The following is a 72089-nucleotide window of genomic DNA, read 5'->3' on the forward strand; positions in this document are numbered from 1 at the left end:
TTTCAAAAACTATATGGATTTGAATCACGTGTGATTGCATCAGCCAAGCTTGAACCTTCGTGCGCATGCGTGAGTTTTTTCACGCCTGTCGGTTGCGTCATTCGCCTGTGAGCAGGCTTTGTGTGAGCAGTTGTCCACCCCTCTCGTCGGATTTTTATTGTGAATAAAATGTCTGAACGATTTGGAGCTTTGCTGCATCAAATTTTTCCAGAAATTGTGAGAGACCTCCAGGTGGACACCTTTCGGAAAATTCAGATGGCTTTCAGGGATGATTTTATGGGGATTACACAGATTAAGGAGTGCTCCAGCCGGTTTAAAGACCGCCCACAGCGTCTGAGAGCGCGGCGCACTCTGAGCGCCGATCGTCAGGCTGAAACCCCGCTGAAACAACCAGATCATTTCCAAAGTGAAGGCTTTGTTGATCCAGGACATCGTGTGACTACCACAGAAATGGCAAGACAGCTGGATATAGCACTTTTGTGGCACATTCCACTATACTACTTATATTCCACTATAAGTTAGGCTCTTGCTTGCCTCTACTGGTGGTTGGCTCTCACTGCGGTATTGTATCACTTCCTGTTCCAGAGCACAGCGGTGTTTTGCTGTATCTGTTAGCTGTTTAATCTGCGCAGTTAGATTGATCTAGTTACCTAGATAACGATTTGTTTCACAGTGTAATCTTCACGTGCCTTAACTAAAGCACTCCCTCTGCTGAATCACCTCTAAATTATTTACACATTATTCACTTTGTGTGTCTTTAGGAATCCGCTAGCTTAGCGCAGCTACTAGCTCTTAGCCGGTTTAGCATGGCGGCTTCTCCTGTCTGTCCTGCACTTTTCTGCTCTGGGTGTGAAATGTTTAGTTATTCCTCGGCCTCCTTTAGTAGTAATGGTACTTGTAATAAGTGTAGCTTATTCGTAGCTTTGGAGGCCAGGCTGGGCGAATTGGAGACTCGGCTCCGCACCGTGGAAAATTCTACAGCTAGCCAGGCCCCTGTAGTCGGTGCGGACCAAGGTAGCTTAGCGGCCGTAAGTTTCCCTCTGGCAGATCCCGAGCAGCCGGGAAAGCAGGCCGACTGGGTGACTGTGAGGAGGAAGCGTAGTTCTAAACAGAAGCCCCGTGTACACCGCCAACCCGTTCACATTTCTAACCATTTTTCCCCACTCGACGACACACCCACCGAGGATCAAACTTTGGTTATTGGCGACTCTGTTTTGAGAAATGTGAAGTTAACGACACCAGCAACCATAGTCAATTGTCTTCCGGGGGCCAGAGCAGGCGACATTGAAGGAAATTTGAAACTGCTGGCTAAGGCTAAGCGTAAATTTGTTAAGATTGTAATTCACGTCGGCAGTAATGACACCTGGTTACGCCAATCGGAGGTCACTAAAATTAACACTGAATTGGTGTGTAACTTTGCAAAAACAATGTCGGACTGTAGTTTTCTCTGGGCCCCTCCCCAATCGGACCGGGAGTGACATGTTTAGCCGCATGTTCTCCTTGAATTGCTGGCTGTCTGAGTGGTGTCCAAAAAATGAGGTGGGCTTCATAGATAATTGGCAAAGCTTCTGGGGAAAACCTGGTCTTGTTAGGAGAGATGGCATCCATCCCACTTTGGATGGAGCAGCTCTCATTTCTAGAAATCTGGCCAATTTTCTTAAATCCTCCAAACCGTGACTATCATGGGTTGGGACCAGGAAGCAGAGTTGTAGTCTTACACACCTCTCTGCAGCTTCTCTCCCCCTGCCATCCCCTCATTACCCCATCCCCGTAGAGACGGTGCCTGCTCCCAGACCACCAATAACCAGCAAAAATCTAGTAAGCATAAAAATTCAAAAAGAAAAAATAATATAGCACCTTCAACTGCACCACAGACCAAAACAGTTAAATGTGGTCTATTAAACATTAGGTCTATCTCTTCTAAATCCCTGTTAGTAAATGATATAATAATTGATCAACATATTGATTTATTCTGCCTTACAGAAACCTGGTTACAGCAGGATGAATATGTTAGTTTAAATGAGTCAACACCCCCGAGTCACACTAACTGCCAGAATGCTCGTGGCACAGGCCGAGGCGGAGGATTAGCAGCAATCTTCCATTCCAGCTTATTAATTAATCAAAAACCCAGACAGAGCTTTAATTCATTTGAAAGCTTGACTCTTACTCTTGTCCATCCAAATTGGAAGTCCCAAAAACCAGTTTTATTTGTTATTATCTATCGTCCACCTGGTCATTACTGTGAGTTTCTCTGTGAATGTTCAGACCTTTTCTCTGACTTAGTGCTTAGCTCAGATAATATAATTATAGTGGGCGATTTTAACATCCACACAGATGCTGAGAATGACAGCCTCAACACTGCATTTAATCTATTATTAGACTCAATTGGCTTTGCTCAAAATGTAATTGAGTCCACCCACCACTTTAATCATATCTTAGATCTTGTTCTGACTTATGGTATGGAAATTGAAGACTTAACAGTATTTCCTGAAAACTCCCTTCTGTCTGATCATTTCTTAATAACATTTACATTTACTCTGATGGACTACCCAGCAGTGGGGAATAAGTTTCATTACACTAGAAGTCTTTCAGAAAGCGCTGTAACTAGGTTTAAGGATATGATTCCTTCTTTATGTTCTCTAATGCCATATACCAACACAGTGCAGAGTAGCTACCTAAACTCTGTAAGTGAGATAGAGTATCTCGTCAATAGTTTTACATCGTCATTGAAGACAACTTTGGATGCTGTAGCTCCTCTGAAAAAGAGAGCTTTAAATCAGAAGTGCCTGACTCCGTGGTATAACTCACAAACTCACAGCTTAAAGCAGATAACCTGTAAGTTGGAGAGGAAATGGCGTCTCACTAATTTAGAAGATCTTCACTTAGCCTGGAAAAAGAGTCTGTTGCTCTATAAAAAAGCCCTCCGTAAAGCTAAGACATCTTACTACTCATCACTAATTGAAGAAAATAAGAACAACCCCAGGTTTCTTTTCAGCACTGTAGCCAGGCTGACAAAGAGTCAGAGCTCTATTGAGCCGAGTATTCCTTTAACTTTAACTAGTAATGACTTCATGACTTTCTTTGCTAATAAAATTTTAACTATTAGAGAAAAAATTACTCATAACCATCCCAAAGACGTATCGTTATCTTTGGCTGCTTTCAGTGATGCCGGTATTTGGTTAGACTCTTTCTCTCCGATTGTTCTGTCTGAGTTATTTTCATTAGTTACTTCATCCAAACCATCAACATGTCTATTAGACCCCATTCCTACCAGGCTGCTCAAGGAAGCCCTACCATTATTTAATGCTTCGATCTTAAATATGATCAATCTATCTTTATTAGTTGGCTATATACCACAGGCTTTTAAGGTGGCAGTAATTAAACCATTACTTAAAAAGCCATCACTTGACCCAGCTATCTTATCTAATTATAGGCCAATCTCCAACCTTCCTTTTCTCTCAAAAATTCTTGAAAGGGTAGTTGTAAAACAGCTAACTGATCATCTGCAGAGGAATGGTCTATTTGAAGAGTTTCAGTCAGGTTTTAGAATTCATCATAGTACAGAAACAGCATTAGTGAAGGTTACAATTGATCTTCTTATGGCCTCAGACAGTGGACTCATCTCTGTGCTTGTTCTGTTAGACCTCAGTGCTGCTTTTGATACTGTTGACCATAAAAAGTTTATTACAGAGATTAGAGCATGCCATAGGTATTAAAGGCACTGTGCTGCAGTGGTTTGAGTCATATTTATCTAATAGATTACAATTTGTTCATGTAAATGGGGAATCTTCTTCACAGACTAAGGTTAATTATGGAGTTCCACAAGGTTCTGTGCTAGGACCAATTTTATTCACTTTATACATGCTTCCCTTAGGCAGTATTATTAGACGGCATTGCTTAAATTTTCATTGTTACGCAGATGATACCCAGCTTTATCTATCCATGAAGCCAGAGGACACACACCAATTAACTAAACTGCAGGATTGTCTTACAGACATAAAGACATGGATGACCTCTAATTTCCTGCTTTTAAACTCAGATAAAACTGAAGTTATTGTACTTGGCCCCACAAATCTTAGAAACATGGTGTCTAACCAGATCCTTACTCTGGATGGCATTACCCTGACCTCTAGTAATACTGTGAGAAATCTTGGAGTCATTTTTGATCAGGATATGTCATTCAAAGCGCATATTAAACAAATATGTAGGACTGCTTTTTTGCATTTACGCAATATCTCTAAAATTAGAAAGGTCTTGTCTCAGAGTGATGCTGAAAAACTAATTCATGCATTTATTTCCTCTAGGCTGGACTACTGTAATTCATTATTATCAGGTTGTCCTAAAGGTTCCCTGAAAATCCTTCAGTTAATTCAGAATGCTGCAGCTAGAGTACTAACGGGGACTAGAAGGAGAGAGCATATCTCACCCATATTGGCCTCTCTTCATTGGCTTCCTGTTAATTCTAGAATAGAATTTAAAATTCTTCTTCTTACTTATAAGGTTTTGAATAATCAGGTCCCATCTTATCTTAGGGACCTCATAGTACCATATCACCCCAATAGAGCGCTTTGCTCTCAGACTGCAGGCTTACTTGCAGTTCCTAGGGTTTGTAAGAGTAGAATGGGAGGCAGAGCCTTCAGCTTTCAGGCTCCTCTCCTGTGGAACCAGCTCCCAATTCAGATCAGGGAGACAGACACCCTCTCTAGTTAGGGCTGGATCAGGTGACCCTGAACCATCCCTTAGTTATGCTGCTATAGACTTAGACTGCTGGGGGGGTTCCCATGATGCACTGAGTGTTTCTTTCTCTTTTTGCTCTGTATGCACCACTCTGCATTTAATCATTAGTGACTGATCTCTGCTCCCCTCCACAGCATGTCTTTTTCCTGGTTCTCTCCCTCAGCCCCAACCAGTCCCAGCAGAAGACTGCCCCTCCCTGAGCCTGGTTCTGCTGGAGGTTTCTTCCTGTTAAAAGGGAGTTTTTCCTTCCCACTGTCGCCAAGTGCTTGCTCACAGGGGGTCGTTTTGACCGTTGGGGTTTTTACGTAATTATTGTATGGCCTTGCCTTACAATATAAAGTGCCTTGGGGCAACTGTTTGTTGTGATTTGGCGCTATATAAATAAAATTGATTGATTGATTGATATTACGGGAGATTTTGTAATGAAAAACGTGCAGAGGATTTTGCGCGTGGGCATGGAGCCTCTCATGGCGCGCAACAAAAAAAAACACCTCCGTGTTGGAAATCTCACAGGACATGTTGTGGCATGTCCAGCTGTTACACAATTTCTCGGATACTCACTCGACTGAAAAGCCATCGAAAGCCGTCTGAATCTTCCGAATGGTTTCCAACACAGAGGTGTTTTTTTTTTTTGTTGTGTGCCATGAGCGGCTCCGTGCCGACGCGCGAAATCCTCCACACGTCTTTCATTACAAAATTTCCTGTAACAGTGGAATGTGCCGCAAAAGTGCTATGTCCAGCTCTCTTGCCATTTCTGTGGTAGTCACATGATGTCCTGGATCAACACAGCGTTCAGTTTGGAAATGATCTGGTCGTTCCAGTCTGTCGATGGCCGCTCGGTGTGCCGCGCGCCCTCCGCCGTTGTGGGCCGTCTTTAAAAAGGTTTTAACACAACTTAATCCGTGTGACGTCGACAGAATCTTCACCGAAAGCCATCTGAATCTTTCGAATGGTTTCCAACTGGCTGTCTCTAACTGTTTCTGAAAAGTGGCAGTCGCTCTACCATTTCCCTGACAATAAAAATCCGACGAGGGGGGTGGACCAGTGCTCACTCAAAGCCTGCCCACAGGCGAATGACGCAACCGACAGCCGTTAAAAAACTCACGCATGCGCACGAAGGTTCAAGCTTGGCTGATGCAATCACACGTGATTCAAATCCATATAGTTTTTGAAAAAAATAAAAAGGTCCGTTACGTTTTGGACAGACCTCGTACATATGATTTCTTTGTTTTTTTATTTTTAAAAAATTGGTAAAAATGTCAAAAAGCCTTTATTCATGTTGTCATTATGGGGTGTTGTGAGTAGAATTTTGAGGGAAAATTAAATTTACTCTATTCTGGATTATAACTGGAGCAAGATGTGGAAAAAGTAAAGCGCTGTGAATACTTCCCAGATGCACCGTATGTAAATACATTAAAGTTAGAAAAAGTCCAAAGAGGTTTGCCTAAGGTCACTGGTTAGCATGCATGTCTCCCAACCATACAATCAGACATGAAGCATCAGGACCTTCAAGATACTGACCTTTGTTGTCCTGCAAATATATTGGCATCACCAAACGCCTCTGTCTAGTGACCTTCTGACTCCATAAGCTTTTCCAAGGTGTCTCTTAATCTTCAAGGCTGAGGACCCAGAGACATGGATGCTACTGCCAAGATAAGTGAATGTCTCAACAAGTTCAAAATTTTCACCACATACAGATACACTTCTGATGACTGTGTCCAGGAAGTCATTAAAAGCCTGAATCTTAGTCTAAACCTAGACCCTCAGTTTCTTCACTCAACTTCTCAAGTGGTGCAATTAGAGTATCCATTGATTCTGCAAAGATCACTGCATCGTCTGCAATGTCAAGGTCACTAAACCTTTTCTTGCCAAACAAAACACCTAGGTCTCTGGATTCCACAACCCTACCCAGCACCAAGTCCATGCGAGCATTAAACAGTGGCAAAAAGAAAAGAAAAAAGCAAATTAAAATGACAAAATGTCTGTTAGAGTCTATTCCACAGAGACTCCGTATAATATTATACATTAAATCAAATAATGGTTGGAAGCGACATGACATGGTGGCCAAATAGTCAGAGTGCTTGCTTCTAAAACAGAAAATTCCCTGTGCAAGACCACCTGTGCTCATTATCCATTTCATGTGGAGTTGCATCAGGAAGGGCACCTGGCATAAAACATGTATCAAACCTGAGATTAAAGAAAGTATCTTCACAATTACCTTAATCAACGAAGGTCTGATTAGAGTTTAGAATGAACAACAGAGATTCTAGAAAGGCTTTATTTCTGACAGTGATTTGGCAGAATGAAATCTCCATCAGCGTGAAGCACCTGAGGAGTTGGGTGCACGTGTTCCCCGCACATCATTTTAAGAAATGACATTTGCCTTGAAAATGCCAAAGACATACTGTGCTCACAGCATCAGGCTGATTACAGCTGTTAAAAAAAAAAGAAGTATTTGCAGTTCTGCCCGTCCGCTGTCACCTTTCTGTTCTGCTGCTCTTCTGTGTTCCCACCTCTTCCACACGTGTCTGTTTATTGAAATATTTACTGACCTCTTCCTCCAGGGAGCTGTTTGCGAGCTGCGATTTATGTTATTTCATGCTATTCGTCTTCCCCCACCCCTAACAAAAATGATGGTGAGAGTGAGAACAAAAGAAGTGTGCACACGTGCGCTCTTTTATTCTTAATGTATGTACATACAGAGGATGCTTCTTGTTGGATTAGAGAGCATTCTGCAGCCCCCCTCCAGCCCCCCTGACACCTCCGAGCAAATCTGTCTACTTCATTAAATCACATTCAGACATTGTTTTTATAAAGCAAGTCTGAATTTGACTGTCGGTTAGTCTGCATACTCTCATTGTCTGTCAGCGTCTGATCGGCTTTTATTGAATCTTGAAAAAGAAAAAATATATCTCACAGTGAAAAAAAAAAAAAAAAACCCACAAAGCTGAGTGTATTTCTTGTAGCGCATCAGCCCCATCTTCTGTCTCTGCCAGGCAAGCACACTGCCATTTATCTTCATCACACACACTCAAATCTGACTGTCGGTACGAAGCAGGAAAAATGAGTGTTGTTTCTTTTGTGTCTGGTTTGCATATTCCACAAATCAAGCATTGATCAACATGCTGTGTTGTTTCATCATGGCTTTCTGACGTGATGTGACTCACGTGTCTGTGTGAGTAGAAGAAAATCAGCTTCTACAGCGTGACTCAGTGCAGCGTTCTGTTCACGTCAAGGCTCACAGTGAGATAATTCTAATGATTATGCAGAGCTTCAGACAAACCTTCAAGCTTGATTATAATCACCTGTTTCAACCCCTGAGTTTACAAGAAATACTTTCAAATTCAACTTCTTGTGTTTGAAATGTACACACAGTAGTAGTCCATGAGCCCACAGCCAGTTTTGACCTAACTGGAACCACCACAAGTGATGAAACAACGCTAACAGTCCAGTCTCGTACTATGAAGAAGAAAGAAGAAGGAAGTCCTATATAGGACATGAGTCTCATTGGTTCCAGGGGTTATCACTGGAGTCTGTAGCTCCAAGCTGATGAGAGTCTCCATCCCTGGATGGGATGCCAGTTCAACAAAGATCAGTACCCATTTACAGCTAGGTGGATGAGATCATGGAGATTAATTGTCTTGTCCAAGTACAAAGACAAATGGCATGATCGGGATTCAAACCCAGGTCTACAGATTGGAAGATTGGCCAGCTCCTTATCTGCTCAGATACCTGCTCAAAGAAGTAAGTCATGTATAGGCTGGGAGCCCTGTTGGTGCAGCTGGTGCCAAAAGTAAAAATCTCTGTCACAGTCAGGTGAAACATGGGCATCAGGCACTGGTTTCTGAAACACTGTCACACCTGCATGCTGGATTATGCCCAGAGAAAGACACCATCAACAAAGCCAGAGCTCATATTCCCTTTCATACACTGCAAGTGATACTTCTCATTTGAGTCTCCCTAAGGAACTGTTAATTTGACACATCGTTCCAGAAGTACCAAAGGATCCTCCAATGAGGCCTAGTACCAAGGACATCAAGCCATTGCCTTAACTTACTGGTTAGTTTTCAAGTCTCAAAACTGTGCAATAAGACAGGAAACATTAGGACCCATAAGACTTGGACCTTTGTTCTCTTGCAAATGTATCTGCATTCGAGGTCAACTGATTATTGGCGACAGTAAGCAGGCAGAGTGATAATCGCATGATCCCTAATTCATATTTTACCAATTATATAATTTGGGGGGAAGAGCTCTGGGCTCTACAACTGGCTGTGAGACAACAGGGATTGAAACTAGAGGTGACACCCTGTAGCTTCAGGAAGTGGTTGAATGAACTCTGTGACATTTTGTCACTGATCTATTAAGTGTGATAATGTTTACATGTTTGTCTTGTCTGTCAGTGTTACCTAATTTCACTATCAAGAGTTATTCTTATCCAAAACCCATATTTAAAGCTGAACCGCTTTGGTTGGACAGTTTTGTTTTTTTGTTTGTTTGTTTTTTTTTTCGAAAAATGATTCAGCAATCAAATCCTTTCTAATAATGTGACAAGCATGCATCAGATCCACATTAATTGAGATGGCGCTCTCAGTAGATTTGCCCTTTGCCAGCATCGCACTTTCAGCAGCAGGTGATCACACCAGTTCAATCTGACTCCTTTTTCATCGGCCGGCTTGTTAGCTGACTGTAATTGCTTTTCCTCTGGTTTGTCTCAAACTGTCTTTCCTGTTTCTGTCTCCTTCTTTTCCAACTTTGTGCTGTTATAAGAAGCACCACATGTATCTGCCAAATTGTGTAAATTAATAAGGTGAAAAACTTTCAGTTCATTGTTGAATCAGATTTTCATATAGACATTATCCATTTTTCTACTTATCTTGACTTTTACATTGTCTGTTCTTTCTTTTTTTATATGTATTTTAATCTGTACCCGTGCGAATAAAGATAATATATATGAATATGAATATCTGTGGAAAGATTCACTTGTCCAAAACAATATTTTGTGACCAAGCAATTCTGTGAATAAATCCAACAAAATCAAAATCAAAAGAGAGCCTCTGGCTAAAACATAGCTGGTTGTTGTTTTTTTATGTCATCACTTCTCAGAGGGCTTTAAATTTTAATGCCCTTCTAACTAATTCAATAGTAGAGGAGTGGAGGATTTTATTGATGGCCCAGTTTAAGTAGAATGGACCACCACCGGAGATGTTGAAAAATGATCCCTCTGTGAGATTTAAGTAAAACAATTTTTGCATTTTGACACAAAATTGTCATGTTTTTGGACACCTTACCTTGTGTAGAAATTTAGAAAGAAACACATGAACAGTAGCTGTACTCATGTGTGGAATGATGGCAGCAAGTGAGTATTAAAGCATTTATTGTTCAGTGGATTCTTTACACGTTATTTTTCCATTTAGTGTTTTTCAAGTTTTTCCATCAGAACAAAAGTGAACCTAAACTCAACACTCCAAGAAATAACTCATAGGATTCTGCTGGTAAAAACCCTTGATCATAGTTGCTTTATTTTTTTATTTTTTAATATATACATTGCTGGCTCATTGGTTTGATGGAGTGCACCTGTAGTGGGCAGGAAAGGTGTAGTTTGTTAGCGTCATGCAGATATGAGCCTTGAGCATTTCCTCCAAAGGACACAGTTTTCTTGTGCCACCATTTGGTCCGATACATGATCACTTACCCTGAAAACATTACATTTCAAATTACTTGTTTGTTCCAAGTAATGACTCACCTTGACATTATGCTGTTTTTGGAAGTTCACTGGACATTTAGTGTGTACATTTGAACATAAAAATGGAACTAAAACTCATCTCATTTCATCAGCCACTTATCTGGGAACAGACTGTGGGGTCAACAGCTCCAGCAGGGGAGCCCAAACTTCCCTTTCCTGGGCCACATTAACCACCACTGACTGGGGGATACCAAGGCGTTCCCAGGCCAGTGTGGAGATATAATCTCTCCACCTAGTCCTGGGACTTCCCCAGGGTCTCCTCCCAGATGGATGTGTCTGGAACACCTCCCTAGGGAGGCGCCCAGGGTACATCCTTACCAGATACCAGAACCACCTCAGCTGGCGCGTTTCAACACGAAGTAGCATTGGTTTTACTCTGAGCTCCCCACGGATGACTGAGCTTCTCACCAGCCACCCTCCTAAGGAAGCCCATTTTGGGTCCTTCTACCTGTGATCTAGAGCTTTTGGTCATGACCCAACCCTCATGACCACAGGTGAAAGTAGGAACGAAGATTGACCAGTAGATCGAGTACTTTGCCTTTTAGCTCAGCTCCCTTTTTGTCACAACAGTACAGTAGAGCGGATGTAATACCGTCCCCGCTGCACCAGTTCTCCGGCCAATCTTACGCTCCATTGTTGCATCACTTGTGAGCAAGAGCCTAAGGTACTTGACGTCCTTCACTTGAACTAAAACTAGTTTTTTTCTTTTTAATGGTTCTTATTGCCTACTGTAGAAGTGCAGAAACACATGTTAAAGGACTATAAAAGGCTTGTTGTAGAAATTAATGTTTGTCACCTGCGATAAAGGTTCAGGGCATGATGAGTTGTGTGGTATTTATATTCTGTCCATAATAACAAATTTGGGTTTATGAAAAGCTAAGAAACCTTTGTACATTCTCTATCATGGCAGAATTATGTAGCCTTGGATTACCATTGAGTTGGTGGGGGTTCCAGTGATGTTTGGAGGTTCATATGTCTGTATGAAAACAATTACATTTTTGGAGATTGTTACTCAACCATCAATAACAATGCAGAGTTGAAACATTATTTCTGTATTCGGAGTGTGTAGTTATTTATTCCATAAATTGATATCTATTTGTGTATCTGACTGTTGATGAACCATGGTAAAAAAGAATCTGAAACACAGGTGATGCTAATAGTGGCTGATGTAGATCAAGATTTTGATATATGTGTATGACTACTGATGGACCATATTAAAGAAAAAATGCAAATGACAGTTTAAGCTAACTATATGGCTGATGCAGACCATGAATGACATTAACTATAATTAACAGCAATGGATATTATCACAATTAATGGTTAAGGTGTCAAACCTGTTTTATCTTTCATTCACATTAACCACAGTTGATTTTTTTTATTTAATATTGGACACACCAACTTGACAAAACAAGTGCCCTCCAAATGAGGGAATCTAGTAATTTCTGAGAAATTTTGTCTTTGCAGTGACTTAAGTATTTTTTTACAGTCAGCACAAGTAACTGTTCCTATTTTAGTTTCTGATTCTGTTTTATTTTGACAGGTCTCATGTGTGTTTGTTTGGGGCTACTCTCTCCAGTCCTTATGCACACTTGTCATTCATTCTGTGATTATCCCCTCATATATTCTAGTATCTCTCCCTCTCTTCCACTTCCCATGCCAGTACATCTTACACTTCAGCTAAGTCTACAAAGCGATCATGTTGTCTCCTAATGACTTACCATTGCCAACCCATGTTTGTCACAGTGTTCTCTTCTGTCTTTCACCTGCTACTCATGATTTGTTTGCCTGATCTGAATGTACTTTTGTTGACTGATCTCAAGGCCTCTCTCCTGGATTTGCTTCAGCCAAGCTCCTCATGTACACAGTCATATCGTGAACAGATCAGTAGTGTTTTAACCTTGGTTTGTTCTGGACTCTGAAAAAAGAACTTTGTACTTAGCCCAGTGTGTCATTCTCTGCGTTGGGGTCACATGTTGTGCTTGATCATAACTGATGACACACGTGGCCTTAGGGCCCTGTCCCACTGGGGAGATTAATTGCGCATGAATTGAGTATACAAATTGCGGGCGTTCGTTGTAGTCCGCAACAAAAATGGCCAAAAATGACAAATGCCCCAGTATGAATTACTGATATATTAATAATATATAGTGAATATATGATGAACAATCACGGTTATATAATGCATGTAGTGAGGAAACTGATCCGACACATTGAGATTATCACGGCAGTATTACGGGTGTATGCATCACGCACATGTTGCGCATGCACGGCATCTGCATTGCGGTCATAAAAGAAGTGCACTCGGGCCTTCGGCATCACTATTCACACCAACAATACAGCCTCTGGAGCATTTGCTGGACTTGGACAAGTTGATCACAGAGTCAATGTTCATTTTGTTCATTTTCAGTTTGGGGAGCGGGAGGGGGGAAGCCGCTCGGGGTGTGAACGGTGTTTTGTTGTTAAATAAAAGTCCTGGATTGCAGCAGCTATGTCTTTGTGGATCTACACAGCCAGACCGGCACTGACTGGCAGGTATGTCGCTTTCTGCCACATATAGTACTTAGGGTTTACGTGACCTGTTTGTTATGCATTCACAGATTGTCCGCAAATCAGCTGCAAAGCAGATGTAATAAAAACGCTTTATTCGTGGCCAATCTGTATGCTTTTGCTACAACATATTTTAGTTTGTGATATGGACATGATAGGCACGATATATATCTGTTTTACACACTGTCCCGGTCCGCTGCCAAGCTGCAAATCTCCATCAGTTGCGGATATCAGCAGTTAACAGCAGATATACAGTGCATAGAGTGAGTATGTATTGTAACTCAGCCACATGGGGTGTGCAGCCAGTACATTCTGAGTGCCGGTCCCAAGCCTGGATAAAATGAGGAGGGTTGCGTCAGGAAGGGCATCCAGCGTAAAACAAGCCAACCCAACTATGCAGACTCAGAATTGAATTCCCATACCGGATCGGTCGCGGCCCGGGTTAACAACGTCCGCCACCGGTGCTATTGCCCAACAGGGTGCCGGTGGAAATTGGGCTACTGCTGGGCGAAGACGATGAAGAAGAGGAGGAAAATGTTGCCACGAACAGCGGGAGAAGAAGAAAACTAGAAGGGTGGAAATGAGAGTGGGGACTTTGAATGTTGGTAGTATGACTGATAAAGGGAGAGAGCTGGCTGATATGATGGAGAGGAGAAAGGTAGACATATTGTGTGTGCAAGAGACCAAGTGGAAGGGAAGTAAGAGCAGGAGCATCGGCGGTGGGTACAAGTTGTTGTACCATGGTGAGGACAGGAAGAGAAATGGTGTTGGGGTCATTTTTAAGGAAGAGTATGTTAAAAGTGTGTTGGAGGTTAAGCGAGTGTCTGACAGGGTGATGAGTGTGAAGTTGGAAATTGAAGGGGTGATGATGAATATCATCAGTGCATATGCCCCACAGGTAGGTTGTGAGATGAAGGAGAAAGAAGATTTCTGGAGTGTGTTAGATGAGGTGGTGGAGAGTGTGCCCAAGCATGAAAGAGTGGTGATAGGAGCAGACTTCAATGGGCATGTTGGTGAAGGGAACAGAGGTGATGAGGAAGTAATGGGTAGATATGGTATCAAGGATAGGAATGGGGAAGGACAGATGGTAGTTGATTTTGCAAAAAGGATGGAAATGGCTGTGGTGAATACCTACTTTAAGAAAAGGGAGGAGCACAGGGTAACATATAAGAGTGGAGGAAGGTGCACACAGGTGGACTACATTCTTTATAGGAGATGCAAGCTAAAAGAAATCACAGACTGTAAGGTGGTAGCAGGATAGAGTGTCACTAGACAGCATAAGATGGTTGTTTGTAGGATGACTTTAGAGGTAAAGAAGAAGAAGAGAGTGAGAGCTCAACAAAGGATCAGATGGTGGAAGCTGAAGGAGGAAGACTGTTGTGTGAAATTTAGCGAGCAGGTGAGAGAAGCACTAGTTGGAGGGGAAGCAATTTTGGACAACTGGAAAAGTACTGCAGATGTGGTGAGGGAGACAGCTAGGGTAGTACTGGGTATGACATCTGTACAGTGGAAGGAAGACAAGGAGACTTGGTGGTGGAATGAAGAGGTCCAGGAAAGCATAAGGAGAAAAAGGTTGGTAAAAAAGTTTTGGGATAGTCGGAGAGATGAAGAAAGTAGACAGGAGTACAAGGAGATGCGGCGTAAGGCGAGAAGAGAAGTGGCAAAAGCAAAGGAAAAGTCATATTGCGAGCTGTACAAGAAGTTGAATAGTAAGGAAGGAGAAAAGGACTTGTACCGATTGGCCAGACAAAGGGACAGAGCTGGAAAGGATGTGCAGCAGGTTAGGGTGGTAAAAGATGCACATGGTAATGTGCTGACAAGTGAGGAGTGTGTGCTGAGAAGGTGGAGGGAATATTTTGAAGAGTTGATTAATAAAGAAAATGAGCGAGAGAAAAGGCTGGATGATGTGGTAAGAGTAAATCAGGAAGTAAAAGAGATTAGCAAGGAAGACGTGAGGGCTGCTATGAAGAGGATGAAGAGTGGAAAGGCAGTTGGTCCAGATGACATTCCAATGGAGGCATGGAAATGTCTAGGAGAGATGGCAGTAGAGTTTCTAACCAGATTGTTTAATAAAATCTTGGAAAGTGAGAGGATGCCTGAGGAGTGGAGACGAAGTGTGCTGGTTCCTATTTTCAAGAACAAGGGTGATGTGCAGAGCTGCAGTACCTACAGAGGCATAAAGCTGATCAGCCACAGCATGAAGTTATGGGAAAGAGTAGTAGAAGCTAGGCTTAGAAAACAGGTGAAGATCTGTGAGCAGCAATATGGTTTCATGCCGAGAAAGAGCACTACAGATGCAATGTTTGCTCTGAGAATACTGTTGGAAAAGTACAGAGAAGGACAGAAAGAGTTACATTGTGTGTTTGTGGACTTAGAAAAAGCTTATGATAGGGTGCCAAGAGAAGAGTTGTGGCATTGTATGAGGAAGTCTGGAGTGGCAGAGAAGTATGTTAGGGTAGTGCAGGACGTGTACAAGAATAGTGTGACAGCGGTGAGATGCGCAGTCGGAATGACAGACTCATTCAAGGTGGAGGTGGGATTACACCAAGGATCAGCTCTGAGTCCTTTCTTGTTTGCAGTGGTGATGGACAGGTTGACAGATGAGATCAGACAGGAGTCCCCATGGACTATAATGTTTGCAGATGACATTGTGATCTGTAGTGAGAGTAGAGAGCAAGTTGAGTCTAGTCTGGAGAAGTGGAGATATGCTTTGGAGAGAAGGGGAATGAAAGTCAGTAGAAGCAAGACTGAGTACATGTGTGTGAATGAGAGGGAGCCCAGTGGAATAGTGCAGTTACAAGGAGTAGAAGTGGTGAAAGTAGATGAGTTTAAATATTTGGGGTCAACTGTTCAAAGTAATGGAGAGTGTGGTAGAGAGGTGAAGAAGAGAGTGCAGGCAGGGTGGAGTGGGTGGAGAAAGGTGGCAGGAGTGATTTGTGACTGAAGAATATCAGCAAGAGTGAAGGGGAAAGTTTACAAAACAGTAGTGAGACCAGCTATGTTGTATGGTTTAGAGACAGTGGCACTAACAAAAAGACAGGAGGCAGAGCTGGAGGTGGCAGAGCTGAAGATGTTGAGATTCTCTTTGGGAGTGACAAGAATGGACAAGATTAGGAATGAACATATCAGAGGGACAGCTCAGGTGGGACGGTTTGGAGACAAAGGCGAGATTGAGATGGTTTGGACATGTGCAGAGGAGGGACCCAGGGTATATAGGGAGAAGGATGCTGAGGATGGAGCCACCAGGCAGGAGGAGAAGAGGGAGACCAAAGAGGAGGTTCATGGATGTGCTGAGAGAGGACATGCAGGTGGTTGGTGTGACAGAGGAAGATACAGAGGACAGGGTGAGATGGAAACGACTGATCTGCTGTGGCGACCCCTAACGGGAACAGCCGAAAGACAAAGAAGAAGAGTGAGTATGTATTGTGTATGAATTGAGTATATATGGAGTATGTAAGGCGGCTGTTATCTGCATCCAGATTTTTGAACAGCTCAAAATGCGTGCCTCTGCGGATGATCACGGGCGTGTTCGGATGACGGCCGACTCATACAGGCATGTTACACGGATATTGCGGATGTTTGGTGAATATGGGCCAATTTTGTGTGCAAGCCATATGCAAATCCTCCTAAACACCAGTGGGACAGGGCCCTAAGCACCAGATTCCATAGAGGACGTGAAGGGCGTAAGATCTGGATAATAGACTTCAGATATATTAAACTTTTTGATTTTTTTTTTTTTTTTTTTGGTTATTGCTTTGTCATAAGGACCAAGAAGTGGTGGGATTTGTCATTTTTTGGGCAAACTGAAAACCAAAAAAGTAAAAAGCTGACAGTCTGACTGCAGCCAAACTGTGCACTCTGATTTCTCTGTGCAGAGAACCTGCAGCCAGACTCTGCTTTCTCCTCCTCTCTGACCCCCTGCTGCATGCACCTGACACAGACATTCCTGCGTCGCAGGAAGTAACTCGAAGCAGCCCTGGTGTGAAAGGGGCTTTAGGATGGTGTTCGCTCTCCTGAGACAGTAAGAGCCATGAATGTCCCCCGGTGTGTGTAGAGGCCAGCCAATGATCTTCTCTGCCATTTTGGTAACCCTCTGGAGCTCTTTCCTGTTTGCCCCTGTGCAGCTGGCAAACCACATACAAAGGCAGTATGTTAGGATGCTCTCCATGGGAGAAAAAATCTTTGGCTTATGTTTTTTTTTTCCTGAAGATTCTCAGGAAGTGGAGTCTTTGCTGTGCCTTCTTTACCAAGTGTGTGGTGTTCCTGCTCCAGGTCAGTTTCTCATCTATGCGGATTCCCAGGAAACGGGGGGCCCTAACCCTTTCCACTTCAGGTCTCCCCAATGATAACGGTCTGAATGACTGTTTTCTTTCTCCTGAAGTCTATGATTAGCTGCTGGGTTTTGGATGTGTTCAGGAGCAGGTTATTTCAACACTACACTGTCATCTGTTCCACCTCCTCCTGGTAAGCAGACTCTTCTCCAGTGACACAGCCTACCACTGCAGTGTCATCCGCATACTTAATGAAGGTGATGCTGGTGTGGATAGGGGTGCAGTCAGAGTTGTAGAGGGTGAAGGGCAGCGGGCTCAGCATGCAGCCTTAAAGCCCCTTCCACACCGGGTCTGCTTTGAGTTGCTTCCTGTGGCTTCATGACAACGCAGGAATGTCTGCATCAGGTGCATGCAGCAGGGGGCAGAGAGGAGGTGACAGTGCAGAGAAATCAGAGTGCACCGTCTGGCCAGACGGTGCACTCTGATTTCTCTTCTAGTTTATATGTTGTTCTTGTGTAGGGCTGCAGGGCTGCAGGTTTGCGCTCTGATTTCTGTTATATTTTATCTTTCTTCCTTTGACCGCGAGCTGAGTGTGCGCGTGCGAACGAACTGTCTGTGTGTAACCGTGGAGTTATGCTTGATGTGGACATGTCTTGTCTCTGGCAATCAATCTATGAGCAGGACTTATGTTCAAACCTGATCCTTGTTTTTCCCAGTGTCCTAATATTGAAGGTGTGTTATCATAAAAATCTCCTGAAATGTCATGAAAACAAGTGTACATACAGACACACACACACACACACACACACACTACAGTGGCTTGCTGCACTGCTGCGTAATAACTAATGAATTAATCCCAGTGGAAAATATGAGTATTCTTTGGCCTTGGGAAAAGCAGTTTTGTAGTTCGGCTTTTTATTTTATTTTTTTTTTTGCTATGTCCAGCACTTTAAACTTTTACAGTGGTCTTAGGGTTTGAAATGAAAGATTTAAACCTCATTCACTACATCTCAAATTCTAATCATGTTTCACAGGTGCCAGATGTCCTGGCTATCGTGTCACCTGTGAGGCAGGACCCTCCCACCCTCGATTGCTTCTCTGCCATCCCTGAAAGCACGTTTTCACTTCAAGTTCTATTCATTAGAGCAGATCATACTACACCGCGAGCAGACCAGGCAGGTCTGTGAAAGGCCAGCGGGAGTCCTTGTCAGCTTCTCCTCCTTCATTTATTGGAACAAGACCTTGCAGTGCAGGGGGGTGCAAAAACCAATCCTCTTCCTCACCTAACCTTCATCAGGATTTTATCCCCACCACGCCTGCTTTCATTTACCCGCTGTCAGGATTAAAACGCTCCGAGTGCACCTCAGGAAGAAAAGGAACTGGAATTAATGGAGGTTTGGTTTTTATCAGCCCACATGCCATAGGTGGCTGCGAGTCTGTCAGCCTGGAGGAGCACGACTTAATAACAAGCTCATTAAGAGCAGGGTCCATTACTGATAGGGGTACCCCTGAGACGCACTAATTAAAAACAAAGGGGGGTGTCAAAGTGGGTAGATTGGACCGAGTCAGTGAAACTTGAAATATCTTGCTGAAACAAAAGCCTGCCTAATCTGTCTGTTCCTGCTCTGCTGCACCTTAAACAGAGTGCTGCAGCTTTGTCTCGCTGCCGGCAATAATACCACCTAAAAAGGTGTGAGTTTTCACGATGATCCGGCTCAATCGGATACAAGTCCCCACATGTGCATTTTTATCCATGAGTGAGCCACGGTGCCCACTTGGTGGCAGAAGAGTTCCACTGTGTTGGCCGCACCTCCTCGCCTCCTCGCTGTGCAGGAGGAAATAAAGCAGAAAAGCATGTGGAGGAAATCAGTTGTAAATGTCATGAGGATCACACCGGTTCTGCACAGATTGACATCCCCGTTCTGCTATTTTCAGCCTGTCAAATAACTTGACAATTTATTGCAAGAGGAGACGGTGAAATGTTTGTTTTGGGACCCCGCGACGAGACGAGAAGAAGCTGTAAAGACGACTTTGTTTTTTTGCCGTGAATGAAACCTCCTTTAGAGGAGGGTTCTGCCGCTGTCTGGATCATGCTTCAATTAATCCTTCACATGCTCTTAAATGGAGCACTAATGTCTCTACATATTTCTAATATTGCCTTTGAAATGGGTATAATAGCAACTACATTAAGGAGCTGAAAAGACTGCAGCTACAGCTTGATTGCAACAATGACATTCCATTTCTGGCAGCCGCATGTAATCTGTGTCATGCTTTAAAAGCATTTTGATCACAGAGTGGCACCAAAGACAAAATTATAAGGCTTGTGCAAGCCATCAAAATTCCTTCAGGTGTCACATTATGGAGTCATTTCAAAGTAGTGCTTTGCTGTTTTGCAAACATGACCCACCGTCCACTTCCTGGCATGCAGTGTTCCTGAAATTAAGTTACCAAATGTCTTAAAGTATCCCGAGTGAAGAATTAGAGCATCTGGGTTTGCGATTGTCCTGGATCAAGACCAAGATCCAAGCTTTCAATGACTTTGTGGACTTCAGAAGTGTGTCTGTATGCAGCGAAAGAGTTGCACTTAAAGACAACTTCAGTTATCTCAGAAGTGACATTTATGTCTCTGGCTCTTCAGTGTTTAAGATCGGGAGATGCCTGGTAAGAGCTCAGTCATGAGGGTGCTCAACAAAACTATTTGGTGATGCCGCAAACTTTGCAGGAGGATGAAGGACCAAGTCGTTCGGGTCCTGGTACTTCCTGTCTTACTGCATGGTTGTGAGACTTCAGTGCTAAACTGTGACCTACTGTACCAGTGACCTATGTCAGAGCTACTGTATTGAGTCAGGTAGATACTGAATTTTGTATTGCAGAATCTGAGGGCAAACTAGTGCACTGGGCAAAAGGACGTTGGAGAAAGTTAAAAGTTAACATGAGAGTAACCAATCAGTGTCATCTCTAAGATACAAGTGTGCCAAGTGTTTGTCCATTGCTACTGCGAAGCATCACTTAGAAGCGAAAGGTTTTCTGGAAAGGATATAAATCAACACATTCAAGTAAAGTGGACAGAACAAATACTCCTGTCAAATTTGCAAAGAACTGTGGCCTTCCCAAAAGCAGTGTAAAAATGAGCTAGAAACCAACTTAAAAAAAAAAAAGTTTTGTATTCTTCTGAGTGTTTGCTTTTATTTTGTTTCATGGTTGTTTTCAATTCAGTTTCATTATGTATACAAAGGTGGTGGTGTGTGTGTTTGTGGTATGAACCTGCTTGTGTAAGGTATCACTGAGTGTTTTACATGAAAAGGGTGCTGGACGTGTAAACCACAACTGCATTGGGTGAAAATCACAAATGATGGTTGCGTTACACTATGCACTCCTTTGAACCAGGTGGAAGATGGGGTCCCAGCACAGCTTCTGATGTGATAACAAATGTACAATGATTAATAGAATGACTCGCGCAGGCAGAAAATAGATTTCCTCCTCTGTGCACTTCTGTTGTCTCTGGTTTCATCCTTATCCATTTCGATACCGCTGCTCATGCTGTCGGTGATAGTAAGGGTAAGGACTGTTCATACACAAACCATTTCTCTTCTGGGAAGAATTGATTTAATGACAACATCCAGTCACCGCAATCGATGGGGCAGAGGGAAAGGTACATTATGAGGAAAGGAAGACAGATAATGGAGGATCACAGAACCATTTCCATCACTATAACTAGCATCCTTGAACACTCCTCTTCTTCTTCTGAAATTGCACTGGAACAGGCCAGTGTCTGAACCTGTCTGCCATTCTACAGTGTTTTTTTTTCATCTTCTTTGACCTTTGACCTGCTCATTCATGCCAGCACAATTACATAAGGGCTGTAATTGATGTCACTATTCTATTAAATGCTATTTTGTTTTTTGTTTGTTTAATTTAAAATTATAATGTAAAATAAAATTTTAACCTTTTCTGTACACCCAGACTAACAAATATATATATTTTTTTTATTTAACCTTTGTTTAACCAGGTTAGTCATATTGAGATCAAGGTCAAATGTTCGAATTCACCTAGCCATGTATATGTATTTTTTTTTTTTTTTTTTTACTTTAATGTGAAATGGGTGTTCCAGACATATGCATTTATTATGACATTTCACTGAAGTTGTGAATTACCATTTCATTTATGGTTGTCTTTGGTTACCAAATCCAAGGCACTAATAAAAAAAAATGTAATTTAACCAATTTAAATTTGAGTTATGACTATTTAACACTACACATATTTTGACTTATAGTTTCTCATTGCATACATTTCCTCTTACACATTTTAAATGCCAACTAAAAGACCTTTGGCAGAACCATTATTTGCACTTCAACATTAAAGCCTCAGAGGACTTGTTTGAGTAATGCAAAAGGACTCAAGTATAGGCAGTTATAACCTTTTTCACTATACAGATATCCATTGCTATACCTACAATGTAATCCACACTGGAAATGTTGTCGCTTGCCTCTACTGGTGGTTGGCTCTCACTGTGGTATTGTATCACTTCCTGTTCCGGAGCACAGCGGTGTTTTTCTGTATCTGTTAGCTGTTTAATCTGCGCAGTTAGATTGATCTAGTTATCTAGATTACGATTTGTTTCCCAGTGTAATCTCCACGTGCCTTAACTAAAGCACTCCTTCTGCTGAATCACCTCTAAATTATTTACACATTATTCACTTTGCGTGTTTTTAGGAATCCGCTAGCTTAGCGCAGCTACTAGCTCTTAGCCGGGTTAGCATGGCGGCTTCTCCTGTCTCTCCCGCACTTTTCTGCTCTGGGTGTGAAATGTTTAGTTATTCCTCGGCCTCCTTTAGCAGTAACGGTACTTGTAATAAGTGTAGCTTATTCATAGCTTTGGAGGCCAGGCTGGGCGAATTGGAGACTCGGCTCCGCACCGTGGAAAATTCTACAGCTAGCCAGGCCCCTGTAGTCGGTGCGGACCAAGGTAGCTTAGCCGCCGTTAGTTCCCCTCTGGCAGATCCCGAGCAGCCGGGAAAGCAGGCCGACTGGGTGACTGTGAGGAGGAAGCGTAGTTCTAAACAGAAGCCCCGTGTACACCGCCAACCCGTTCACATTTCTAACCGTTTTTCCCCACTCGACGACACACCCGCCGAGGATCAAACTCTGGTTATTGGCGACTCTGTTTTGAGAAATGTGAAGTTAGCGACACCAGCAACCATAGTCAATTGTCTTCCGGGGGCCAGAGCAGGCGACATCGAAGGACATTTGAAATTGCTGGCTAAGGCTAAGCGTAAATTTGGTAAGATTGTAATTCACGTCGGCAGTAATGACACTCGGTTACGCCAATCGGAGGTCACTAAAATTAACATTAAATCGGTGTGTAACTTTGCAAAAACAATGTCGGACTCTGTTGTTTTCTCTGGGCCCCTCCCCAATCAGACCGGGAGTGACATGTTTAGCCGCATGTTCTCCTTGAATTGCTGGCTGTCTGAGTGGTGTCCAAAAAATGAGGTGGGCTTCATAGATAATTGGCAAAGCTTCTGGGGAAAACCTGGTCTTGTTAGGAGAGACGGCATCCATCCCACTTTAGATGGAGCAGCTCTCATTTCTAGAAATCTGGCCAATTTTCTTGGATCCTCCAAACTGTGACTGTCCAGCGTTGGGACCAGGAGGCAGAGCTGTGGTCTTATACACCTCTCTGCAGCTTCTCTCCCCCTGCCATCCCCTCGTTGCCCCATCCCCGTAGAGATGGTGCCTGCTCCCAGACCACCAATAACCAGCAAAAATCTATTTAAGCATAAAAATTCAAAAAGAAAAAATAATATAGCACCTTCAATTGCACCACAGACTAAAACAGTTAAATGTGGTCTATTAAACATTAGGTCTCTCTCTTCTAAGTCCCTGTTGGTAAATTATATAATAATTGATCAACGTATTGATTTATTCTGCCTAACAGAAACCTGGTTACAGCAGGATGAATATGTTAGTTTAAATGAGTCAACACCCCCGAGTCACACTAACTGTCAGAATGCTCGTAGCACGGGCCGTGGCGGAGGATTAGCAGCAATCTTCCATTCCAGCTTATTAATTAATCAAAAACCTAGACAGAGCTTTAATTCATTTGAAAGCTTGTCTCTTAGTCTTGTCCATCCAAATTGGAAGTCCCAAAAACCAGTTTTATTTGTTATTATCTATCGTCCACCTCGTCGTTACTGTGAGTTTCTCTGTGAATTTTCAGACCTTTTGTCTGACTTAGTGCTTAGTTGACAGCCTCAACACTGCATTTAATCTATTATTAGACTCTATCGGCTTTGCTCAAAAAGTAAATGAGTCCACCCACCACTTTAATCATATCTTAGATCTTGTTCTGACTTATGGTATGGAAATAGAAGACTTAAGAGTATTCCCTGAAAACTCCCTTCTGTCTGATCATTTTTTAATAACATTTACATTTACCCTGATGGACTACCCTGCAGTGGGGAATAAGTTTCATTACACTAGAAGTCTTTCAGAAAGCGCTGTAACTAGGTTTAAGGATATGATTCCTTCGTTATGTTCTCTAATGTCATATACCAACACAGAGCAGAGTAGCTACCTAAACTCTGTAAGGGAGTTAGAGTATCTCGTCAATAGTTTTACATCCTCTTTGAAGACAACTTTGGATGCTGTAGCTCCTCTGAAAAAGAGAGCTTTAAATCAGAAGTGTCTGACTCCGTGGTATAACTCACAAACTCGTAGCTTAAAGCAGATAACCCGTAAATTGGAGAGGAAATGGCGTCTCACTAATTTAGAAGATCTTCACTTAGCCTGGAAAAAGAGTTTGTTGCTCTATAAAAAAGCCCTCCGTAAAGCTAGGACATCTTTCTACTCATCACTAATTGAAGAAAATAAGAATAACCTCAGGTTTCTTTTCAGCACTGTAGCTAAGCTGACAAAGAGTCAGAGCTCTATTGAGCTGAGTATTCCATTAACTTTAACTAGTAATGACTTCATGACTTTCTTTGCTAACAAAATTTTGACTATTAGAGAAAAAATTACTCATAACCATCCCAAAGATGTATCGTTATCTTTGGCTGCTTTCAGTGATGCCGGTATTTGGTTAGACTCTTTCTCTCCGGTTGTTCTGTCTGAGTTATTTTCATTGGTTGCTTCGTCCAAACCATCCGCATGTTTATTGGACCCCATTCCTGCCAGGCTGCTCAAGGAAGTCCTACCATTATTTAATGCTTCAATCTTAAATATGATCAATCTATCTTTGTTAGTTGGTTATGTACCACAGGCCTTTAAGGTGGCAGTAATTAAACCATTACTTAAAAAGCCATCACTTGACCCAGCTATCTTAGCTAATTATAGGCCAATTTCCAACCTTCCTTTTCTCTCAAAGATTCTTGAGAGGGTAGTTGTAAAACAGCTAACTGATCACCTGCAGAGGAATGGTCTATTTGAAGAGTTTCAGTCAGGTTTTAGAATTCATCATAGTACAGAAACAGCATTAGTGAAGGTTACAAATGATCTTCTTATGGCTTCGGACAGTGGACTTATCTCTGTGCTTGTTCTGTTGGACCTCAGTGCTGCTTTTGATACTGTTGACCATAAAATTTTATTACAGAGATTAGAGCATGTCATAGGTATTAAAGGCACTGCGCTGCAGTGGTTTGAATCATATTTGTCTAATAGATTACAGTTTGTTCATGTAAATGGGGAATCTTCTTCACAGACTAAAGTTAATTATGGAGTTCCACAAGGTTCTGTGCTAGGACCAATTTTATTCACTTTATACATGCTTCCCTTAGGCAGTATTATTAGACGGTATTGCTTAAATTTTCATTGTTACGCAGATGATACCCAGCTTTATCTATCCATGAAGCCAGAGGATACACACCAATTAGCTAAACTGCAGGATTGTCTTACAGACATAAAGACATGGATGACCTCTAATTTCCTGCTTTTAAACTCAGATAAAACTGAAGTTATTGTACTTGGCCCCACAAATCTTAGAAGCATGGTGTCTAACCAGATCGTTACTCTGGATGGCATTTCCCTGATCTCTAGTAATACTGTGAGAAATCTTGGAGTCATTTTTGATCAGGATATGTCATTCAAAGCGCATATTAAACAAATATGTAGGACTGCCTTTTTGCATTTACGCAATATCTCTAAAATCAGAAAGGTCTTGTCTCAGAGTGATGCTGAAAAACTAATTCATGCATTTATTTCCTCTAGGCTGGACTATTGTAATTCATTATTATCAGGTTGTCCTAAAAGTTCCCTAAAAAGCCTTCAGTTGGTTCAGAATGCTGCAGCTAGAGTACTGATGGGGACTAGCAGGAGAGAGCATATCTCACTCGTGTTGGCCTCTCTTCATTGGCTTCCTGTTAATTCTAGAATAGAATTTAAAATTCTTCTTCTTACTTATAAGGTTTTGAATAATCAGGTCCCATCTTATCTTAGGGACCTCATAGTACCATATTACCCCATTAGAGCGCTTCGCTCTCAGACTGCGGGCTTACTTGTAGTTCCTAGGGTTTGTAAGAGTAGAATGGGAGGCAGAGCCTTCAGCTTTCAGGCTCCTCTCCTGTGGAACCAGCTCCCAATTCAGATCAGGGAGACAGATACCCTCTCTACTTTTAAGATTAGGCTTAAAACTTTCCTTTTCGCTAAGGCTTATAGTTAGGGCTGGATCGGGTGACCCTGGACCATCCCTTGGTTATGCTGCTTTAGACGTAGATTGTGGGGGGGTTCCCATGATGCACTGTTTCTTTCTCTTTTTGCTCCGTATGCATCACTCTGCATTTAATCATTAGTGATCGATCTCTGCCCCCCTTCACGGCATGTCTTTTTCCTGGTTTTTTCCCTCAGCCCCAACCAGTCTCAGCAGAAGACTGCCCCTCCCTGAGCCTGGTTCTGCTGGAGGTTTCTTCCTGTTAAAAGGGAGTTTTTCCTTCCCACTGTTGCCAAGTGCTTGCTCATAGGCGGTCGTTTTGACCGTTGGGGTTTTTTATAATTATTGTATGGCCTTGCCTTACAATATGGAGCGCCTTGGGGCAACTGTTTGTTGTGATTTGGTGCTATATAAGAAAAAAAGTTGATTGAGTTGAGTTGGTTGATATATTACATTTATCCTGTTGGACCTTGTTGTGACCTTATTGTCTTGACACCCAGCATATCACTTTGACTTCCCCATGTGTATAAATCAGATTTTGCCCAAAGACAATCACTGGCAATTGCAAATAGATAAATCTACACAATTTAAGATGCTGTAACCTCATTCCCAAGTTGCCAAACATCAGTATTTTTTTATTTTAATTTATATAATGCCAAATCACAACAGAGTTGCCTCAAGGCACTTCACACAAGGAAGGTCTAACCTTACTAACCCCCAGAGCAACAGTGGTAAGGAAAAACTCCCTCTGAGGAAGAAACCTCAAGCAGACCAGACTCAAAGGGGTGACCCTCTGCTTGGGCCATGCTACAGACACAAATTACAAAACAATTCACAAAACAAACATACAGGAAATGTTGCCGGTGCACAGGAAGGTTCTGGAAGAGATACCACACTCATGTCTGGATGGAGCCGCACCTCAAAGAAAAACAAGAACAAGAAAACAAGAAAACAGAAGAAATACTAAGGTGATTGGCGGCCACTAACCCTAAGCTTCAAAATATCCAGAATTTAAATAAAGTTGAGACTGCAGACTGCTCCATTTCCTAATAAAATGAATTAAAAGAGTAAAAACCATAGAAACATACTATGCCAGTATGCTAGACGTATGAAAGGGAAAATAAGCGCGGCTTAAATCTGGACTTGAAAGTCTCTACAGAATCTGACTGTTTTATTGACACAGGGAGATCATTCCACAGAAACACAGAGAGATCATTCCACAGAATGATCTCCCTACAGATGATCAGTACTTTGCCAAATCACCTTAAATGCAGAAGATATTTTGTTACAATTCACAATGTGCAAAATGAAAAGAGCAAAGAGGTAGGGCAAAGGGAGCGTATGGGGACTGGGCCTCAATCTGTATTGTCCCAATCCACCCAGCTATAAATAGGTACTGTCCTTGGCTGGGTAAGTGATAAGCTTTGGACTGGCATCCTATCTAGTGGGAGTTGCACCAGCACCAACAGGCCTCAGGACCTACATAGGACTCACAGCAGTAATTCCAGTCCTGTCTTCATGGAGACAGAAATACATCAAAAAGTTTGATATGAGTCGATCTTGTTTTTTCAACGCTGAACTTGCAGCACCTACTTTCCCAAATGTGCCAAAAGTGAAAAAGACATGTTTGTTTATAAAGACAGTTCAAATTTTGCGTCAATAAAATTTATCATTTTCTGCAGCTTGATAAGTCATCCAGTAATTTCAGTCACATATTTCATGTCTGCGATCTGGTGCACTTGAAGGAAATCCAAGCCATTATTAAAGCCTTGGCTACAACTGAATCACATTGTTTAGTTTGTGTGCCCACTTATCTGCCACCCGAATGCTGTCCAATGCTATAATTTAGAAGACGATGCCACATTTCATGGAATACACACACTGAGGCTCAGCTTTTCTGTAATGACTGAGGAGTCACAGTTGTCATTTCCGACCTTCAGGCTCAATCTGTTATTACAAGTCCACAGTACAGCTGGTTCTGCTCTCCACCTGACTTCTCTTTAAAAAAAAAATAAATAAAATAAAATAACTGATTCCGGGTGGCACTCGCTTGCTGCATGTAATGACTCTTCAGGTGTGCTATAAAGTTTGACGAGAGTAAAGGGCGATCTCTGTAATACATAATCAATACTCTGGTACCAATTATGAATTAGCTTTTTTTTTTCTTCAAAACAAAAATTGCATTTGTTCCATTTAGAAAGGGGTCAGTCTAACACCATAGCTGCCTTTCTAACATATAATTACATTTGAGTGCTCGTCAGAATGCACAAAAGCCCATCAGCTGTCTGTGCTTTCAGCTTTAATAACCTTTAACAGCACCCCGCTGCTTCATTCCACAGCATATAACAGTTGAACTTGTGTCTTCGGAGAATGCAGTGCAATATTTCAAAGTTCTCTGAAGTCCACTTGGCTGTGAAGCTGCCACTGGCTGCTGCCGTTGTGTTTCTCTTCCCTTTATTCCCCCAGCACTGAGGAGCCCAGGTGTTGGCAGGAAGCAGCTTGCATGGCACAAAGTGATATTCTGATGAGATGACAGTCAGCTCGCTCTGCGGCACAGTATTGTGGCCCGGTGCGCCGTCGGGACATTCGGATCCTTGGGTCTGCACAGCTGGCACTGGCTCCTGCCAAATGCAGCAGCTCCCCATCACAGATGTTCATGCATCCTCCACACTGGCAGCATCTCACCCTTTGTGCTGACCTTATTCAGGAGCAGAGCGAGCTGCGGCTGAGGGTTGGGGAGCTACAGCCAACAGTGGAATTAGTTTATTGGAGATGTGTGCGTGGTGAACACAAACATTTTCAGCAATCCACATGCCCCAGTTTTACTTAAGGAAGCAACTTTACCAAAGTGAGATTGCTGGGTTTCTTATTTTATTATTATTTTTTTTTTCTTCTTGTATGTTGCGAGCATCTCTAAAAATTGGAGACCAAGGTGAACATGATCCAACCCAGCATGGTGAGTTGGTACTGACGGTCAAGTGTCGCCTAGTTTGTCGGTCAGGTACGGGAGTTTGGTTTGTGGCCACACGTTGCCACATCCACCACACTGTGGGGAGGTGATGGTCTTGTGGTTAAGCATTGGGCTTGAAACCAGAGGATCCTCAGTTCAAACCCCAGCCTGACCGGAAAATCAATAAGAGCTCTTGGGCAAAGTCCTTAATCCCCAAGTTGTTCCTGGTGTATGAGCCTTGCATGGCAGCACCCTGACATTGGTGTGAATGTGAGGCAGAATTGTAAAGCACTTTGAACATCTGATGCAGATGGAAAAGCGCTATATAAATGCAGTTATTTACACTGTGGAACTGCCTTAGGTATTGGATGGGATGACAACCATGCAGGTAGACAATTGGTTCAACACCACTTCTCAAAAGTAGACATCAGATGAAATGTGGGTGTCCCCTTGGCTTTTTCCAGCTGGGATCCATCACCCTGAGGCACCTGACAGCTGGATCATACCCAGAAAAATGTACTACATTGACAAAATGTAGTAGTCAATGCTCCCTCACAATGCAAGTAATACTCCTCTGAAGCTCCCTATAGTAACTGTACAATTGACACAAAGCTATTCCAGTGGTACCCAAAGATCCTCCACAGATTGATTAATTTGACTGGTATTTTTCTTGTTGTTAAAATACAGCAGCTTTTTTAAACTTAAGCTCAAACAGTTTTGTGAGAGCACAAACTATGTTTAGCCTCAGCCAAACAAACAAATACAGTAACATGACATAACCATGATGCAATGTGGCAGTATGGTGGAAGTCTTGAGTCTTGGAACTTTGTATTCTAGAGACTTCAGCATGATTAATACCACTGCCAACTAGAAGACAGCAAAGTCTTGTGACTTGGAAATTCCCTCAGCTTCTTTGACATAAATTTGCCGACATAGCAAAAAGGTCAAGTCAACTGCAAAGGAATTCAACTGAACACACGGTAGTTGCTTTACGGCTATAGTTGACATGTTTGCATTATCAGCAGAACATTTGAGTGGTGATGATTTTTTGTAATTGTGCAAATTGATATCCATGAATGCTGTTATGACTAAAGGTGCCTTGCAGAGGTGGGACGAAGTCACCATCAAGTCACTGTCAAGTCATGAATCAGCAAGTCCCAAGTTAAGTCTCAAGTTATAATGACCACCAATTGTTTGCAAGCTGATTTGAGTCTTGACTTGGGACTTGCAGATTCATGACTTGAGAGTGACTCGTCAGTGACTTCATCCCACCTCTGGTGCCTTGACACTTGCGCAACTTTGATCCGTGCAGGACAGTAAATTCATTGCAAGCCGTTGTAAACCACTGTAAAATGTGCGTGGCTTTGTGCAAGTCCGCAAAGAAAAATTTGAAATGTTCAAAATCTGTCACGCATTAATTACATGGACTTCATATGAACATCACGCAAACAATTAAAAACACTGTGTGTGACTGCGACTGATTTTGTCAGCGCACCGCATCACAGCGCAGCTCATCTGAACAATTATAACAAGATGCTAAATGTGTCATAAACATGCTTTTACAGCTACTCATAAGAAGGAATCAACATGCAACTGTTTTACCAAGCCATTACAATATAAACATTACAAATAATTACCTTTTAGATGGTTCCAAATGCATTCTCCACCTCATGAGTGCAGGAAAGAGAGAGGAAAAAAGTGGCAGATGAAACGGTCCTCTGTGATTCTGACAGCAATTAGAGGCATTTTCAACAGCCAAACTCTGAGAGAAAATGACTGATCCTCTATGAAATAATTATTTTATATAAGCAGCGTCCACTGGCACAAAGTGTGGCATCCAGCTGGGAACACAGCGGTTGGCATTATCACAACAAAGTGCGCAAGAGTGCAGAGCCAAAATGCGTGCAAGTGTCACGGCGCCTTTACACAACACTAAAGCAATGACATTTGTCAATTTCGAAGGGTACTGTTCATGCAAATCTGTGTACAACTGGCGTTAAAGCGTGGGTGTAATTCCAGCTTCAGTGTGCGTTGGTGTCAAGAGCATCAAAGTTGCAACCCAGTTGGCGCCCTCCCAAATGAACAACTGTGCGTTAACTAGGGTGGCTCATGTGCAGTAGAGAAGTGGATTTTAGTGTTGGATCATAGTAGCAGCCTGGTGGAACATGACAGGCTTCCTCAATGTTATTTCAGTCTCATGTTGAATCAAACAATGGTAAATAGGTCACCTCATCTTATGTGCAAGTAGAGAGTGTGGAGGGCCTTTGTGTTCTTTGGAACATGATAATTCTTCAGTATGCCAGCTTGATTCCACCCCACGTCTGTGATAATCATTTTACAATGAGCAGAAATTCATTTTATAAGTGGATCTTGTGATGATAGGTTACTGGTGTTCTGTTATAACTTAAACATCTGTCATTTTGTTGTGGTCGGAAGTGTGCTATTTTCCTGATGTGCTTGTTATTTGCTAAAGGAGATATTAGGGGATACACCATTGCCAGCCTTATGTTCTACACCATGATCTACCAGGACCCGCCCCCATGCCATGTTATCTCATATGCACAGAAGCAGATGCAATTATTTTCTCAGCGATAGACGGGAATGTCATCAGGTATCTCGAAAAAGCCTCCATATTCCATCTCTTTCTCTTGCTATTTTTTTTCCATTCCACAACTCCCTTTATCAATTAAGTCTGCTCTCAAGATTGTCTCCGGCAATTTCATTACAGTCAATTAGCCTGGAGAGAAAGGGAGTAAGACAGAAGGGAGCCTTTCAGACGGAGAGGGAGCTGCAGATGAGCCACATGCCTCTCAGCCCGTGCATACAAATCCATGACAGCAGGGGTTGTCCTGACCGCCCTCTGACCAGCCGACAACGTTTAACTCCCTCAGGCTTAATAGTGTTTGTGTGACGCTCACCGGGGACAGAGCAGACATACTGCTGCGGCTTTGTTCCAGCAACCCCTTATATATATAAATACAGTATATGATGGACACGTTGGTGATCTCAGATGTAACAGCTAAGGAACATCATCCTTTATGGATTAGTGTGGCGAAGCTCAGCATGCAGCCATGTACAGTAAGGCAGCTCCCTAGAGACTGTTCATCAAAAAAAATCTAAGGCTCTTGAGGATACATATCTTTGTGAACGTTCAGCTCAATCATTTATTTATTTTTTTGTTGTTGTTTTGAAAGAGGTAAATAACAAAACAACCAAACTACAAATACAAAATATGTATTTGGGTTTGGTAAAACTAGTTAATAGTAACTTTGGGCATGAAGGAAATAACCCCTATCGCAATCAGACATTTAATCCCAATGACCTTGTCCTTCATCCAAATGATTGACAGTTGTAAACATACCACTGTCCCAGCTTTTTTGAAACGTGTTGCACGTATCCATTTCAAAATGAGCAAATATTTGCAAAAAAACAATAAAGCTTATCAGTTTGAACATTACATATCTTGTCCTTGTGGTGTATTCAATTGAATATAGGTTGAGGAGGATTTACAAATCATTGTATTCTGTTTTTATTTACATTTCACATGCCATCCCAACTTCATTGGAATTGGTGTTGTACCAGGTTTGGTGGACATCAGAGTTAAAAAAAAAAGTGTTAATTTTGATCTTTGATCATACTGACCTTGGCCTTTGTAAAAACAATCCCGAGTAATTCTGCAGTTGACTGTTATCCACATATTAAGTTTGCTGCAAATCTGCCAAACAACCAGGGTGAAATAGGTGAACAAAGACAGGTAAACCAAAATATTTTGTTTTTGACCTCACTGACCTTGACCTTTTCCAAAACAAACCTGTTTACAGCAATTTTGGTACCACCCTACATGCAGCCAGGCTGCTGTGTACACAATCCCATCCCTTCTGATCCTGTCAGATCTCTGAAGCTAAGCAGAGTAGCTCCTAGTTAGTACTTGGTTGGGAGACCTCTTAGGAAGACCAGGGGCTGTGTGTGTTTCTCCAGGTAACTGAAGTTTTGTCAGGTAGATCTGCTGTTGTGACCCTGTCCAAAAATAAATAAAAAATAGGGTCAGTAAAGATTGGTATCTACGAGGTCTGTCCAAAAAGTAACGGACCTTTTTATTTTTTTCAAAAACTATATGGATTTGAATTATGTGTGATTGCATCAGCCAAGCTTGAACCTTTGTGCACATGCGTGAGTTTTTTCACACCTGTCGGTTGCGTCATTCACCTGTGGGCAGGCTTTGAGTGAGCACTGGTCCACCCCCCTCATCAGATTGTTATTGTCAGGGAAATGGCTGAATGATTTGGAGCTTTGCTGCATCAATTTTTTCCAGAAACTGTGAGAGACAGCCAGGTGGAAACCATTCGCTAAATTCAGGTGGCTTTCAGGGACGATTTTATGGGGATCACACAGATTAAGGAGTGTTACAGCCGGTTTAAAGACGGCACACAATGGCAGAGGGCGCGTTGGGTTCCGAGCGGCGATCGACAGGCTCAAACGACCAGATCATTTCCAAACTGTTGATCCGGGACGTCGTCTGACTACCACAGAAATGGCAGAAGACGTGGACATCAAGACTTTTTCGGATCATTCCACTGTTACAGGAGTTTTTGTCATGGAAAGAGGAACGGAGGAATGCGCCACCGTGCCGCAAATGGCGCGGCACAAAACCACCTCCGTGTTGGTCTCACAGGACGGCTTTCAGATGGCTTTCGGTGGCTTTTCAGTCGTGTGAGTATCCGAGAAATTGTGGATTAGCTGGACATGCCAGAACATGTCCTGTGAGGCTTCATCACGGCGTTGCTTTGCGCCATGCGGCTCCGTCCCGACGCGCGAATTCCTATGGTTTTGTGCCGCGCCATTCGTGGCACGGTGGCGCATTCCTCCGCTCCTCTTTCCATGACAAAAACTCATGTAACAGTGGAATGTGCCGAAAAAGTCTTGATGTCCACGTCTTCTGCCATTTCTGTGGTAGTCAGATGACATCCTGGATCAACACAGCGTTCAGTTTGGAAATGATCTGGTCGTTTGAGCCTGTCCATCGCCGCTCGGGACGCGGCGTACCCTCCGCCATTGTGTGCCGTCTTTAAACCGGCTGCAGCACTCCTCAATCTGTGTGATCCCCATAAAATCGTCCCTGAAAGCCATCTGAATTTAGCAAATGGTTTCCACCTGGCTGTCTCTCACAGTTTCTGGAAAAATTTGATGCAGCAAAGCTCCAAATCATTCAAACATTTCCCTGACAATAAAAATCCAATGAGGGGGGAGGACCAGTGCTCACTCAAAGCCTGCTCACAGGCGAATGACGCAACCGACAGGCCTGAAAAAACCCACGCATGCGCACGAAGGTTCAAGCTTGGCTGATGCAATCACACGTGATTCAAATCCATATAGTTTTTGAAAAAATAAAAAGGTCTGTTACTTTTTGGACAGACCTCCTATGTACATGCAGACACAAAGTTTGGTGGAAGATGGCCCAACCACTTAGGAGAAGTATTAGAAAAAAAACAAACGTTTCTTGAATGATAGTACAGGGTGACCACCCCCCACCCAAAAAAAAACAAACAAACAAACAAAAAAAAACATAAAACTTGTAATAATTCCTACAAAGGATTAAACTTGAGTCTGTGTATGATCATTCCCCAAAGTTTCAGTTATCTTGGTTGCTTTGCCTAAAAGTCATGTTCTTTCAAAATTATGTTTCAAATGGTATGAGCTGTTGGCGAAATATGTCTTTTCCTTGGTTCCAAGATAGAGAGTACCAAAGACTTCTCATCATGGCCTTAGGTGATTGGATAGCATGTAAGTCTCACAGCTTATAGTAAGACGGGTAGCACCAAGACCCTGAAGACTAGGACCTTCAATCTTCTCCAAAGATATCACCATCATCAAACATTTCTATGCAGGAACCTCGTGACTCCATAAACTCTTCCCGGGCATCTATTGATCTCAAAGGCAGAGGACCCAGGAACAAAAATGAATGTTTGTACAGGTTTGACACTTTCACCACTTGTAAATACTGTAGACTTCTGATGACCATGAAAGATTGGATCTTAGTCTGGCTGTAAAACTATGAAAAACCTAGACACTCCTATTCCTCACTCAACTTTTCAAATGCTGCAATCACAGTATCCATTGATTCCACAAAGGTCACAGCGTCATCTGCAAAGTCGAGGTTTAGTAAACCTTTTCTCCCTGACATCTCTGACCCATGCCGCCATGCACAGTGGAAACACCTTTATGACCACGATGGAAGTATTGATACATTTATCATTCAGATGTGTCAAAAATACCGATAATGCTGAACTGTGAGCCCTGCGATGATATTTATTCCTCTTTTTCATCATCATCACAAGTGGTTGTTGCTGAAATACCCACTCTCATGTGTAGGACACACTAATTGTTGGGAAGAAGTGATTCTCCTCGCTTTCATTAACTCTCTGTAAATTATGGCTTTACCATGAACGACATGAAGGCATATGGTTCAGCCTCAGCTGGCTAACTCTTCTGCTGCAGATCAGCAACCACAACTCTTGGGAATCCACACAGGTTCTTGGGGGAATAGCCAGCATATGTCTGACTGTGCAGTTTACTGCAACATTACCTGTGTTCTGCTCTGCTGTCATTCTATTTGTGCACTGGTTCGAACTGACAAGCGCTTTTAGATCGATGAAGTTGCTTCTTAAAGTCAAAGAGGACTTTGTGAAGGTCAGCATATGGAGTTTTCTATCTAGGCAATTTCTCTGCATCACAAAGGCATACAGTTGTGAATATACGTTTACATACACATTGGTTAAAAATTTCAAATTCCATGTTTTGCTACTGCACGTATTCAAATTTATTATCCCCCCGTCACACATAGGCAAAATCATGCAGAATGCCGTCAGAATGACGAATCGGCACACATCCGAAAAGTGTCAAATTTCAGTTCCAAAACATTCTGAGAGCCATCTACGGAAGTCCACACAGTTGGTCAAAATTGGCCCATGGCCCCGAGTGTGATCCACATATTCAAAACCCTCCGGGTGCCATTGAGATGGGACACCTATGCGACGGTGATCCATGTGCAATCTGATGACCATCTGACCGCAATTTACATATTCAGATGGCGGCAAAACAGGATCTGAAATGATTTGAGCACATACGAGAGAACCTGCTGGTATGACCTGCACGTGCCACGTATAATAAGGGCTTTACAATAATGCCTCACATTCACCCTGATGTGAGGGTGGTGCCACACAAGGTACTCACTACACACCGGGAGCAACTAGGGGATTCAGGACCTTGCCCAAGGGCCCTTAGTGATTTTCTGGTCAGGCTGGGATCCGAAGCGACGATCCTCTGGTCTCAAGCCCAACGCTTTAAAGTAGACCTGCATTGAAATAAATGTGCTCAGATCTCAGAAAGAAATAGCCGATATGTATTTGTAGGACCCTTATGAATGCAGTGAAGTAAATCTGCAAGCCCAAATTTGTAATTCAGCGGAGAAATCTTCATTTAAAAATGACAAATTTACAGCTAAAATTTGGCCCTCTGCGAAAACTGTTTGTACATCCGGGACATTGCAGTGACGTCTGGCAGAAGACGGAGCGCTCCTGCCTTCAGTCCGATCCCACATTGAAATTGATTTTATCTGTTAGTAATGTTACTGTTATACACATCCTGGTTTCAACATCCAAAAGTAAGCTGCAATGAATGCGAGATACAGGTCTGCATGCTCAGATCAGCGGCGACATCGACAGCGGGCGACGTTGTTCCCCGACGCCTTGCTCTCACTGCCTCCGATGCGCTTACTGAGTCTGCGGGCTCGGTAAACACCGCACCACTCACACCGCCCCCGTGTCTGCTGTGCAGCCGACACCACCTCCCTGTCTACTGAATGGAATGCGGCCAACTTGGCAACAAGTCCAGAGACTACGCTCACTGTTTTGATGCGGAGCAGCCGGCCGCCCGCAAAGACAGACTTCTTGCGGAAAAATCCGCAGCACCACACGGTCTCAGTAATCGCAGCCGCAGAGCTCTGCGGCCACTGAGAGAGGTTTATATCTTTTTAATGACTTGGATTCTTTGCGGGTCCTGCCTCCGTACCCCGCGACAGTAACACCGGAGGCTAAAGACAGTAGATTTTCAATGCGACACCACTCAATCAAATGGGTGTATGAAAAAGTCCCCCAAAATAATTTTGAAGCAAAAATAAAAGAAATGTATACTCAAACGTACCACAAGACAATATGAAGTTTTAAAAAAAGTCAATCCTTCCATATAAGACAATAAAAAGGTGCTTTTGTAAGAGATGCAAACTGACGTAAATCCACAAATTACAGTTGGCGCGCCCAATGCATGCTGGGAGAGGGTCTTAACTCTTGCATCTCGGCAACATCCCAGATGTGATGACAGTTTTGCGGAGGGTGAAATTTTAGCTGTAAATTTGTCATTTTTAAATTAAGATTTCTCCGTTGAATGACAGATCTGGGCTTGCAGATTTACTTTACTACATTCAGACGGATCTTATGTGTAAATATAAGTAATTTTTTTGGTCCAAAGAGCTGACTGCATTTATTTCAATGCAGGTCTACTTTAACCACTACCATCACCATGTATTCACTGTCAAAGTCCACAAAAAACATCGATTTCGAGCTGCAAAAAGTTGCGGTTTTCCCATTAGTTTCAAATAATGAGTCTGAAGGGGCGGACGACCACATGGTGTCACTGAAGTCCAGTTTTCTCACAGACTCACATTTCTGAGTGTTTATCAACGGCCGATGAAATCAAGCTAAATTCCCCATGTTTATGACTACATGGATAATACTTCAACATTTTCCTAATTATTTATGTAAAATAGACATTTCATTTTCCAGAGATATGCACTTTAACTCGTGTTTGCTGGCATATTTATTTGCACTATGATAAGCTGCAGTGCACTAAGATAATAAATCTGGACTTATTTGTGTATTTTGTTGTACTTCCATTAGTTAACCAAGAAACTTTGTAGACTTTACTGCATTATGCTGCTTCTCACCCACATAGCAGTAACAGGTGGCTATGTTGAAAAGGTATAATTGCCTTTTCTGTCAAAAAAAAAAAAAAAAAGCCACCATTAACAGTTTATTCAATGTTATTATGAAATCCCAGTATGTTACATTGTATGCAGGTCTTTTATTAGTCATTTCAGCACTTTTCCTTCCTATCATCAAATCAACAATAACCTGCTAGAACATTATTCATAGCCTGCGTAACTTATTCCACCTCCATCCACTCGATTAGCTGAGGAATCTTTGGAGCTTCTTGCTGCATTTGCTTGCATATAAATTAGAGGAGAAATGCGAAAGAACTCAATGTTTTCAGATAAAACCTTTTATTATATAATACCTTACAGAGACTGGTGTTCTGATGGACCATTGTTTGCTAATTACACCATCGGTGACAAATCCTGAAACACTGTGTTTTAGACCTCATTGTACCTGAATACCTCCAGTCAAATCTCAAGTGGGCAAGACGGTACAACAAATGTTACAACACAATATGAATTTGCAAAGTTGTCACTGCTTGTGTGCACCCACACACCCTCTGTATATCCCGGTCATAGCTGCCCATCAATGTAAACACACAACCACACCAATGTATTGTGAGAGAAGTTATTTATGGCAGTAATAGCTGTTGTGCCTAAGGCTGTTTTGAGGCAGGATACCAGGTGACCAGTGATCACAATGGTACATGCCATCTTACTGAAAGGAGAAATGAATTTTCTTCTGTCCACAGGTGCAATAAAGGGACATCATGATAAACTCGTAACCCACCACATGTTTTTTTTTTCTTTATCTACAGAACTGAACAAGCCTTAAGTGGGATAAATTCATATCCTATATTTTATATTGACATTTGAGTGCTACGAGACCTAATACATAAAACTCCCTAAAAAATCATTTGAATTTAATGAGTTAATTGGGATTTGGTAGGATAACTGTACAAATGTTCAACTTCAGATCCACCAGAGAAAAACTCATTTTAATAGGGGTGTGATTTGAGTTCACTCTGCAGTAATCAATAGAGCTGGGAATGCATACTATAGAAGAGTGGAACATGTGTACTGAGTGGAACATGAATGAACAAGGTGATGAATTCCATTATGCATGTGCTCAAAATGGACTGAAGACAGAAAAAAAAAAAAAACATTTGTGAACAAGTGTTATTATACTGGACCAAATAGTTTTAAAAGTGTCAAACTTTGACTAAACTTGCAAAATTTGTGAAAAACATTATTACTCTTCTTTTGATCATGAAAATACTAGTCTTCTGTTCACAGATTTTTCACCATGTCTAGTCAGCACATAACTATAAGTACTGCCATCTACTTTATTGTTAGAGTGGGATTTCTACCCCTATACAGAAGTTGCTGTAGCCAAAATCATGTAACAAGTGTTTCTCTTGTTTGCTTGAATTTTGTATTTTCATAGTTTGAAATATGAAAATGCATGTGAGTCCATCGCAATGGATACTGAAAATGATCTGCCTATTCAGTTCAAATCAGTTTATTTAGAGTTGCGTTCATAACCCGAGACGGGTCATTGTATTGAGAGTAGAAAGTCATTGTCACTGTGTGAGTGCCCTTTACTTAACTGGAGAATAGAATTGTAGAATTTTTTTGTTGGACTAACAAACAAAAAACAAACAAACAAACAAACACGGTACGAATGAAGGATACCGAAGAAAAAACTAAACAAGAAATATGGACTTACGAAGACTTTCGGAGACATCGTTTAACCATCGCCCAGCTTCGTTTCTGTAGCTGGCGCTTCATCAAAATTTTCAAACTTTTGAAAAATGTGAATGAATCCCCACGACAACCTCAATTCGACCCTATTTTGTTTTGCTTTCTGTATTGAAGGTTCCTCATCGTATGTGTAGTTCCCGTAATGTCAGCGTTCCGTTTGACTGTTGTCCAACTTCGTCCAACCTTCCAATTCCGACATCTTGTACAAACCTCGATGATGTGTGAACGGATCATTAGCTAAAGCTCCGACGAGCTGCACATAACATATTTGTATCGCTGATGACTTGTCCATGTGTTGGATGAGAAGCAACGCTGTCATATATAAACAATAGCGGTAAGAACGTTTTATCAGCTACTTTAACTATTTACGCATGTTCCAGCTGTTTGTGGCTGGCTTGCATGTGCACACACGTTGTTGTGAAGACAACATCTCTCACCTGTTGTCAAGACAACCAAATCCCGTCCCTTCAAGTGCTGTGGACATGACGACAGGGCCCCGGCTGCGCTCGGTCTCATACCCACTGTCAGTCTCATTGTGAATGTTTCATTTTTATTTTGTTTAAAGCATCAAGTTCAACGTTCACTTCATTTTTCTTTCATTAGTTTTGTTTTTGTTTCATTCATTTTTGCGCTCTTGATTCGCAGGCTTTTCAATGATGGGAAAAGTGCAGGATCATTTGTCCACCTTTTCTCACTGATTTGTGACTTTGTTTCCTTCGTTCAGCTATCGCCGTGTGACCGAACCCTGAGCCACCGGATGGTGGAGGGAGGTGTTGTTTCAAGTTTTAGTGACAGTGACATTGGTGGATGAATGTTTATGTTTTTATGTTTATTCACTGTGATGACAAGAAAACAGATGGATGGTTACTTTCAAGAGGTGGGGATGGGTCGGTTGTCTGCATGGGTGGTTACCACCAAGGACCCATGGCACTTCCATGGTGAGTTGGATAGGGACACTCATAACACCAGTATATACTCTCAGACTTGACAAGAAAACGACATGCCCACAAAACAGAAGGCTTGTGGAGGACCTTGAAAAGGAGTTGGGAAATTACAGGCTTTTTTTTTTCTTTTCACTATTTTTTTATGAAATGTTCAACATCTCAAGGTCTATTTGATGTTTACTTGAGGTTCTGTTTGAAGCAGCAAATATGTGATTAAGGTTGCGCAGTATTTATCCATCAGGATTAAAAATTGAAATCTGAAAACCAGTCATGATAATGGTATTTTTTCTCAAGAAGACGACTTGATGAGATTTGATATCCTTCGTTATCTTCACATCTGGAGGACAGGCTGAAGTGCTGCCTTTGATTTTAGAGTAAACTTCAGCGTGTCCAATTGAAGTTTGTTTCCTGTGGCGCCAGCGTCATCGTCATTGGGTTTCACTCAAAACAAATCCCAGATGCAACTAAACAGATCCTTGACAAACACTCCACCAAAATCTTTTCCTCTTTGGTAAAGTGTCCGTGCCTGTCCTTTGTACTGTATTCGGCAGGTCGAGTTTGATTTTTGAAATTGGTCACACTTCTGCAGCGTGTTATTGTTTACTAGAGGCAAATTTGCCTTGAAAGGGCCGACAAAGAGTGATTGCAACAACTTCAAAGAGGGTTGAAGGTGTGACATTTTGTGCGGATTTCCACTCACTTATCTGAAAAACTGTGAAATCACGAGAGCTGCTCGTGTGTTGCATCCGCCCGCTGCCTCTATTGAATGCGGCTAGCCACTCTTGTCATAAGGAAAGCAGAACTAAGTGAATTCTTCAGAGCCTTCTTTTGACAGCAGCAGCTGCTTAAATGATTGCCAAAAGTTTTCATGGATATGCTTCATGGACTGATGGAGACTAACAAATAAGTTGATAGTGTTCTAGTGCTTTTCTAAAGGCCAATCTATGGAGTGCGGTTGAAGAGAAAATTGAAATGGCATAGCATCGGTTCTTTTCCAGCGATAAAAGGGACTTTTCTTGCAATTTTTCCTCACATATTTGCAAATTGAATGAAGGCCAGTTTAAGGATTTGTGCCTCTGTATTTACATCAATCAGCAGCGTTGTTGCGTAGCTCTTTGCCCCCGCTTAGCATTTCCGCTACGTTGCCAGATTGTCGTGCCTCACTACAGGGACACAAAGAGGCAAGAGAGATGTGACAAGTGTTCCTCACCCCACTACCATCCGCCATCATTGCCATCAACATCACCACCCACTCATGTTCTCTTCATGAATATCCACAATGTTTCTTTTGCTTTTGCACAGAGATATTATGCTTCAAGTTTTTAATTGATCCCTCTGGGGTGGAATTCTCACAGTTGGGGAAACTTAGGTACACAATAGTGTGAACCTCAATCCTGTGAATTCAAACCAAACATAGTGTTTTAAATACATTCCTCTGGGCTGCATTAATTGGTTTTCCATACACTCAAGCTGGCATAAGACAGAATTTCAGTGAAATTCTTTTCAGTTCTTACTTTGATGTGAACAAGTGTGTACGCTCAGGAGATAGGGGAAGCACAGTTTGGATTTTTCCACATTTGATAAGATATTTGATATGCATTTCCTCAAACAGATTTTTGAAGATCTTGGCTTGGTGACTGAAATTACGATTTTAATTGACTATCCTCAAACTATTGAGGAATGAAAACATACAACAACATAATTAATGCATAAGAAATGAGTATTGTATGTAGGTGTCTGTCGGTGCATTTTAATGTGTTTCAAGACTTGATTTCAGTGTTTTCATTTTGGTGAATGAGAGTAAAGCCCACTTCCTGGTTGGTTTGTCAGTCATATGAAAGTCTATGGAAGGTCGTAAGCTTTTCAGTCATGTGACCTGAGGCTGAGTTGTAATCTGAGCATCATACTTTCCCTCAGGGACCCAGCTCTGTAAGCACCAGACCAGTTGTTTTTCACATTGTTGTTTTTTCCCCCATTATTATTATTATTATTATTATCTAATTTTATTGGACAATGGACAAAATGGACTTTTGATCGGCCCGCCACCCCATCACTCTGGCTGTACCCGAAAAAAATTATTGGGATGCCGACAAACTGCTGGACATTATGAATGATGCCAGTCACCCTCTGCACATTGTCATCAGCAACCAGAGGAGCCTCTTCAGCCACAGACTGCTCCTTCCCAAGTACAGGACCAACAGACTGAAAACCTGCTTTGTCACTCAGGCCATCAGACTGTACAACTCCTCACTCAGGGGGAGGAGGAGTAACAGGAAGACAGAGGACGGGAAGGAGAGGAACAGTAGTAGCCAGTAAACCAGTAGTGAGCAGTATTTCTGTTATTTATATTTGTATTTACATTTTAAAAATTGTTTTTTACTTCTACTTTTGATACTCTGTGCTTCTTACCCTGTGTGCTGCTATACAATGCTGCTGGAACAACAATTTCCCTGAGGGAGTCTTCCCAAGGAATTAATAAAGTTCTGTCTAATCTAATCTAATCTAATTTGTGTTCCAAGTAAAACGTACAACTGCTTTTGTCTTTCTTCGTATGTGTGCTTTTGCAATCGTCACACAACATCAATCAATGCGAACTACATTTTGGAATCATAGAGCTTGCTCGAGACATTTGTCTGGCTGAATTCAAAACAAGAAACCACAGTTGATCAGCTTCATCATACTTCAACAACTTCATCAAACCGTGAGTTTTAAATTACATCAGACATGCTCCTTTATAGCAGCATGGTGGTTAGTGGTTAGCACTGTTGCCTCACAGTGAGACGGTCATGGGTTCAATTCCCACCTGTGGTCTTTCTGTGTGGAGCTTGCTTGTTCTCCTCGTGTTTGCAAGGGTTCTCTCCAGGTGCTCCGGCTTCCTCCCAAATCCAAAGATAAGGAGGTTAGGTGGATTGGAAACTTTAAATTAAATTGTCCGTAGGTGTGTGTGTGGGTGTGAATGTGTTTGTTTGTCTATATGTGGCCCTGCGACAGACTGGCGTCTTGTCCAGGGTGTTTTCCGTCTCATGCCCTATGACTACTGGGATAGGCTCCAGCCCCCTGCGACATTTAATTGGACTGAGGTTGAAGGTGTGTGTGTGTGTGTGTGTGTGTGATGCTCCTTTATATAGTAATAATAAAATCTGTGAAGGGCCACCTGAATGGTTTATAGCAGTTCTACACTATAATCATTAAATACAGTGATTGATTCGTTATTGTGAGCCGATGACAGCTGCTACTGTGAGTGTTGTTTGTGTGTGAGAGAATCTCAGTCGTGACCACAGCAAAAAGGGTACGTTTAAGTCAATGTGTCTGAAAAACAAAGGATGAAAACTGATTTATTTTTCTGGTCATATACAAGAATTGGATGCAGCAACACACATCTGAGAGTACTTTGATTAAAGTGGTTTGAACGTGTCCACTCCAGCCTGTCTGTCCCGCTCTGGAGCTGACCTCATGACACTCTACCAGGTCATGTGAGGTCCAGCAGCATACGCATTGCCTTGGCTGCTGGATGGCAACCACACACACAGACAAATGGTTCATTCCCACCCCTTGAAAGTAATCATCTATGTGCAGCATCCAGGTGAAACGTAGGCATCCTCTCGGTCTTCTCCAACTGCAGGGGTCTTCAACAGTGAAGGATCTGCATGCTGGAGAAATGTGCCTCATAGCCAAAACATTGTAGCTGATGTTTCCATCCCAATGCACAAGGTACTGTTCTTTTGATATAAATTTGATCCAGCAGGATCCAAGGATCCTCCAAAGTTGCCTATTACCAAAGACTTCTAGTTGTTGGTCACTGATTAATGTCCAAGTATCACAACCAAGACAGGAACCACTGGGACCTTAAAGACATGAACCTTTGTCCCTCCACAAAGATGTCCCAGAATGAGTTTTTGTCATTGCATTGTGGACAGATTATCCAGCCAACCATTTTCTGTACCCACTTGCTCCATTGAAGGGTCACGGGGGTGCTGGAGCCTATCAAAGCAGTCATAAGGCATGAGGCAGGGTACACCCTGGACAGGACGCCAGTCTATCATAGGACCACATATAGACAGACAAACACAGTCAAACTCACATGCACACTGACAGTCAATAATTAAAGTTTCCAGTCCACCTAACCTGCATGTCTTTGGGTGCAGGAGGAAGCCGGAGCACCCGGAGGGAACCCACGTAAACACGTATTTTTTTGTAATAGGTGCAGCAACTGTCAATGTGTGACGGACAGAGCTCTTTACAAATTAAATTAAATATTACTCTTTTTGTGATGACTTTGAAGCAATTTATGACAGGATTTTTGAAGTGTACTTTTGAAAAATGTGTCAAATTTACTCAAAAATTTGTCGACATTATAAGATTGTCAGTGTTGTTCAATCGACTTCCCGTATCAACCTGATGTGGAATCAGAGCGTGACTCATCATTGGAGCCTTTAAACTCTCCTCATCCCTCTGGGGTATTACATGCCCTCTTCCCTGTCCCTGGATTCTCTGAGAGCAGATGATCCTCATTAATGGTGTCCGGACAGAGGGCGTGTGTCTTTGCAGCCTCTCCTGTCCTCACATCGAGAAACCCAATCTGACAAATCCTCTTATAAAGATATCATTCTCACGTCTTTCTACCCTGCTCGCTCTTCTCATCAGACATCGATGCCCGATTTGTCCTTCCTTATTTGCACACAGAATTGATCAAGTTCTGCTGCCGCAACTGTGAAACCAGGACAGACTGCATGGATGAGTTATAATAAATGATGAATATCCTTCGGTGAGCATTTTTGTTGAAACTGACACATGAGGTATGGCGATCAGACTTAATATCGTCTCACCATTATGCAGATGAAGGGTCAGGTTGCCATCCCATCAACTACAATAATTGAACTGTCGTCCGAAGCCGCCGCATTCCCCGGCTCTCTTCTTGTGTTTGCCTTTCTTATACATTTCATGAAATTTTCATCAGCTTGTGCAGGAGTTATTTCCTGTCTTCATTTACTCAGCTAACTTGAAGGCTGTTGAAGGCTTCGGTGACAGCGAACACGATCTGCAGCCATGTTTTATCAGACGAAAGCTGCGTGTTGATGAAAGAGCACTTCAAGGATTCTGATTTTCAAAGGTGGGCAAATGACAGCCAGTCTTGGTATTTTTCCCTCCTTTTTTTTCAGTCCCATTTCTTAAACCCAGTTCAGCAGGTTGGTTGAAGATGCCTCACACAGATCTCAGCTGTTGTATGTTCTGCAGAGATGACACCTCAAGGTTATAGATTCAGTGACTGCCCCTGAGTTGTCTTCATTTAGTGTGATAATAATATGATGCAAGGGGACACTCTGAATTTCTGGGGTGAAGAGGGGTGGGGTGTAGATAAATGTGGATTATATGAAAATCAAATAGTCTGTAGTCTGTAATTTATGTCTGTAGCATGGCCCAAGCAGAGGGTCACCCCTTTGAGTCTGGTCTGCTTGAGGTTTCTTCCTCAGAGGGAGTTTTTCCTTACCCCTGTTGCTCTGGGGGTTAGTAAGGTTAGACTTTACTTGTGTGAAGCACCTTGAGGCAACTCTGTTGTGATTTGGCACTATATAAATGGAAATAAATTGAAATTCTAAATCAAAATTACAAAGTAAAACAGAACAAATGTGATCAAAACCAAAATTCAGACATAAGTCAAAATCATGATGGGTAGTTTTGGCTCATCATTAAACATTGTCATTTGTGAAGTGGAAGTGTCTATTTTATCTTGTAATTATGTCTTGCTATTTAAAAACATCCAAGGGCCAAGCAGGTTTTTGGTACCACTTGAGGTGACAAAACGACACTTAGAATCCAGTCTCACTGTATCACAGCCTACACAAAAATGTATGATAGCCATCCCAGGGTGGTAGCTGGAGCCAGGCAGGGGTCAATGAAAAATTAGACAGAGATAAAAATGTCAAAATGCTCCAATCATATTGAAAACTATACCACATTATTTATCTGATCATAGGAATTCCAAAGAGGTATAGTTTGGACTATCTATGACTGAATGTTCTGGAGTTATGGGGTAAAAACAGCAAAAATGGTGACAAAGGTCAGTTTCAGTTTGTACAGGCGTCAACAGTTAAAGTTGTCCCAATTTTGGTAAGAAGTGATGCAAATTATTGTTTGAGTTAATAGGGTTCTAAAAAGCAATAGTTTGCACCATCTGTCATGCATCGTTATCATGTTATGGGGTAACATGTCACATACAGAATCCAATAGACGTCGACCTTTTTTGATCTTTACTTTGGAGACCAAATATCCAACACAGTCAAAACTTTTATTTCACCCAATAACTTGCATCATTTTTTACTGAAATTGAAGCAACTTTTGATGCCTGTCCAAACTGAAACTGACCTTTGTCACAAATGTTGCTGTTTTTACCCCATAACTCCAGAACATTCAGTCATAGATAGTCCAAACTATACCTTTTTGGAATTGTTATGATCAGACAAATAATGTGATATAGTTTTCAACATGATTGAAGCATTTTTAAATTTTGACCTCTGTGTAACCCTTCATTGACCCCTATCTGGCTACAGCTACCACCCTGGGATGGCTATCATACATTTTTCATGTAGGCCATGGTACACTGAGGCTGGATTCTAAGTGTTGTTTTGTCACCTTAAGTGGTACCAATTAGGTCAAAATTGATGACCTGGCTCATGGACTAAAAGTTTTAGCTTTTAAATAGACACACAAACACCCAAATCAATCTTTAACCAGTCATCAATGAGTTACATTGAATTCTGTGGGACTTCCATGTCTACAAACTCTTGTAGAACAGGCAAAAAATGACACTGGTCACAGAAACATTCAACTTTTGAGGTAAAATGCTTTGTGCAGTCGTGTTAGGTGGGATAATGGATAAATGTAGCTGTTTGCGTTTGGTTTCCAATTTGTTGATACTGTAAGTATTTCAGAGCCATGCTACTGATGCTATGCTAACAACAGCTGGCTTCTTCTTCTGGGCTTCTGTGTTGTACTTTCAGCCACTGAATGTGTTGTTGCCCCCAGTGGTGAACAAAAGGTGAACAGAGGCAGCACCAATGTGCTGCACACACTCGTAAAAACCTGAAGAAAAACTTGTTTGAGAGATCCAACATTGCGATGCAGTTCAGTGCAACTTATATAATGAAAAATTGCCTGTTGATGATTAATAATTCTAATCATAATAACTATTTATTTTGGGCTTTCACAGAAACCAAAACAAGAAACAAAATAAAGTCCACTAATGAAAAAAAAAATGCCAATAATAAAAAGCACATTACAACAGTGCACAAAAATCCCAAATTAAAGAGCTGATAATACAGAAAAAAACAGACCCGTCTCGTGCTTTTTTCCTCATGCACCCATCATGAAATGAGTCACATTTTTGTGACAGTTTTTTTATTTTACAATTTCTAACCCTATCCCTTCCTCTCATCCTAGCCATAACCTAACTCTCTCTGTTTCCCTAACCATAACCATAACCCCCACAGAACGTGTTCCCATCATGCAAAGTGCCACATAGATTAATGTACTTATCCTGATGCCATCACAAAATGTCGTGAGATTGGGTTGGTTGGGTTGTGACACTCCAGAAAATATGATATAAGTTGCACCTCTTTCTGAATCTAAAAATCAAATTTTTCTGGGAACATGAATCAAGCGTCACTTAATGTTCTGGAAGAAAGTTTAATTCTATCTAATTTCAAGATAATTTTATGCATATTCAGCACACATTCATTCCATACTAGGGATTAAAAAGGAATCAACGTGACTGTTAATGTGTCGGGCCCTGCAATCTTCTGTAAATATTTGGAAACCTTGTGATTTGTAATATCTCCCAGTTCTTCATGTAATTTACTGCCCCTTACAAAGAACCAAATCAATATATTCCTCATTTTGAATTTATTGAAAGTTACGTTGAAACCGGGCCCGGGTCTCCACAGATGGGCTCCATCTTGTGGAAGACCACGCACATAACTTGCACAGCACTTTCATACAATGTGGGTGTTACAGTGGATGTGGTTTAGTCTCACAGTTCTAAACTTACTAGTTCCCCACAGAGTGAGGAGAAGCTAACATGAAATAATAGAATAAGGAATTAGCACAGATATTATCTAACTGATTTCAGTTTAAAATACAGTAAAATGTAATAATTTCCAAAGGCCAAATATTTGTAAGGCACGACACTTTATGAATAGCTTTTTATTTCCGAAGGTGGTCTTTCATATGGTGGAAATTCATCAATATCACAGCTTTGTAGAATTTAAGCAACAAACACCAGTAATTACACTGATAAAACATAGTCTGAGTTAGAGGTGTGCGGTTCGATCCTAATATCGATAATATCGATACCAACGCTGGTATTGATATTGAACGATCCTTGTGTAAAAAGATTAATACTCAAGCTTTTTTCTCTCCCGCACGCACTGACTGCTGCGCACGCAGATTCATCAAAGTCTACTCTCTGTCTGTAAGAGCAGTGCTGTGCTGTGTCACACAACACGGAGCAGCGCACCCTTGTATTGTGGTTTGTCAGCCCTCTACCTCAGGAGATTTTGTTTTAAGTTGTGTTGAGTGATATTTTTAAACAAAAATGTTGATTGTGATAATAAAGTATTTTGTTGTGATGTACAGTGTTTGGCGAAATTCTGTCCTAGGTTTTTTGGATCCTTTGGATCTATGAAGCTTACATATGAAAAAGTATCGGATCGGTGTCGATATCGGCGATACTGGGCCTGTATTTACTTGGTATCGGATCAATACCAAAATTCCCAGTATCGCCCACCTCTAGTCTGAGCACTAGAACGATGCTCAAAGAGCACATTCCTTTATTAATGGAGATGTAATAACGAACACAAAATGAAAGCATATTGGAAATATTTTAGCAGTCTATAATATAATTAGACAGAATGTGGCATCCCTCAATAGCTGCCATGTTTTTTTCACACTCATTCACACTTGCATGGCACCTCCACAGTTATCTAGACATTTTGGATGCACTTCGAGTCTGTGTGTGAGTGCATTTATATATATATATATATATATATATATATATATATATATATACACGAGGTCTGTTAGAAAAATATCCGACCTTTTTATTTTTTGCAAAAACCATATGGATTTGAATCACGTGTGATTGCATCAGCCAAACTTGAACCTTCGTGCGCACGCTCACGCCTGTCGGTTGCGTCATTCGCCTGTGAGCAGACTTTGTGTGAGCAGTGGTCCACCCCTCTCGTCTGATTTTTATTGCGAATAAATGTCTGAACGATTTGGAGCTTTTCTTGCATCAAATTTTTCCAGAAACTGTGAGAGACCTCCAGGTGGACACCATTTGGAAAATTCAGATGGCTTTCAGGGATGATTTTATGGGGATTACACAGATTAAGGAGTGCTCCAGCCGGTTTAAAGACCGCCCACAGCGTCTCAGAGCGTGGCGCACTCCAAGTGCCGATCGACAGGCTGACACCCCGCTGAAACAACCAGATCATTTCCAACGTGAAGGCTTTGTTGATCCGGGACCTCGTCTGACTTCCACAAAAAATGGCAGAAGACGTGGACATCAAGACTTTTTCGGCACATTCCACTGTTACAGGAGGTTTTTTTTTGATGGAAAGAGAAGCAGAGCGATGCACCACCGTACCGCTCATGGCGCGGGACAAAAGCACCTCCATGTTGGTCTCACAGGATGACTTTCAGATGGCTTTCAGATGGCTTTCGGTGGCTTTTCAGTCGTGTGACTATCCGAGAAATTGTGCATGAGCTGGACATGCCAGAACATGTCCTGTGAGGCTTCATCACGGCGTTGCTTTGCGCCATGCGGCTCCACCGCGACGCGCGGAATTCCTCTGCACGTCTGTCTCAATGTGCTGAAAAAGTGCAGATGTCCACGTCTTCCGCAATTCCTGTGGAAGTCAGATGACATCCCGGATAAAACACAGCGTCCAGTGTAGAAATGAATGGCACATTTCACTGGTACAGGAGTTTTTGTCATGGAAAGAGGAGCGGAGGAATTCCGCGTGTCGCGGTGGAGCCGCATGGCACAAAGCAACGCCGTGATGAAGCCTCACAGGACATGTTCTGGCATGTCCAGCTCATGCACAGTTTCTCGGATAGTCACACAACTGAAAAGCCACCGAAAGCTGTCTGAAAGCCATCTGAAAGCCGTCCTGTGAGACCAACACGGAGGTGGTTTTGTCCCGCGCCATGAACGGCACGGTGGCGCATCCCTCCGCTTCTCTTTCCATGAAAAAAACTCCTGTAACAGTGGAATGTGCCAAAAAAAAGTATTGATGTCCATGTTTTCTGTCATTTTTGTGGAAGTCAGACAATGTCCCGGATCAACAAAGCCTTCACGTTGGAAATGATATGGTTGTTTCAGCGGGGTGTCAGCTTGTCGATTGGCGCTCGGAGTGCGCCGCACTCTCAGACGCTGTGGGTGGTCTTTAAACCGGCTGGAGCACTCCTTAATCTGTGTAATCCCCATAAAATCATCCCTGAAAGCCATCTGAATTTTCTGAATGGTGTCCACCTGGAGGTCTCTCACAGTTTCTGGAAAAATTTGATGCAGCAAAGCTCCAAATCGTTCAGACATTTATTCGTAATAAAAATCCGACGAGAGGGGTGGACCACTGCTCACTCAAAGCCTGCTCACAGGCGAATGACGCAACCAGCAGGCGTGAAAAAACTCATGCATGCGCACGAAGATTCAAGCTTGGCTGATGCAATCACACGTGATTCAAATTCATATGGTTTTTGCAAAAAATAAAAAGGTCGGATACTTTTCTAACAGACCTCATATATATATATATACATACATATATATATATATATATATATATATATATAGACACAGTGAGGCAAATAAGTATTTGATCCACTTTGATTTTTCAAGTTTTTCTACCAACAAAGAATGGAGAGGTCTGTAATTTCGATTGCAGGTACACTTCAACTGTGAGAGACAAAATCAATAAAAAATATAGCAATCACAAAACCACATTGTATGAATTTTAAATAATTAATTAGCATTTTATTGCATGAAATAAGTATTTGATCACCTACCACCCAGCATGAACTCTGGCTCTCACAGACCTGGACACTAGGCAAGCAACTTTGTGAGAAGGCAACAACTGTTGCCGTAATGATTAGAAAATGGACGAAACCTAAGATGACTGTCAATCTTCCTCAGTCTGGGACTCCATGCAAGATCTCACCTCATGGGGTAAGGATGATTCTGAGAAAGCCCAGAACTATACAGGAGGACCTGGTCAATGACCTGAAGAAAGCTGAGACCACAGTCACTATTCATCACTACGCAGTCATGGTTTAAAATCCTGCAGGGCAGCAAGGTCCCCCTGCTCAAGCCAGCACATGTCCAGGCCAGTTTTAAGTTCACCAGTGACCATCTGGATGATCCAGAGGAGGCATGGGAGAAGGTCATGTGATCAGATGAGACCGAAATTGCTTGCAGCTCCACTCGCTGTGTTTGGAGGGTTAGAACAACCCCAAGAACACCGTCCCAACTGACACATGGGGGTGGAAACATCATTTTTGGGAGTGCTTTTGCTTTAAAGGGGACAGGACGACTGCACCGTATTGAAGTGAGGATGGATGGGGTCATGTATTGCGAGATTTTGGCAAACAACCTCCTTCCCTCAGTAAGAGCATTGAAAATGGGTCATGGCTGGGTCTTCCAGCATGACAATGACCCCAAACACACAGCCAGGGCAACTAAGGAGGGGCTCTGTAAGAAGCATTTCAAGGTCCTGGAGTGGCCTGGCCAGTCTCCAGACCTGAACTCAATAGAAAATCTTTGGCGGGGGCTGAAACTCCAAACCTGAAAGATTTGGAGAAGATCTGTATGGAACAGTGGACCAAAACCCCTGTTGCAGTGTGTGAAAACTTGGTCAAGAACTACAGGAAACGTCTGACCTCTGTAATGGCAGACAAATGTTTCTGTACCAATTGTTAAGCTCTGTTTTTCTAGGGGATCAAATACTTATTTTATGCAATAAAATGCAAATTAATTATTTAAAAATCATACAATGTGATTCACTGGATTTTTTTTTTTTTTTTTTTTTTTTTTTTTAGATTTGTTTCTCACAGTTGAAGTGTACCTACGATAAAATGTACAGACCTCTCCATTCTTTGTAGGTGGGAAAACTGGCAAAACCGACAGTGGATCAAATACTTATTTGCCTCAATGTATACAGCTACAAAAAAACAAAAAACAAAAAAAAAACACCTCAAAAACATCTTTTTAAAATCAGAGTTTAGCATCAAGTTATTTCAGCTTCTGAGATATTTATCTGGTCAGTCAAGTAGCAGAAGGGGTGGTTAATCCATTTTAGCTGCTTTGGGTTTATTGAAATTAATAGGTGCACTAGAGGTGCAACATTGAGATGCCACCCAAACAGAAATGGTTTTACAGGAGGAGGCCACTGACATTTTTTCCCTCTTAAGCTTTTCTGACCTCCAGCAGGCCACTGGTATGAGTGGCTCTGACCAAACAATCAGAAACAGATTTCATTAGAGTTGCCTGAGGGCCCGATGTCCTGTAGTGGGCCCTGTGCTTACTGGACAGTACAGTGGAGCTCAACTGGCATTTACCATAGAACACCAGAATTGGCAGGTCCACCACTGGTGCCCTGTGCTTTTCACAGATGAGAGAAGGTTCAGCCTGAGCACATGTTACAGATGTGAAAGAGTCTAAAGATTCCATGGAGAATGGCATGCTGCCTGCATGGCTAGTTTGGTGGTGGGTCAGTGATGTTCTGGGGAGGCATTTCCTTGAAGTAAGTCCCTTTAGCTGCTTCCTTGTTTTCACTTGGGGTCACCACAGCAGATCTGAGGTGGATCTGCATATTTATTTAGCACAAATATTCCAATGGGTGACCTGCCTAACACAACTCCATATTACATGGAGAATGAGCAGGGGGTGAGTTCTGAACCGGGAACCTTACACACTAAAAAAAACATACTGAACCACTTGTCCACCATCCTTAGAAAGATGCACAGAATTTACAGGCTAGACAGTGACACCCTGACTGCTTTTAGGTATCGGGATCAATCAATCAATCAACTTTTTTCTTGTATAGCGCCAAATCACAACAAACAGTTGCCCCAAGGCGCTCCACATTGCAAGGCAAGGCCATACAATAATTATGAAACACAGTCTACGTCTAAAGCAACATAACCAAGGGATGGTCCAGGGTCACCCGATCCAGCCCTAACTATAAGCCTTAGCGAAAAGGAAAGTTTTAAGCCTAATCTTAAAAGTAGAGAGGGTATCTGTCTCCCTGATCTGAATTGGGAGCTGGTTCCACAGGAGAGGAGCCTGAAAGCTGAAGGCTCTGCCTCCCATTCTACTCTTACAAACCCTAGGAACTACAAGTAAGCCCGCAGTCTGAGAGCGAAGCGCTCTAATGGGGTAATATGGTACTACGAGGTCCCTAAGATAAGATGGGACCTGATTATTCAAAACCTTATAAGTAAGAAGAAGAATTTTAAATTCTATTCTAGCATTAACAGGAAGCCAATGAAGGGAGGCCAACACGGGTGAGATATGCTCTCTCCTGCTAGTCCCCGTCAGTACTCTAGCTGCAGCATTCTGAACCAACTGAAGGCTTTTTAGGGAACTTTTAGGACAACCTGATAATAATGAATTACAATAGTCCAGCCTAGAGGAAACAAATGCATGAATTAGTTTTTCAGCATCACTCTGAGACAAGACCTTTCTGATTTTAGAGATATTGCGTAAATGCAAAAAGGCAGTCCTACATATTTGTTTAATATGCGCTTTGAATGACATATCCTGATCAAAAATAACTCCAAGATTTCTCACAGTATTACTAGAGATCAGGGAAATGCCATCCAGAGTAACGATCTGGTTAGACACCATGCTTCTAAGATTTGTGGGGCCAAGTACAATAACTTCAGTTTTATCTGAGTTTAAAAGCAGGAAATTAGAGGTCATCCATGTCTTTATGTCTGTAAGACAATCCTGCAGTTTAGCTAATTGGTGCGTATCCTCTGGCTTCATGGATAGATAAAGCTGGGTATCATCTGCGTAACAATGAAAATTTAAGCAATACCGTCTAATAATACTGCCCAAGGGAAGCATGTATAAAGTGAATAAAATTGGTCCTAGCACAGAACCTTGTGGAACTCCATAATTAACTTTAGTCTGTGAAGAAGATTCCCCATTTACATGAACAAACTGTAATCTATTAGACAAATATGATTCAAACCACCGCAGCGCAATGCCTTTAATACCTATGACATGCTCTAATCTCTGTAATAAAATTTTATGGTCAACAGTATCAAAAGCAGCACTGAGGTCCAACAGAACAAGCACAGAGATAAGTCCACTGTCCGAAGCCATAAGAAGATCATTTGTAACCTTCACTAATGCTGTTTCTGTACTATGATGAATTCTAAAACCTGACTGAAACTCTTCAAATAGACCATTCCTCTGCAGGTGATCAGTTAGCTGTTTTACAACTACCCTCTCAAGAATCTTTGAGAGAAAAGGAAGGTTGGAGATTGGCCTATAATTAGCTAAGATAGCTGGGTCAAGTGATGGCTTTTTAAGTAATGGTTTAATTACTGCCACCTTAAAGGCCTGTGGTACATAACCAACTAACAAAGATAGATTGATCATATTTAAGATTGAAGCATTAAATAATGGTAGGACTTCCTTGAGCAGCCTGGCAGGATTGGGGTCTAATAAGCATGTTGATGGTTTGGATGAAGTAACTAATGAAAATAACTCAGACAGAACAATCGGAGAGAAAGAGTCTAACCAAATACCGGCATCACTGAAAGCAGCCAAAGATAACGATACATCTTTGGGATGGTTATGAGTAATTTTTTCTCTAATAGTCAAAATTTTGTTAGCAAAGAAAGTCATGAAGTCATTACTAGTTAAAGTTAATGGAATACTCAGCTCAATAGAGCTCTGACTCTTTGTCAGCCTGGCTACAGTGCTGAAAAGAAACCTGGGGTTGTTCTTATTTTCTTCAATTAGTGATGAGTAGAAAGATGTCCTAGCTTCACGAAGGGCTTTCTTATAGAGCAACAAACTCTTTTTCCAGGCTAAGTGAAGATCTTCTAAATTAGTGAGACGCCATTTCCTCTCCAACTTACGGGTTATCTGCTTTAAGCTACGAGTTTGTGAGTTATACCACGGAGTCAGACACTTCTGATTTAAAGCTCTCTTTTTCAGAGGAGCTACAGCATCCAAAGTTGTCTTCAATGAGGATGTAAAACTATTGACAAGATACTCTAACTCCCTTACAGAGTTTAGGTAGCTACTCTGCTCTGTGTTCGTATATGACATTAGAGAACATAAAGAAGGAATCATATCCTTAAACCTAGTTACAGCGCTTTCTGAAAGACTTCTAGTGTAATGAAACTTATTCCCCACTGCTGGGTAGTCCATCAGAGTAAATGTAAATGTTATTAAGAAATGATCAGACAGAAGGGAGTTTTCAGGGAATACTGTTAAGTCTTCTATTTCCATACCATAAGTCAGAACAAGATCTAAAATATGATTAAAGTGGTGGGTGGACTCATTTACTTTTTGAGCAAAGCCGATAGAGTCTAATAATAGATTAAATGCAGTGTTGAGGCTGTCATTCTCAGCATCTGTGTGGATGTTAAAATCGCCCACTATAATTATCTTATCTGAGCTAAGCACTAAGTCAGACAAAAGGTCTGAAAATTCACAGAGAAACTCACAGTAACGACCAGGTGAACGATAGATAATAACAAATAAAACTGGTTTTTGGGACTTCCAATTTGGATGGACAAGACTAAGAGACAAGCTTTCAAATGAATTAAAGCTCTGTCTAGGTTTTTGATTAATTAATAAGCTGGAATGGAAGATCGTCTGGAATGCTTTTATCACCATTTGCAGGATTCCCCTCTAAATATTCTCTTATCCGCTGCTCTATTAACATCCACAGACAGCAGGTTTCCTCAAATCCCACCCCAACACACACACACACTTTAACTGTTTCCAAGCATCCTTAACTGTGAACCAGGAAATAAATAACTAAATAAATACCCACCCTAAGCCTGCTTCAGCTGCCGTCTGCACATGTTGGCTAATAAAACCAACATCATCAAACTGTTAAATGGTGTCTTTTTTATGATCGTGACAGGATGTTGAATTTATTTCTTTGGACAGTTCTCTGGATGTGTCATCACACCAGCAAATCTCAGTTTTTTTACATGATTATTTTTGGCTTTCTGGAGTTGTGACCGACCCTCACCTCCATCCATGTGTCCATAGAGGTCATTTGTTCATACTGTTAAATGCCACCCACAGGACTGTTTTCTAAATGGGTTTCATTAAAAACAACAACAACAATGACTCCGTGGCACGAAATATCAAGCAGCTGCATGGGTGGCTTCAAATGGGGGATTTTGTTCTTAGGAAGCAGATGCACCACTCGCACTCCACCATCCTGTTACACACAGTGACAGTAAGTTTCTTGACATACACACAGCATTGTTTTGGAGATGTGTGTTTCATTCCAGACATATCTCCATTACCAGGAACAGCACAGCACACTATAGTACATCTGTTTAATTACAAGAAAGACCGTTGTTCAAATAGACCATAGGACGAGACCAGAAAAATCTGTCTGGATATTAAGCTTTGCTTGACAGATGTATGAACCAACAAAAATACACCCTTGATTTAGGGTAATTTGAGGATGCTCTTTCCAAAAATAAAGTTTCCTGGAGGGTAATGTCCTTTAATTGCCCCTCAATCAAAGTGTAATTAGCTCGTAATGAGCAGGAAAAAAGGGTGAGCTGTCAACCCAAACTATTCTTAAGTACCTTACATGCTGAAAATTTAGATTGTTCAGGTGTTAATTATATTTGTGTCACTACTCTGTCATCTAAATCCAAATTTGAATCCATCTGAATGTGAATTAAATCTCAGTCAATGTGCTAAGAAACTGTATGTTTACACAACTGTGCACATTTCAACTCCACCTGAATACCAACGTTACTCATAATTTGTGGACAAATTTCTGAATTAATCAAACATTGGACATTTTGTGTTGTACATAGGTGAAGATTTCCAGATCTCAACTCTCACTCAGAAATATTTAACCCTAACTTTTAAGATTTATGTAATTTTATTACGACAAATTCCCATTTAATTTTTTTATATAATTTTAATACAAACCTACCAAATAAACCTTACATGATGCATATTTATTACTGTAATAAATCCTGTTTATTTGAAATGCATAATCCTCAACTTTATGTAACTCAACAAAAATATAAATGCAACACTTTTGGTTTTGCTCCCATTTTGTATGAGATGAACTCAAAGATCTAAAACTTTTTCCACATACACAATATCACCATTTCCCTCAAATATTGTTCACAAACCAGTCTAAATCTGTGATAGTGAGCACTTCTCCTTTGCTGAGATAATCCATCCCACCTCACAGGTGTGCCATATCAAGATGCTGATTAGACACCATGATTAGTGCACAGGTGTGCCTTAGACTGTCCACAATAAAAGGCCACTCTGAAAGGTGCAGTTTTATCACACAGCACAATGCCACAGATGTCGCAAGATTTGAGGGCGCGTGCAATTGGCATGCTGACAGCAGGAATGTCAACCAGAGCTGTTGCTCGTGTATTGAATGTTCATTTCTCTACCATAAGCCATCTCCAAAGGCGTTTCAGAGAATTTGGCAATACATCCAACCAGCCTCACAACTGCAGACCACGTGTAACCACACCAGCCCAGGACCTCCACATCCAGCATGTTCACCTCCAAGATCATCTGAGACCAGCTACTCGGAAAGCTTCCTGAAACAATCGGTGTGCATAACCAAAGAATTTCTGCACAAACTGTCAGAAACCGTCTCAGGGAAGCTCATCTGCATGTTCGTCATCCTCATCGGGGTCTCGACCTAACTCCAGTTCGTCGTCGCAACTTCGCACAGCCATTGAAGAGGAGTGGACCAACATTCCACAGGCCAATATTGACAACCTGATCAACTCTATGCGAAGGAGATGTGTTGCACTGCATGAGGCAAATGGTGGTCACACCAGATACTGACTGGTATCCCCCCCAATAAAACAAAACTGCACCTTTCAGAGTGGCCTTTTATTGTGGACAGTCTAAGGCACACCTGTGCACTAATCATGGTGTCTAATCAGCATCTTGATATGGCACACCTGTGAGGTGGGATGGATTATCTCAGCAAAGGAGAAGTGATCACTATCACAGATTTAGACTGGTTTGTGAACAATATTTGAGGGAAATGGTGATATTGTGTATGTGGAAAAAGTTTGAGATCTTTGAGTTCATCTCATACAAAATGGGAGCAAAACCAAAAGTGTTGCGTTTATATTTTTGTTGAGTGTATTTAGTATTAGTAAAATATAATTACTCTAAATCAATAATAATGGCAGTATTGAATGAATGAATGAATGAATGAATGAAAACTGTTTATTTCGAACATTTGATACAACAACAAATACAAGATAGATCAGTGAAGACAACAACAAAAAATGTTCCTACTGTGTACCCAACATGTCCGAAAAGGGGTAGGGTGAAGCATCAGCTTATTTATCCCTACCCCTTCTTCCCCACAACCAGTAATACCCTTTGCCACATATACACGTAGATTCCTACACACCTAAACCGATATCAATATATATATATATATATATATATATATATATATATATATATATATATATATATATATATATATATATATATATATATATACACAAACATAAATATACACCTACACATACCTACTTACATACAAAATACTATATATTTACAAACCGAAGCAAAAAACAAAAACACCCTAACCCTCATTACCCTTCCTCCTCCCTATACCTAGAAAAAAACATATTTTTGTACCGCTGTTTGAACTGGTTCATGCTTGGACATTGCTTGAGCCCCACTCCCAATCTGTTCCACATCCTCACCCCACAGACAGAAATACAGAAACCTTTTAATGTTGTTCGTGCCCACTGATGCTTTAAATTTCCCCCTCAGATTGCAATCCCCTGATCTGTTAAAAAAAACATATTTTTAATATTTGCTGGAAGTAAATTGTTTATTGCTTTATACATGATTTGTACTGTTTGAACCAAGTCTGTGAATTTTAAGATTTTGGATTGTAAAAATAGTGGATTTGTATGATCTCTATAGCCAGTATTATGAATAATTCTTATAGCTCTTTTCTGCATTACTGATAGTGATTGTGTTGTACCTTTATAAGTATTACCCCATACCTCTGCACAGTACTGTAAATATGGTAAAACCTGTGAGCAGTAAAGAATGCGGAGTGAGTTGTGGTCCAGAATATGTTTCGCTTTGTTTAGAAATGAAATGCTTCTTGACAGTTTACTTTGTATATGTTTTATGAGTCTTCCAGTTTATCTTATCATCTATTATCACCCCCAGAAACTTATTTTCATGTACCCTTTCAATATCTACCCCCTCGACTTGTAACTGAACCTGTATGTCTGTATTACACTAGCCAAATAACGTATTTTGTTTTACTTAAGTTGAATGAATTTGTTTCTGTCAAACCATATTTTCAATTTTCCCATTTCTATACTGATCCTCCTCAGTAACTCCTGCAAATCCCCCCCTGAACAAAAAATGCTTGTGTCATCTGCAAATAATACTAATTTTAATATTTTGGAAACATTGACAATATCATTTATATAAATTAGAAACAGTTTTGGACCCAATACTGACCCCTGTGGGACGCCACAAGCATTGTCCAAGCATGATGATGTATATTCCCCCAACTTCACAAACTGTTTTCTGTTACTTAAGTAGCTTCTCACCCAGTGCAACACCAACCCCCTAATCCCATACTGTTCAAGTTTATTGATTAATATGTCATGATTGATTGTATCAAAAGCCTTTTTAAGATCTATAAATATTCCAACTGAATGTAATTTGTGGTCTATGGCGTTTGTAATCTCCTCAACTGATTCTATTAATGCAAGTGATGTTGAACTATGTGCTCTGAATCCATATTGACTATCAGTAAGTAATTTATGTTTATTTGTGAATTTCTCTAATCTATTATTGAATAACTTTTCTAATAATTTGGAAAATTGTGGAAGCAAAGAAACAGGTCTATAATTTGTGAAGTGGTGTCTATCCCCAGTCTTATACAGCGGCACAACCTTAGCTATTTTCATTTGATTGGGAAATTTACCGGTTTGAAATGATAAGTTACAGATGTATGTTAATGGTTCTACAATCCATTCAATGACCTGTTTTACCACCATCATATCAATTTCATTTAAATCGGTAGATGTTTTATATTTACAATTATTCACAATGTCTATAATTTATTTTCCATCCACTGCTGTGAGGAACATTGAACAGGGATTTCTTTCTATGAGATTATTATCCCAATCCTCAGGTTGGGAATCGGGAATTTTTTCTGCCAAGCTTGGTCCAATATTTACAAAAAAATTATTAAAACCGTTGACTACCTCATCCTTATTTTCCTTCTTAACATTATTATCAATGAAATACTGAGGGTAACTGTTTTTTATTACCATTTTTGATAATGCTATTTAATATATCCCATATTCCTTTAATATTGTTTTTGTTATTATATAATATGTTACTATAATATTCCTTCCTACATACCCATATAATATTAGTTAATCTGTTTTTGTATTTCTTATATCTATTTTCTGCCTCTTTAGTCTTTAGTTTTATGAATTCTCTGTACAGTGTATTTTTCTTATTACATGCATTTCGTAACCCTTTCGTCATCCATGGTCGATCTTGGATTTTTTTTGTTTTCTGTAGTCTTGTTTAATTGGACAATTTTTATCATATAATGATGTAAATATTTGTAAAAAAGTTTCATATGCACTATCAACATCACTTTCACTGTATACCTTTTCCCAGTTTTGCTCCTGTAAATCCTTCTTTAGTGTGTTCATGTTTTCCTCTGTCCGCACTCGCCTGTATTTTAGTTTCTCCTCTGGCTGATTCCGCCGATGGTTTCTATTATAAACGATGAAAACTGGTAGATGATCACTAATGTCATTGATTAATAATCCACTCACAGTATTATTCTCAATATCATTGCTGAATAGATTATCAATTAAGGTAGCACTATGGGATGTAATTCTGCTTGGCCTGGTGATTTTTGGATATAAACTCATACTGTACATTATATTGATAAATTCATCTGTTATTTTATGCTTATTTGGATTGAGCAGATCAATATTTAAGTCACCACAAATGAACACAGTTTTTTGATTAGTTTTTGAGAACGTTTTTTCCATACAGTCAGTGAATGTTTCAATACTAGATCCTGGTGCTCTATATATAAGTTATCAATCACAGTTGTCATATTGTCTACTATTTTATAATCCATGTTCTTATCCACATACACAGCCACTCCTCCTCCACTCTTATTCTTTCTGTTTACACAGTTAAATTCTTATCCATCCAGTTCAAAATCCATTCCTTTATCTTCATCGATCCATGTTTCTGATATAGCAATTATGTTAAATATTTTTTTAAAATTGACTTAAATATTCTTTAATGTTGTTAAAGTTTGCATATAGACTTCTGCTGTTGAAATGGATTATTGATCATTTGTTATCCGTTTTAATGATCCGATTAAACTGTTCATCTGTATAATAGCAACAACTGTCAATGATATTTGAGAAAAAATTATTGTCTGGGTCTATATCGTGCTCCAAGTCCAGTACATTGTGGTCTGTGTATTTAAATGTTCTCAGTTCTACTTTTCCATGATCAGCAATCCTGTGAGTTATATCCTTCTTGTCTCAGATGTAGATGATGTAGTAGATGAATAGGTTCCTCTGGTCTGTGTCATGGTGTTGTGATGTGTTTGTGTCCTCATACCTTATTGGTCGTATTTGTCCAGATCCTCGATGTTCCTGATTACCATAACCTTCGCTTGTTCTGGTGTTCTGTTCAGTTTGATGAATGTTTTGCAGTTGGATGTCCATGTCTGTTGAATTTTTCTGGCGATGTCTGCGTTTCTTTTGGTCAGATGTTCATTGATGAATACGTTTGTTCCTTTGAGTTTCCGTCCCTGTTTTAACAATGCCATTTTATGTTTTCTGTTGACAAACCTCATTATAACTGCTCGCTTGTCTCCATCCTCTCTCCTGGGCAGGGGGTGGCACGCTTCAATGTTATTACAGTCCATTTGAATACCTTTAGATTGCAGGAAGTCAGCCACCTGTTGTTCCACTGAGCTGGCCTCCTGCTCACTGGCCTCCCCTCCGCTGTCTTCTGACACCGCCCGTGCGTAGGATCGAGGTTTAATATGAATTCCTGTCATAATAACGTCGTTCATCCTTGTGTACTGTTCCAACTCCGCAACACGGTTCTCCAGGTACACCAGACGCCGGTCTTTCTCGTCATTCTGGATCCGGAGAGCCTTCACTTCTTCCACCAGCTCCATAATGGATTTCTGCTGCATTTTAACCACAGAGATTTCCTCAGACAAAAAGTCCAGGGACTTCTTGATATCGTCTCCCTCCTCCGCCGTCAGTGCCTTCTTCGGACCCATGGTCAGATAACTCCGCGCTGGCGCCTCGGTAAAGCCACGCCGGTGGAACTGCGCTGGCGCCTCGGGCCTCGGTGGAGCCACGCCGGTGGAAAACAATCCTGCTGTGGATCAGCGAACTTCACACTAATAATGTGATTATTAACTGTCAGATGACAATGTAAAACCTCTTAATCATTCTAAAGTCGATTGTAAGCAGAAACATGGCCGTTGAAGCGCAAACGGGGCGATAATCTCTTAATTGCTGCTAGCACTCAGTCATGACGCTGCTAGCGCTCCGCCATCTTAGGTGAAAACCAGTTTTTATTTAAAATACATAAAGTATATTGTTTGAATTGCATAATAATTATGTTACCTATGCCATTTATCTTGTATAGGTAACATAATTATTATGCAATTCAAACAGTATACTTTATGTATTTTAAATAAATAGTGCCATTATTATTGATTTAGAGTAATTATATTTTATTAATACTAAATACATAAAGCTGAGGATTATGCATTTCAAATAAATAGGATTTATTACAGTAAAGAATATGCATCATGTAAGGTTTATTTGGTAGGTTTGTATTAAAATGATCAAAAAAGTAAATGGGAATTTGTCGTAATAAAATTACATAAATCTTAAAAGTTAGGGTTAAATATTTCTGTGAGTGTAATGTGTACAACAGGTATTCCAGCAGTATGCCATATTATAGTCTGTCTGTGGTAATGGTAATTATCAGAGTTTATACATACACACACACACACACACACACACACATATATATATATATATATACATATATACATATATATATATAATGTATTAAAGTGTTATAATAACTTGTTTTAATGCTACAATATATGTAATCTCTAAGATGCAACTGACAGACATTGTTTGGTGAGCTGTCAAGTGAAAGTTCATCATATCAGCCGTCCTCCTACAAGCCGACAAGCCATATCTGGTTAGGGACGAGCATTCCAATAAAATAACCTGGTCAAAACAAAAGTGCTGTGGAGCATGCACTTTACGTGACCACTAGAGGTCACTTAACTTTAAAACTAAGCAATGATGTTCAGTAGTTTGTTGTTCTGTCTCTAGAGCAATATTAGACAAGATTAAATAGAACTTTATTGATCCCTTGGGAAGACTCCCTCTGGGAAATTGAGGTTCCACCAGCATTGTATAACAGCACACAGGGTAAGAAGCACACAGAGTATCAAAGGAGAAATTAAAAAGAAAAACAGTTTGCAAATATAAATATACCAGACATACTGATCAATTCTGGTTTACTGGCTACTGCTGTTCCTCTCATTCCCGACCTCTGTCTTCCTGTTGCCTATATTGCCTCAGTCGTCCTTGAAGAGCTATTCTTTTACAAGATAAAGTAGAAACACCTAGAACTTACATGTTTGATATGGTTTTATGCAATATTCTGTTGTTGCTGCACATCTATGGTGAATAAAAACCTTGATTTCTTTTTTGCACCAAAATTTAATCCACTTTTCTTTAAAGCAAAGCCAACCTCCCAACCAAATTTCACTTAATTCTGTTGATGGCACTTTGAGACATTCAATATTTGTCAAATAAATTTACAAACTGCAACAATAACATGCAGTAACCTCCATGATAAATGGCATAATGGAGTACAGCTTGGACATGCAACATTATAATGTATGCTGGACTGCAGTGATTCTCAAAGAGGGAAGAAGGGAAGGAAGGAGAAATTGTTGAAAATTGTTAAACTGAATTGCATATTATGTTTTGCACTCATGCAACCACAATTTGTAGGACTGATTGACATAACTACATTAAATAAATGTAACAATCCATTGTGTCAGTCAAAATTGTGATGAAAGGTTTGGGTGGCCCCAGGTTGATTTTCAGATTTAAAACTGGGCCCCAATATTCTTACATTTGGGAATGGCTTTTCACCAGATTTGGAACATTGTGGGACAGCACCCACGCACTCACAGGGCTGAGATTGATAGATGACAGGGGAAGTCATATATTTGATAGTGATCGGGGCAACAGCACAGGTGTAAAAATCTGGTGTCGGACAATAAAGTACACCGGAGCCAGATTATGGAGAGTTTTGAATGTGAGCTTTTAGAATTTGATGTTGCACTGGTATGTGATGGAAAGCCAGCAGAGCTATGTGAGGTGGGGTTATGTCCTCCTTTGGTTTGTGTGACAGAGGAATGATAATCCTGGGGGCAGAATTTTGGGCACAGTGGAGTTTATTCAGAATGTCAGTGCTGTATTTAAAGTAGTACAGCAGATAAGTGAATATTTACTGAGGGATCCTTCAAATGGTGATGCAAGCACCAAATTTGGCACACATACTCTTTAGACATTACTCTTTTAAAAATGCACAGGGGTCAAAATTTAAAAATGTTCCAATCATACTGAAAGGTATTCCATATTATTTGTCTGATCATAAAGATTCCAAAAAGGTATAGTTTGGACTATCTGTGAATGAATGTTCTGGAGTTATGGGGTAAAAACAGCAAGAATGGTGACAAATGTCACATTGAATTTGTACAGGGGTCAAAAGTTAAAGTTGCTCCAGTTTCATTGCAGTTCATAAAAATAAAATGGTCAGTCAAACAACCTCTCTCTCTCCCTCTCACACAGTCACACACAGACACACACACCAGGGGCATATCTACTGGGGTGGCATGGGGTGGCAACTGCCACCCTAAAAATAGCTCTTGCCACCCCAGTTGCCACCCCAATTAGAAGTGGGTGACATTTTTTTCAAAAAAGGGACCTCGCGAATGACTTTAACCTGCAAAAACTGTGCTTGAATGCAGCACAAGCTGCGCTTCGTGCTCTCCCTGCCCCCCCACCCCCCACCTGTTGTGACGCCGAACTTTCCCTAAAAGACACAACGACACGCCAGCACACACGGCTGCCAGGAAAACTTTGCGGACAAAGAAATATAAAATTGTTACATTCACCAAGTACTGTATAAATTAATAAACAATGAGGAATAAGTTTTCAGTGGTATTTTTATTAGGGCGGAACCTCTTGTTTCCCTCGTCGTTTCAGGTGAACTGAAAACAAGGACGGACGTCAACACTGGTCACATCAGCCGGCAAAACTTTCTTTGTAGCTAGACTTCAGCTTTACTCGTGTCCGTGCACGTGTGCGGCAATGTACGCTTTTTAGGTTTCACTTTCATTTCATAACGCGACAGTGGAGCACTTTTTTTTTATTGCTGAGGGGAGAAAACACTTGTGAACAAGAGAAGAGGGTGTGAGGAGAGGACAGAAGGATGGACAGAGGACAGAAGGATGGACAGAGGACAGAAGGATGAGCAGAGGATAAGCGCTGATACACACACCCTTGAGGTGTGTTTCTGTGAGTCTTCAGCTCGGGTAAGACTCATACAGCTTCTCTGCTGTCATTTGATTAAATATGTTGTTTTCTACTATAGTGGTGCAGCTTAGCTAAAGGGCAATTCTATGGTAACGGAATTACAACAACAGCAAAATCTGGACATACTGCATCTAATGACTACAGATTAGGTCAGATTGTAATTCCGTTACCGTAGAATTGCCCTAAAATTTCCATAACAATCATTCAGTTTGTGATAAAATCATAAAATTTGGCACAAATATTCTAAATTAACTAATATTTATTTTCAGATATGGAGGCATCCTGGAGCTGACCTCTAATGAGCTACAGGGGTCAATAAAGAATTACACAGGGGTCAAACTTTAACAATGCTCCAATCATATTGAAAAGTATACCACATTATCTGATTACACAGCTTCCAAAAAGGTATAGTTTGGACTATCTATGACTGAATGTTCTGGAGTTATGGGGTAAAAACAGCAAATATGGTGACAAAGGTCAGTTTCAGTTTGTACAGGGGTCAAACGTTAAACTTGCTCCAGTTTTGGTAAAAAATTATGCAAATTATTGGTTTAGTTAATAGTATTTTAAAAAGGAATAGTTTGCACCATCTATCATGCTAAGTTATCATGTTACGAGGTAACATATGTCACATGTCATAGAATCCAATGGACGTCAACCTTGTTTGACCTTTACTTTGGAGACCAAGCATTCGACATAGTCAAAACTATTCCATTTATTAATCATATTCACTCAACCAATAATTTGCATCACTTTTTACCAAAACTGAAGTAACTTTACCTTTTCACCCTTGTACAAACTGAAACTCACCATTTTTGCTGTTTTTACCCCATAACTCCAGAACATTCAGTCATGGATAGCCCAAACTATACATTTTTGGAATCCTTATGATGACACAAATAGTGTGGTATAGTTTTCAACATGATTGGAGAATTTTTATATTTTGACCCCTGTGTAATTCTTTATTGACCCCTGTAGCTCATTAGAGGTCACCTCCAGGATGTCTCCATATCTGAAAATAAACATTAGCTAATTTAGAATATGTGTGCCACATTTCATACTTTTATCACAAACTGAACAATTGTTCGACCGATTCAGTGATGAAGCGAGACAAAGGAACACCGCCGTTTCGGAGTGTTAGAGGACAAGTTGGGACATGTCCAGCTCTCCACAATTTCACTGATACTTACTGGACTGGTAAGCATTGAAAGCCGAGATAGCATTGAAAGCGAATCGGTCTTTACGCGCCAAGCCTCTGCGCGGCTTTCCATGACAAAATCTCTTGTTAAAAGTGAAATCTGCCAGAAAATGGCTGATGTCCAGCTCTTGTGATAACCAGAGAAGGAGCACACGACGGTCTCATATCCACAGAGCCATCCGTTTAGAAATGGTCCGGTGGCTTGTGCCGCATTGTCGCAGCTCGGAGCGCGGTGCGCCGAGCGTCCTTAAAGGGGTCCTTAAAGCTGTAGTAACAGACCTTATTCTCTGTGAAGCCTGTAAAATTTTCACCGAAAGCCAGATAAATTTTTCGATTGGTTTCCAGGTGCCAGTCTCTAACAGCTTCTGAAAAAATTCTGATGGAAAAAAAGTACAAATCATTCCGCCATTTCCAGACATTGAAAATCCGACGAGGGGGCGGGACCACTCCTTCCCAAGGCATGCTCACAGGCGAATGACGTCACCGACAGGCGTGGAAAAACTCACGCATGCGCACGAGGGTTCAAGCATGTCTAATGTAAAAACATATGAATGAAATCCATATAGTTTTTGAAAAAAATAAAAAGGACCGTTACTTTATTGACAGACCTTGTAGTAAATATAACTAATTGAAAAAAAAAATCACAGTTTGATCATAAAATTAAAAAAGAAAGTTGTGTTGAGTATGACGACTCTTGTTCATGCATACCTAGTAGTTCATAATTTCCTACAACATTGTCAATTCTAAGGCTATTCTGTTATTCATTCATACACTTAAGAATATTCATGTTCTGAGTTCATAAAAAACTTTGAATCTCAATTTTGAGGCTATTCTGTAAATAAGTTTTCAAATAAAGAATACATATAGCAACTTCCGATCAATCCATATTAATTTCAGACGTAAAATAATGTACCGATTTAAGCCCCAGCCATTTTGGGTTAAACCACGCCCACTTCTGGTTTAGGCCCAGCCCACTACAAGCACAGATACGGATACAGATAATTTAGATGGTTGAACAGATACAGATAGTGGTGTACTCGCTCATCCCTAGTTCATTCATGAATTTTCTATACCTGCCTACTCCAATCAAGGGTAACAAGGGGCTGGAGCCTATCCCAGCAGTCATAGGGCTTTAGGCGAGGTACACCCTGGACCAGACACCCGTCTATCATATGGCCATATGTAGACAGAGAAACTCCTACACACTCGCACACACACCTATGGTCAGTTAGGATCACCAGTTCCCCTAACCTGCATGTCTTTGGATGTGTGAGGAAGCCGGAGCACCCAAAGGGAACCCACGCAAACACAACAGCGGGATCGATTCTCACCTGTGTCCTTTCTGTGTGGAGTTTGCGTGTTCTCCCCATGTTTGCGTGGATTCCCTCCGGGTGCTCCGGCTTCTTCCTACATCCACAGACATGCCGTTTAGGCAAATTGGACACTTTAAATTGTCCATAGGTGTGCGTACGTGTGTAACTGTGTTTGTTTGTCTATATGTGGTCCCGTCCAGGGTGTGCCCCACCTCACGCTCTATGCCTGCTGAGATAGGCTCCAGCCCCCCATGATCCTCATTTGGACTAAGCGGTTGAAGATGAGTGAGTGTGAGAAGTCACATGATGAAGTCATATATTGTCAAAAACACCATTGCAGATGTGTATTAAATTGTACATTTAAATCATGTTGTGGAGAGTGTTGCACTTGAAGGTGTCTCTTGGCCCATCTTTTTTTTTTTTTTTTACATCTTGACAGCATTTTAGATAAATTAATACACATCTCAACCTTTCCTTTGAGATGATGTGCCAAAAATAAATGATAGTGCTCTAAAATCCATGTCATGTAGAATCATGACAATTTGAGTCATTGAGGTTGAATTCTTGGTGTAGATGCCGAGGTGAAGTAGATAATATACTGCCGTCAGGAGTTTCTTTAAGGGAATGTGCCACGTGTACTACATTCAGGAGAAGTGTCAGTGTGATAAATGTCCCCAGCCCATTGTTAAAAGACTTCAAAACCTGGTCCCAAGGCTGGGTGACGTGTGTCTCTGTGACACCCAGCAGAGCCACCCGCATTACCCCTGCAACAACTCACAGTGGAAGATGGATGCGGGCGCCGCGGCGCTCACTGTTGTGCAGAACATTTCGTTTGACTGGGGAGGAGGAATGAAGGGTGGTGGGGGTGGGGGTGGTCCAGGCCTGCGCTGCCCACAGCTTTTATATGTCTGTCTCATTTCACAATTCATCAGCCAAGCGTGACTGTCAGACGAGCCTTCAGCTCCAGCGATCCATCAGGTCCTGTCACCCAGCCATCACAACTGAGAGATGAGGTCCCCGGCATTCGAATTCCATTAGCCCCATCGGCCCAGCTGCACCGCCAGACAGCCCAGAAGCCAGCCAGCACCTTGTCGTGGACTCTAACAGATAATAAAACCGTATCAGCAAAACAGAAACGGTTCCCATCTCCCTGCAACTGCTGCCACTCTCTCTGAACTCCCACGGGATGTGCCACTTTTCTGTCGTTTCTCTTTCACAAACAAAATATTGTTGCTTTTCTTACCGTTTCACTTCAGCCTTTTTTTTCCCGCTTTGAGTCAGGTTCTTTGGTGTATTGTAAAAATACAGAGGCTTTCGATTTTAATCATGGCACTGCAGCAACAGCTACTAGTACGATTTTGACACTGGCATTGTGCTGATGGACTGCTTCTGCAGTCCGAGGTGTGATATGAGCACAATGATTATAGAAATAACATGTGAGCACTTGGAATCACATGCAGCCATATATAAAGATCCATATTATATTAACAATCTATACTAAAATACTTCAAATACTTTCTTAGACAATTGTTTGCAGGTGTCTATCTATCTACCATATACACACACACACACACACACTCACTGGCCACCTTACTCGGTACACTTTGCTCATCCCAGGTTAGACTCTGTTTGCCTTCAGTGCCTTAATTCTTCATTCCATAGATTCAACACAGTGTTGAAAATGTTCCTCAGAGATGTTGGTCCATATTAACATGATGGCATCATGCAGGTGCCCATTCATCCATTCTGCCCAGTCTCCTCTGACCTCTGACACCAGCAAGGTATTTTTGTCCACACAGCTGTCTCTCACTGGTGACCTTTTCTTTTCTGGAACATTATATATAAACTGTAGAGATGGTTGTGCGTGTAAATCCCAGTAGATCAGCAGTTTCTGAAATATTCAGACCAGCCCATCTGGCATCAACAATCATGCCATGTTCAGTCACTTAAATCCCATTTCTTCACCATTCTGATGATTGGTTTGAACTTCAGCAAGTTGTCTTCACCATGTCTAAATGGCTAAATTCATGGAATTGCTGCTATGTGCTTGGCTGATTTGGTATTAGTGTTAACAAACAACTGAACTGGTGTAGAGTGTGTGTGCGTGCGTATGGCTTCAGTCACACAGAAACCAGGGAAAGCTGACGTTTGCCGTTTGGCATGCTTATGTATTTTGGGTCAATGGTTAAAGCTGCAAAAACAGAAAGTTGATAGGAGTAGTATTTTTTTGAGAAATTAGCAATTTTATCCAGTAAACAATGGGCGTTGTGCTGTAATGCACCATGAGAGTTTGGGGTTTTGCGGTTTTAAATGTTGTTATTGTGGTTCATGTTAGTTTAACACTGTCATTAGTGTTACTGATTTATTGTGTTTGTTTAACAGTGTTGTTAGTGTTTTTGATTGATTGTGTTTTTGTAGTTCAATTGGTTTAGATGGTTTAGTTAAATGTCCTTTTGTAATTACCATGAATGAAAAGAGTATTGCTTTTGATGTCTTCCATCACTGTCTCTGTCTGTGCGTGTGTACAAATTATAAACACCTGCTTGCAGCAGAATGCAGGAAACAAAAACTCTGTGTGCATGCGACTGAGGACAGCTGACATTTTCTGGTATGCTTATGTATTTTGTCTCAAGGATGAACACTGCAAAGACTAATATTTTTGAAGAAATTTGAAATTTTAGATAACCAGTAAACAATTATTATTTATTAACCTTTATTTAACCAGGAGGTCCTATTGAGATTAAAAACCTCTTTTTCAAAGGAGACCTGTCCAAGACAGGCAGCATCATAAAAGAAGCACAATTACAGACATAACATAAAACGAATGGCATCACAAGAACACATATCATAAAAAAGTATATCTGTAGCATAACTAGTTCGTGGCATAACTGATTCTGAATGTGAATGTGCAATGAAGTAGTTACTACTTCATTGCACATTCTTGCTTGCCTCTACTGCTGGTTGGCTCTCACTGCGGTATTGTATCACTTCCTGTTCCGGAGCACAGCGGTGTTTTGCTGTATCTGTTAGCTG

The sequence above is a fragment of the Thalassophryne amazonica genome, chromosome 9 (assembly GCF_902500255.1).
Source record: "Thalassophryne amazonica chromosome 9, fThaAma1.1, whole genome shotgun sequence".
NCBI lineage: Eukaryota > Metazoa > Chordata > Actinopteri > Batrachoidiformes > Batrachoididae > Thalassophryne > Thalassophryne amazonica.